Consider the following 72089-nt stretch of genomic DNA (forward strand, 5'->3'; position numbering starts at 1 on the left):
AAAACCTGTAAAACAACAGCGAAAAATAAGTAAGACAAAATTTGTTTTTGATAAACTCAAAATATGCTATTAAACAGTAAAATATGCTCTAAAAACGCAAAATATGACATAAATATGCTCTTAAAACAAATATATGAAAAAATATGTATTTAAGGGTAAAATATGCAAAAATATGCACTAACAAATCGATGCCAAAATTCTTAAATAGTTCTGAAACGTGTAAATATCTTATCCATGTGCTCATTAGATTCACCAGAAAAAACATGCATTTGCATATTTTGGTTTCCCTGCTAATAACTAATATTTATCACAGCGCCCTCCTTCGGTGGTATAACACTAAAACGCCACCGAAGTAAAATAATTAAATAAAGGTTGTTGGCTTGACGCTGCAACCTGCACTAATAACAAACATACCGCGCAATTGCAGAGTTGTCAGTTAAAAGCGTTTCTCCTCCTTTCACCACCTTTTCCTCTACACTCTATCCCCTTTCCAAAGAAAGTAACACATTTAATATAGGCATATTAATTGCCTGAGTGTTACTTCTCTTTTTTAAAAAAAAAAAAAATTATATATGTGCCTCCACAAATTCCGCTCCAAATAAGTTTTATATACACAAAATTCATGTCACCAAATTTTGTTACGATCGGTCCATAATTAGTCATAGCTCCCATATAGACCCGCTTCCGAAAATCACTTTAACGTGCATAAGTCGCACAAAATTCAACATACTTAACTTTAGTATAGACATAAATCACACGACCTAATTTCATGGTGATCGGTCCATAATTGGTCATACCCCCATATAAGGCCCACTTCCAAAATTAACCAAAAATATAAATTATTGACATTTTAAAAGAAAAATGTTTTTGCTCTTTTACTTAGTGTAGGGTATTATATGGTCGGGCTTGACCGACCACACTTCCTTACTCGTTTTTAAACACACAAGTGTATTACGACTTATAACACATTTTTAATCAAATCAAAAATTTACTCGTATGCAGGGGGTAACAATCTCTGTTTTGACATCTGGTTCCCTCTCATATAATCAAAATAATTTTGATTATTTTTGCTGTTGCTGCTGCTTTTGTAGTTTTTGCAGTGAATTGAATTTCATGTATTTGTAAAAGTGTTATTTATTGTTGCAATAAATTTTGTATTTTTTTCAATTTTCTATTTGTTTGCAGTGAAATGAAAATGTATGCATTTTACAACGTTTATTTATTTTTTGCATATTTTTTCCATCTTTTTGCAACTGCCACTGTTATTTATTTAGTTTTTCATGCTTAACTCTACAAATACAAATACTCTTACATGAGTGCTATATTCGGCTGTGCCGAATCTTAAATACCCTCCACCTAGTTATTGAATGATATGACTACATAACCCTTTTCAGTGTTTCTCATTTGGACATCCCTAATTATGTGGAATGGGGCAACGTAAGATGGTATGTGAATAAGTCCGTGAATTTTTTAATTTTTAATGATTACTTGGGTATGAGAAAGCTTTCCACAAGATTGCTGCAGCATTTACTCACAATCGGGCGCAGAAAATGGTACACACATATGAAGTTTCCATGGCAAAAAACCAAGAATTATAGTAATAGTAATTATCGGAAGTGGAGCTTCCGGAGAGAGTTCTCCACCATCTTATTGAAAAATTGTGTCCAAATTACTATCCATTAGAACCTTTGTGCAAATTTCATTCCGATCGGAAGACATCGATTTCAAAGTTGGTTCACTTGACACGAGGTCCCCCATATGTGGATTAATTATATCGAATATGTTGAAATTCGACGATATCTGTGTGGATATTAATACTAAATTTTACACTAATCGTAGTATGAGTTAAATTTTGGTTTTGTGATAGACGTTACTATAAATCGTACTTTTAAGAGAATTTAATTTAATTTTAGAAGAATACATATTCATCGAAATGGATGACGTTGTGGCTTTATTAATAAGTAAAGCGGGATTTAATAAAAATAAAGAAGGCAGATCATTCCGGGTCACAATACTTTAATTATACAAAACTTTTAGTACTGTTTTAGGATCGTCGTAGACGATAATTCCGATGGTGGACGTTGGAGCCAGTGGGCGAATTTCGGATGGTGGAGTGTTGCACAACACAACATTTTGTGTTGAAAAGCTAAATAATAAATAGCTAAATCTTTCTGAGCCCTCAACAATATTGTCCGGTGGTATCAAAATATTAATAAGTCTAATAAAATATGATCTCTATAATCTGCAAGGGATCTATGAGTACTTAAGTGGTCTTCAGAAGTAGAACTTATGGAACAAATATGGACCGTGTAATTAAATGTTTAAAACAGACAGACAGATGTACATAGATCAATCGACTTCTGTCAATTTCATAAGGATCAGTAATATGTAAATATACTGTATTGGGTCTCAGATGAATATTTTCAAATATAACACACGGAATGATGAACTTATATAGACCCACATTCTCCTCTTGTGGTGGTAGAGGACATAAAAACAAACAACTGCTCAGAAACATTCATTTATTTATGTGTGAAAAATATATTGATATAAATACATTGGAAATGTGTATAAAATTTGTTGATATTTATGTTTTTATGTTTCGTGGGGATACGTTTGTGTGCGTGTCAATGTGGCGGTTTGTATGGATATCGTCTGTACATTAGGGCGGTGCTTATATATTACTTCCCAAGGTTACTTGATCTCCGTCCAAATGCTGAAAATTTTAGTATAATCGGACATAGTTCAGAGGTTGCACATTTTATTTGTAGCTTAATGTTTTGGGTCAAACTAGCAAAATTTTCAAAATATTTAAATAAATTAAATGTAAAAAAAGGCGAAGGCCCTGGCAGCCAGTCCTTTATTCTTTTTATTTTTTGCAAATAAAATTTGCATTGAATAAATATTAATAAAAAAATAATTTTTGAATTTTATTTACACATAGATGTTTAAATGTAAAATTTAAACATTTTCTCACAGCGATAACTTATTATGACTTGAATAACAAAATAATCATAAAATTTCATGCATATCTCGAATCCCAAATATTACATTTTCAAAAAATTTTTTGAACGAAATTTCAAAAAGTTGAATCTAATAAATTCTAAATGAGAATTTTAAATGTAAAGGTTTTACCGATTATGGATTTTCATTATCTTAAAAAAAATCAAATAGTTTTTGGTGTATACTCAATTTTGAGGCTCACTGTACGTGTAATATGTATATGCACATTCAAAATGTTTTGTATTAAACATATTATATGATCCTACATTTCAATATATAAAATATCCAATGTACAACATATTTTGTTTTATTAAATTGAGAGATGTTTTATTAAAATTAAACCACAACTGATTAACTCTTTCCGGCTAGTGGTCACTTTTCTAACCACCTATTCTAGAGTCTTTAAAACAATTTTAGTGACATGTATTGGAATTTTGCTAAACAATTAAATTTTTCTAAGACATCGTTTAAGTTTTTTAACAAAACTTTGCAGTCAGGAGATATTGTAAACCGCAGTTTTTCTAAGGGGTTTTCCCGCATTCAAAAAGGTCAGAGTGTTTATTGTTCATCAAATTCAGTATTACTTTGTTACTGACTTACGTAAGTAACAAAATGGGGCGCTACGAACGAAGTCCCCAATGAACAAAGTCCCCAAACCGAAAATGAATTAAAACCCCAAAATTGGGGGTTTAATTCATTATGAATTAAAACCCCAAAGTTCTAAATGAAATTAATCCCCAACAAAAAGAACTAAACCCCCAAACCGAAATGAACTAATTCCCCAATTGTTTTTCATAACAAAAAAAAAAACTTGGACTAACGCCCCAAAAAAATTTTGGGGATTTATTTCATTTTCAGAAATTGGGGTGTAATTTCATTATGAATTAAGTCCCTAATTTTAGAAATGAAATAAATCCCCAAAAAATGAACTAAGTCCCTAAATTTCGTTGTTGGTTTTTCCTATATAAACTTTTGGGGCCTTAGTTCATTTTCGGTTTGGGGACTTTGTTCATTGGGGACTTCGTTCGTAGCGCCACAAAATGGTTAGATTTCTAACCACTGTGACTAAAATAGGTTTTATATAATGTGTTTCTCTACATAATATTATGTTATTTTGTAAGGATTGTGCGTGTACTCAATGATCATTAAATTCAAGATATTTTGTTCGAAGGTATAATTTTGGATGGGAATGTGTCTGCAGTCTTGAACCCTACAAAGAAGTGAAATATTATGAGCAAATCGATCTGATGAAGGTGCTTGCTGATATACCTTCGGGGGTCCAATTAAAATATGATATTAAAATGTGATAACTGTGTTAGTGTTTTATCTACCCAAGATGCTGTGGTGGAACCAATATGGTGAAGGAATTGTCGATTGGAAGACCCGTTAGATTACACAGAAGGTGGGGGTATATGAAATTATATAAAATAATTGGAGAGTGTCTCACCTACACAGCTGTTTCTTTTGTTTTGTTCAAAAAATATAGTCAAAATTATAAGTTTTCAAACAAGTTTATACTCTACGAACATTTTTAATAAACTAACCACCTTATTCTATAAAAACCTTTTGCTATTTTTTTCTTATTATTTTTCATAATATATGAACTCTAGTTAAAGTAAAAATCCAATTGTTTTGATTATAAATTTATACACACAAAACTGTGGTTGAAAGAGTTCAATTACATATCAAATATTCTAGTGAAGTTATTTTTTCAAGTACGTTCGCATTCGTAAAATAAATGGATAGTATCCATACAAATTCCTCAACAAATAAGTTTTATATAAAATGAAATCACATTTAAATATTTTTTTCAGATCAATTATTAACTGACCATAGCTCCCATATAAAGCCCACTTCCAGAAGTCACTTTAATCATCATAAATATCTTAGAAATATTGGTATACACACAAAAAATTTAACATAAATAAGTCTCAAAAATCACTCACGAAAAAAAATATTGAAATTTTAATAGAATAATGATGATTTGCTTAAGTATATAGATTATTATGGTCGTACTTATTTCCTAACTTGTTTTTGTTATTTTTTCAGAAACTAGTCTTTTACAATTTCTTAATAAAGTTTAAAGTAGGTATTATACACTTTGTGTGTAAAACATATACACACAAATTTTGTATTGAAAATTTAGCTTTATAAACCTTCTTGTGATTAAATTAACGGATTTTCTGTAATATTATTTCCATGAAAATTTACACAATTTATAAAAGGAAATTCACATGTATTTTTTAGATTGTATGCATACAAAATATGTTTTTTATGAAGTCAAAACTCCAAACTTGAAATAAAAACTTTTAGAAGTAACGTTTTCCGATTTTGATAAAATTTTTATAATTTGGATTTAAGATGACTGAGTATAATTTAACTCTTTGACATTACCAAAGTTGATAATAAAGTTTAATTAAATAAAAAAGGACACCCTAATGTACATGTCTGTAAAATACGAAGACTTGCTTGCTGGTTTATATATATTTATATGAATTGACAGACATTTATATATATCCTCATACAGTGGGTGGCAAAAGTATTTAGAAATAACAATCTAAATATCTCTACGGTTTTAATGGATTCTTTCTGTTTTTGTGTTTTAAATTTAATGTGTATTTAATTGTACTTTTATTTATTTATACATTTGGTGAATAACCGAAACCATTAAAACAACTTCTTAATTATTTTAGTATTCAATTATATACACGCTTTATTTCCATATTTATTTTAAGTGTTTGTAAGTGGACTGTATATTTTTTGTTTGTTTGTTTTGTGTGCAAGTGATCAACTTGATTGTTTGTAACATAAAAGACGACTAATTTTAACATTCATTTGTCATAACAATAAGGGTTGAAAATAATAGAAAATGATCATAACATAAAATGAGAGTGTAAGCTTTACAAGTTAAAGTTCAAATGCACAAAGTTTATATATTAAAGTTCATGTTAAATGAGAATGTTGCATTCATGGGAATGGTTCCTCAACAACATTTAATTTTGTATTTCATATTTAAGCTCTTAAGGCATCATGTCATCATGAGACTTTTTATTAAATTTGAAAAAAAAAATTTTGTTTTTTTTATCTGGTGAGTTTTTATTTGATGAAAACAAATATTTAAAATTCAAAAAATAGGTAAAAATGTAGCAGCTGTCATATTATGTTTTTCATATGTTCTAAAAATGCATGATCAATTACGAATAAATATTTACGAAAGCAAAGGAAATCTAATGAACAAAACTCAGCTTCTTTTATTTAAAAATATCTTTCTAGTTTTACATTATTTCTGAATACTATAAACATTACTACCCCATATTGTCCTTCACAATTATTTCCTGCTGCATGTAATGTAGGAAGTGGTTGGTGAAGTGGTCATATTTCATATAACCAATATTCACGCACCCCTACAAAAATTAATACAAAAGAACATTCCACATATGCAAATTCAAATAGAAAATAATAAACACTTTTATATAAATGCATAAAACACTTACACATTTATCTACATACAGTCACGCAGTACAAAGTGGTGTCGATTGACAAAAAAGTAGTAATAAATCTGAATTTTCTAAACTGCTGACCCGATCCAAATTGATGTATGAACGTATCGTATAGGAGAATATAGGAATTAAGAAAATTAAATTTGTGACAGGTGATCAGATCCGCCCACCTTTGGTAAGGAAAAAGACCAAAATGTTAAAAAAGTTTATTAATTTTTTCTTTTTTAGAAACATTTTTACAATATAAATTTATAAAGTATTAGCCATTGTTAGATATTTTTCCATCTTTCTGGCAACAATTGGTATCGGAGCCAAAAGAAGTGCTCATATTTTGAAGCCAAGAATGTTCCAAAGTGAATCGTGTTCCAGAGAGAGTGTTGCACAGTGATTTAGAAAGATACAATTCTAAATAAAATGAAAACAACTTGCTAAAAGTTATCTCGTCTCTATAAAAAGTTACACGCCAAATTTGGATGCTTGTAACCCCCACAAGAACTATTCAAACACAAAAATAGGTTTGAAGAACTATTCAAACAAAAAAATAGGTTTGAGTAAAAGCGAAGTGAGCAAAGCAACGATCCTCGAAAAAGTCATGATGGAATATTTGGTGTCGATTCGGCTGGTTGGTCGGGCTTTTGTAATCGATCAATTTTTCATCGCAATTAATGGTTCGTTAATAAAGTGTTTTTTTATAGCATCAATATAAGCATCATTTCGGACATGAAAAATCATCTTTCGAGTTTTTTCAGCTTCTATTCGTATGGTGGACAATTTCCTTGAGTTTAAATGAATTCTGCTGTTCGCAAAAAAATTGAAATTGCTGATTGAGTAGCTCCCAATGATTTTGCAAGCTCTTGTTGAGTTCTACAATAATCGTCATGGATTAATGCCTTCAATTCTTGGTCTTAAAACTTTTTTTGGCTACCTGAGCGATTTTGTCTTCCGTGTAAAAATCACCACCATCTCTCGCACGTTGAAACCGATTCACCATAAGCATCGGTGAGCCATTGGCATTTGATAATAGCCCCCATAATAGGTCCATTTCTATAAATTTCTTCTATATATCGTAATCAGCTTGAAATCGAAAAAAAACATATACAGGTAAGCCTCCATTTACGCGGTACTTTATTTGCGCGAATTCGATATAACGCGAACTCAAATTAGCAACATTTTTTTCAAATACGCGACTTTATCAAATAAGCAAAAACAAGAAACGAAAAAACACAAGCGAATAACAGATTTCTTTTTTGAAAACTTCGTTAATTTTTATGAATTTTTTGTTATGTTTTGATCTCTTTTATGTATTACCCCCAGTAACAAAAAGCCCGATTATGCGTTAACCCTCCGTTACTCGCAACTGATCAGGTTGATACAGGCAAACATTTTTTATTGTAAATTTTTTTAAACACCCTAAATTTTAAGCTATTTTTTGATAAAATAATATTTTTACTGCATTTTTTTTGTATTACTCTTTTAAATACATTGCATTTAATATTGTTTTTATGTTTTCGAAATAAAAAGTGAAGAAACTATTTTCAAACGCGCCTTTTTTATTGATATCATATTGATATATTGCGACTAGTCTCGTTTGAAAATGATTGCTACTAACGGAGGGTTAACTAATAGTTATACTGTCAGTTAAAATTATTTTTGTATGAAAACTGTTAGTATAACTATTAGTTAACACATAACCAGACTTCTTCGTGGTACTGGGTTAGAATATTTTGTTTTTTTAATTGAGTTTTTTTACTTTACTTTTGTTTTAATAGAGTATTCTTGGCAATTGTTCAATCAATCAAAAACTCAATTTTTGTGTAGTTACTCCGCTTTCATTTAAGGTGACGATATGTATGTCGTCCTTAAAAAGTAGATTTGCTTTGGATGGGTCTTATTTTGTTCATTAGTAGCTAAAACTATTTACTGCAAAATATACACAATATTTTTGTTGAAATCCGTACTAATGTTGGGGCCTTCGTTTAAAAAATATAGACGATTAAAGATAAATCTATATGCTGTGTGAATATTTAATTCCGGCACTGTATGTGCAATCGGATAACAAGAACAGGTGCCGGAAATCGATTGAAAGTTGAAAAAGTGCGTAAATAATGGTACTTTTTCGATACCTTAAAAAAATTCCCTATTTAGATACTGTTTTTTAAACATTTTCAACAAACCTAAGCTTCTAGAGAAAATTATCTTTCTAACAAGGTATAAAACAATAATGAAAAATAACAAAGTTATACGAGTTTTATCTGACCAAATATTAAGCAAAAAGTACTAGTTTACGCATATTTTAATCGCATTTCTGTTGTTGACAAAATTTCAACTCTTCTTGAATGTATGACGTGGAGAAATGCTTGGTTATTTTTAACACGATGTTCATGTTTTATACGTTGTTAGAAATATAATTTTCTCCACAAGCTCAGGCTTATTGCAAATGTTTAAAAATAGGGATTTTATTTTAAATAGGGATTTTTTTTAAGATATCGAAAAAGTACCATTAGTTACCCAATTTTACAACATTCAATCGATTTCCGGCACGTATTCTAGTTATCCGATTGCACTTAAATTTTGCAGTAGTTAGTTTTAGCTACTACCGAACAAAATAAGACCCATACAAAGCAAATCTATTTTTAAGGGCTGTCTAATGTACATATAAGAGTGACAATCAGTTGTATGGAAAAAATTTTTTGTTAAAATTTTGAAGAGTGCCGGGTGGAATATTGTGACACTAGGCCTAAAAGTTAAGTGCTGAAAATTTGAGCCAAATCGGGCAACGATTTCTGGACGCGCATGGAGGTCAAAGTTCAGATATATGCAAAATTTTACTATTTATATGGAAAACAATTAAGAGTGCTATATTCGGCTATGCCGAATCTTATATACCCTTCACCTTTGTTGTGGATACATTATTTTTTATAATTAGTATATAGGTATGTATGTACATTGCCCACTTTCAGCTTACAGCATCCTAAATTTATCAAGAACACAAAAAACAACAACAACGCCAAACGAAACAGAACACCAAAAGAAAAAACAAAAACAAAATACGCAAGGCAATGAAACCAACACACATCCAAACATACGTTTAATTGTATAAAAAACAACAACAACGCCAAAAGAAACAAAACACAAAAGAAAAACAAAATACGCAAAGCATGCACATTCAAACATACGATTTGTTGATTTTTTGTCAAAAAAAACAACACACAACCAAACAAAAGTTTAGTTGTATAAAAAACAACAACAACGCCAAAAGAAACAAAACACAAAAAAAAACAAAATACGCAAAGCTTGCACATCCAAACATATGTTTTGTTGTTTTTTTGTCAAAAAAACCAACACACAACCAAACAAACGTTTAGTTGTATAAAAAACAACAACAACGCCAAAAGAAACAAAACAAAAAAAAACAAAATACGCAAATCTTGCACATCCAACCATACGTTTTGTTGCTTTTTTTGTCAAAGCATGCAATACATTGTGTTTTTTGATGAAATTTTCAGAGGTTGTCTCGGATTTTTGCTCATATCTCCGTTATTTATGGACGGATTTTGCTGATTTTAAATAGCAAAATTCTCGAAAGTATGTCTGACAGAATTGTTGAAGATTTGGATCCCGGAGATATCTGGGGCCTTCAGAAAATTGATTTCAACAGACAGACGGACAGACAGACAGACGGACATGGCTTAATCGACTCCGCTATCTATAAGGATCCAGAATATATATACTTTATAGGGTCGGAAATGAAAAATGTAGAAATTACAAACGGAATGACAAACTTATATATACCCTTCTCACGAAGCTGAAGGGTATAAAAATCGGCTGTCACTCTAGTACATATGTGTTTTCTATTTCACGCGATTTTTAGTTCACAATTTCTTTTTTGTTATGTGACTGATGAACATCGTTTTACGCGAATTTTGATTTACACGTTATTTTTTTGGGCCCAACAAACCGCGTAAATGAAGACCTACCTCTATAACAGATCCCATATTAAAGCATTTGCGAAAAACACATAACCCAAAATAAATTTCTTATAAATAACGATATCAAATTATAAATATAGGATTTTGTGACGATCAGCTAATAATTCGCAATAACTCTCACATTAGATCCATTTCCGAGAATAGGGTTTAAAGAGACGGGATTAGGGGAGAAATTTTCCCGAAGAAAATTACTAAAAGCGCACAAATCTTGTATAATTTTTGAATGTACCCATATGTAATTTAAATACATATTTTCCCCATTTTAGGAATTTCGGCATTTAAATGATTTACATTAAATGCTGTTAATTTTTTTCCGGTAAAGTTATTTGAGTTAGCGAATTCGATTTATTATTTGAAAGTGGATTTGAAATGAAAAAATATTTCCTTTCACATATTCTGGAGAAACTAACTGCGTTTTGATGTTTACTTTCATAAAAAAACTCTGCGATATGGCTGATAAATATATTTGTAAATCTATTGTATGTTTGTAGTAATATCTGCATAAATTTACGAGTATAAAAGTTAATGCAAACACTAACTGGTCTGCATAAACTTCGAATGCAGTTTCGTATGGCTGTTGACCGAAAAATAAAAACTTAAATCAAATAAGAGAAAAAATCTATTTATAAAAGATATTAATGTGTTTTACCATATTTGTAGGTACAATAAATTCTATATTTTTTTTATTCATATGTGGAAAACAAAAACAAATTTTGTAATAAAAAAAAATTGAATTGAAAATTTTAGAATATTTGAATCTATAGTTGAATTAAAACTAAAATGCTTTAATTTCACAACTTTGTTTATTGAAGGGTAGGGAGGTATGTTGAGTCTGTTGTAGATTTTGTAGCATTTGCCTCTTCAAATATTATTACAATATTGTATGTTTCTGCTGATGACGTTGAATAATGTTATGCATTCTATATGCAGAATACATGGAAATTTATTCAATGTGTAGAGTATATTCGATAATATAATTTTCCATTAGATAAATGGTTTAGTTTCTACAAATATTTTTAAATATAATTGATTCAAGTGAAATAAAAAGCATTTCATTCTACTATGTTATATTTATATCAGATTTTCGAGGAATATTCCACTTATATTGAATTTTTAAATTGAAATGCATTAGCAAAAAAGTTTCGTTACAGCCGATTAAAATATTACTTCAACTTTTGTTACTTTTTGATGAGAAGGTTGGGTAATAAAACTGCATGCATTCATATGAATTTTGTATGTAAAATGTATTCGATAAAGTAATTTTCCATTAGATAAATAGATTAGTTTTTAGCACAAACAGGTTTCAAGTGAATTAAAATGCAAGTTTTTATTGGAAAATTTATTCCACTACGTTTATTTTTATATCGGGTGATTTTTAATGAACATTCCGCTGCGATTGAATGTTAAAAAATGGTCAGAGTCCAAAATTGTTATAATAAACATGGCTCTGTCTCAATTCATCACAATGGTGAACGCAGATTGGATATGAGTTTTTGATCTAAATTTCGATTTTTATCTACATTTCGATCCACTGAATTTAAATCTACAGAGGCCACTGGTCGAAAAACAGTTGTGAGTCCGGACTTCCTGAGCCAGAGTGATTCGCATTGGCTAGAGATTTATCTAATTTTTGCATTTACTCCAATAATGATGCATTTAAGGTTCTGTAATAACAATTTTGTTATTATTTACTAGTTATTTTTTTAATGTTAAAACAACATTCTGCTTCGCAAAAAATCACCCTTTACGAGTTTAAACTTTCTTTATTCAATTGCTAGTTTATGTTTTATATAATTTAACATACATGCAAATAAAATTTAGATTTAGAAGCACATATTACAAAGCATTTATACAAAAACTTTTTTACTGTAAATATTTAATAAAAATGATTGCAAAAACTTACTGAAATATAAATTTATTATTACTTTTGCAATAAGTTAAAATTTAATGAAAACTTTTTGGAAGTAACTGCAAAGCATAAGCAAAATTAAAATACTATTACTTCCATATAATGTGAAACATAAATTTTAATTTTTTCTGTAAATAAATGAAAGTGTAATGATCAATTTGTAAGTACTCTGAAGTTATACTGTAAAGAATGCGAAAATCATGCAACATTTGTCTCTAGTCCCCATACAAGTTTCTCCTCAGAAAATTACTTGAACATTCATAATTGTCTTATAATAACACTGTGCTCGAATTTTACACTTTTTTCTATCAAGCTGGGTACCCGGTAAGTTAAACTAACTCGAGTACGTTGAATCCATTGGTTGCTAATCTTTTTTTAGGTTAGCTCTTATTTTCGAGATATACCGTTGTTTGTAAAATGCTTTAGCTTCTTGAATAAACTCAAAAAACCGAAATTCCGCAATACCTATAAGCAAGACTGAAACTTTTTTTAATTTGCGCAGTCGTTTAAGCAATAGACATACATTTATTTTTTCCTCAAATATATTTAAAAACGGCTAAGATGTTTGTAAAACAATTGAGGACGTTGTTATAGTTTCTTAGATATTGTACCTTTTTAATACTTATTCCCATTTTTGCCTCAATTATTTATACAAACCGTGGAATTGCTCATGAAAAATTTGGGGAACTTATTACGGTTTTCTACATACTTGGCTTTTCAAATTAACTTTGTATGAGATGTACCACACCCACTTCAAATTTCAAAACAAAATGTAGTCTTTAATTTCTTTCAGACATATTGGAACATATTGCAAAAATTTAAAGCAAATCGGGTCAGGGGTTTAGCAGCCAAACAAATAAACATACAAACACATATTAATTTATATATATTAGAGTGACAATCAGTTGTATGGAAAAAAATTTTTGTTAAAATTTTGAAGAGTGCCGGGTGGAATATTGTGACACTAGGCTTAAATGTTAAGTGCTGAAAATTTGAGCCAAATCAGGCAACGATTTCTGGACGCGCATCGAGGTCAAAGTTCAGATATATTCGAAATTTTACTGTTAATATGGAATAAATAGGTGAATCTCGTTAACCTTCTGCATTGTTTTCTAGAAATATGTAGATTTATTTATATTAATGAATATTACATTAAAAAAAAGTTTTGGAAATTAACCCTGTATCTCCTTTGGTTCAAAATGACCCAAAAACTGTATTATCGCCAAAATTAGAGAAAAATGCAAAATTTTCAGTTTTTGAAAAAAATTTGCTACTAAATAAATACTTTTGCAATTGAGTGCAAAAGAATCGAAATATGTACGTAATTATCATTGTAATGAGATATAAATGACAAAATTTGATTAAAAAATGTTAAAGTTATTACAAATTCGCCAGACCATTACCGTGTTTCAGACCACTTGAACAAAAAATTTAGATATTTCGAGAAAAATTAAAATAAAAGCTCATTTTTACTTAAAATATGTCCATATTTACTTGTATATGAGTTTCTGTCTTCGTAAGATACCGTTAACCTATTCGCAGGTATGGCCAAAAAAAATAATTTTTTTTTAACGGCTGTTTCAAAACTCCATTTTCAAATTTTTAAAAATTTTGTTAAACAAATTTTATTATATATAGATGAGTGGTTCCATGTCGGCCAATAATAAACCGCCCATTTTCAGACAAATTACGTAAAACTAATAAACAAATTTCAGACAAAGTTTGAAGAATATCGCAAATTTAGTTATCCAGATATTAAAAATTTAGAAAGTTTGAAAAATCTCGGAATTTTAGTTATCCAGTTAATCAAAATTTACTATGAACTTTGTATGGGAGGTCCAAACCCGGTCCACCCATTGTTCCGATCCCGACAATTTTTTGCTAAACTCTGTACAGTGATATTAAAAATCAACTATTTACTTTGTATGGGGGCTGCAACGCCCACTAATCCAATCCCGACCATTTTCAGGATTTGAATAATCTCGTAATTAGATTTTTAAAGATATTTAGAAATAACAGTTTACATTGTATTATTATATGGTAAGTGCCACTTCCGCATGAAATTTCAAAATAAAAGGTATCCTATTGTTCCAGATTTAGCGGAACACACAGTAAAAATTTCAAGAGGATTGGTCCAGTGGTTTAGGTTCCTATAACACAACAAAAAACAAATAAATACATGTAGATAAATATATACGATTAAGTATTTAAATATAAAATTTCATTCATACTGTAAATGTAATTTTCTGATGCAGCTTTGATAAATTTCTACCCTGTAACGTAGAATTACTCCCTTGACTAATTCTACATACATGTACATAAAGTACCCTTTACACCGCTTGTATTTATTCCTTTATTTTATATTACTTATTTATTTTTTTCTTATATGTATAAAATATAATATATTTTATATTAATTTCTTTTTTTTTTATCCTGTCTGAACCCCCCTATTGTATTTAACATATTCAATCGAACATAAACATTTCATACCAACATGTTGTTTTCATACCAACATGTTGTGTTCATACCCACACACACCACACTAATACATTCATAAGTAAAACAACTAACTGCATTGTTTATTAAACAAAATACAACAAGCAGTCATATAATTCCCATATAGTTTATTTGGAAATAAGTACAAGTAGAGAAGGTTTTGTTACATTCGGGGCGGTTCACACAAGACGAGAATCTGCACCTCAAGTCTCGGAAATTATAGAAATATAACTGAAGAGCCGACTAATTTTACTTTCGTGAAATTAGTTGTATTTTCTAAGGTAATACTCGGCCTTGGGTTGAGTTTTATCTAATTAATAAATAACCGTGACTTCGGTCGTCGGTTCTTACCGTGACTTCGGTCGCCTGTTCTTACCGTGACTTCGGTCACCTGTTCTTACCGTGACTTCGGTCACCTGTTCTTACCGTGACTTCGGTCGCCTGTTCTTACCGTGACTTCGGTCGCCTGTTCTTACCGTGACTTCGGTCACCTGTTCTTACCGTGACTTCGGTCGCCTGTTCTTACCGTGACTTCGGTCGCCGGTTCTTACCGTGACTTCGGTCGCCTGTTCTTACCGTGACTTCGGTCGCCTGTTCTTACCATGACTTCGGTCGCCTGTTCTTACCGTGACTTCGGTCGCCGGTTCTTACCGTGACTTCGGTCGCCTGTTCTTACCGTGACTTCGGTCACCTGTTCTTACCGTGACTTCGGTCGCCTGTTCTTACCGTGACTTCGGTCGCCTGTTCTTACCGTGACTTCAGTTGCCGGTTCTTACCGTGACTTCGGTCACCTGTTCTTACCGTGACTTCGGTCACCTGTTCTTACCGTGACTTCGGTCGCCTGTTCTCGTTAATATTGTATTATTTAGAATTTAGACATTAAGAATTAAATATAGTAGTAATCTAAAAACGATTCCGATCAACAAGAACCCGAACCTGAATCCAGAACGCCGAACCTGCGTTAAGCCGATCCTGAATCTAAAGCCGATATTTCTATTGCCGAAACCCGATTATCCGAGGACTAAAACCCGAACCAGCCGAAAGCCAAAAACCGAACCACCCGAATTCAGAACCTGAAAACGAGATCCTGGTTGCCGAACCGACCGACGTATCTTATCGTAGCTATTTTCGTAGTATATTTTTTATAATATTATTTTAAACCAATAATAAAATTCAATAAAAGGATTTACTTATTTTAACCCCCAGAAAGGGTAAATAATCGTCTTATTACTTAAGGTTTGTGGACCCGTAAGTAAACCCTGGACACGACTAAGTTACTTCAGCCGAAGACAAAACCACGTTACAACCCTTTTGATTTTTACTTTTTTTCAATATATTAAAATATAAAATATTTAGAAAATAAATAAACTTTTTTCCAACGCTTTTTCTTATACTAAATGAAAGAATAATACCTATAGTTTTATACAATTTTTAACTCGTTTATTTTATCAAATAACAAACCACTTTATAGTGAATATTTGAATTTCATGTGGACAATGATTTAAAAATATAACTTTCTAAAACATGGTTTCATGGTTTTGACTAAACTTATTTAATAGACATAACACTATTTGGTCAACCTAGCTACCAGATAGCTGCTACCTATAGAAACATCTATGCGAATAATTCCATTACATGTAACGTAAACCAGACAGCGTGTAAAATGCTATAGGTGGACAAATATTAAACTGATCCTAAAAAACAGAATTTTTGAAATTTGAATGTAACCTTGTCCAGAATTGTAGGTTAAATTTAAAAATGTTTCTTAAAGCAAATCCAAACAATTTTTGTTTTTCTCTATAATGTGAATTCGAACGCAATTTTAAAGCTAATTCGACAAAATTTGCCACAAACATTTATATTTCCCCAAGGAAAAAGCCGATTGGTTTTGGTATATTATTGTATATATGTATGTTTCGAAATACTCGTGGCTTCATGGCAAACTGAAAAAATTTCGGAAATTTTTCGTTCCCAAATTTCGTGGAGACGACGCTAAGTCTTTCCTACCAAATAAAAATCCTCTAAAAAAAATTATACATTTATTATTGTGTCGAAAAATTCCGTCGATTTGGTGAAAAGATTTGTCATTGTTTTGACAAAGAAAACAAAAAGCCATATCTGACTGACTTGGGATACAAATAATAATAGTAGACGGCCATCAGCATACCTGTACTTTTGAATGTATGCCTGCCTAGCCAAGTTGTTGAAGTAGGAAAGAAAAAGATTAAAAAGAAATACAAAAAATATCATAATTATAAATATATACAAACCTAATTCAGGACAAATTTAGTACCGATCGGTCCACGATGTTCCATAGCTCCCATATAAGATCCATTTTGTTAGCTTTTTAAAGTTTGCGGGTACAAAGTACACGCTTGTAAGTACATGCAATTTTTTAATTGTGAATAAATTCGAAAAGTATCCATCTATTTTTATGATCGATATCCCATTTTGATCCTATTACATATGGCTTTGCAATAATTCAATAAATCTGAACAATTTCTGCCGTTTTCGATTTTTCATGATTTTTTTAAAATAATAAAATTGCTATTTTCAAGCAAAAAAATATATTTTTTGCTTCAATTTGTTATTACAACTCCGAAACTACTGAACCGATTGAAATACAATAAATATGTGAAAATTTTTACATGGCAAGGGGGAAATAATTTCAAAATTCAATAATTAAATTTTATGTATATCAAACAACAAACTAATATTTTGTGAAAATTATCGAATTCACTTAATTGTGAATAAATTCGAAAAGAATCAGTCGATGTTTATTGTCAATATCTCATTTTGTTGCTATTATATATGGTTTTGCGATAAAGTAATAAACTTTAAAAATTTCTGCAGTTATCGAGTTTTATTTTTTGCTTAAATTTGTTATTATAATTTCAAAACTACTGAGCAATATATAAACGGATTAAAGTTTATGTGAATCTAAAATTGTCTACGTGTATTTTAGTAATATCGACCTAAACATTTTTGAGTTAGCATAATATCGATCTAAGCGCTTTTCAGTAATTATGTGGAGAAACATCTAAAAAAATCACAATTTTACTTAATTTTTTTTTTAAAAAAAACCTCTCCATAGAATTTCAAATTTGAAACACATTTGTACTACTGGAACTACAATACATCATAAATGTGTAATGGTTTTTCGATTTTGTTGCCCTGTGTAATCGGTATATTCCTAATAAAGAAAATGTATTGAGTTCTATGATTTTGTGTTACGCTAGTATGTTAGCTTAGTTTGTTGTTTTGCAAATACTGTTGTTTTAATTAATTTTTTTCGTAATTCATGGTCGAACAAAAAAAAAAAAAAAAATGTTGTAAATATTGGACTTTTGTGTTTGAATGCAGTTATTGCACTCAAATAACTTCATGCGTTGGCTTATATAAAATATTTTTGTGAAAATTATAATTTATCCTACTTTCTTCCTTTGAAGTTAGTATCAAATATTAAGGCATATTTCGAATGTGGAAAATTGCCTTTTAGAAATATTAAAATTCATGTTATTATTGTTTTAACATAATCTTTTAAAATCTTGGCAATTTCTGTTTCAAATTTGTATACAAAGTTGTTCATAGTTTGATGGTTGTTTTATCTACTATCATAATTACTTGAGTGTATTTATTTGCAATACATCATGATATTCTATGTATATTTTTCTATCACACTACCAAATACTTTGGTTGTAATTTCATTATTGTTTATAACAAACAAAACAATAAAAATCGCACATACATGCATTTCGAATGAGTTGGTCGTGTAAAGGTTAATGTTTTGTGGTCATCATGCTTTAGCTATAAATCCATTATATTTACCCCTTTATTTGGCAGAGTTTTCCTATAAAACCTTCGCTTTATGTTTTTTGTTTGTTTCTATGTCGCTTTAGAAATAAATCATTAAATAAAACCACATGTACGTGTAGTTACATGCAACATACAGATAAATGACTATGTGGAGGTATTTATCCATCTCTACTCAAACATAATGTCAGCTGTATGCAATACTCATGCTCGTCGTACAAATACGTTACTGGAATGTTTTTCATGTGTGAACGATTTTTGTTCTAAAGTGCATTCTGTAATGCTAAGAATTTATTTTGTGTAATTTTGAAAAATAGTACGATTTCATAAAACAACAAAAAGTTGACTTTAATGTATTTATAATGCCATGGCATTGTAGTGTAAATTCACGTATTCGTACATAAATTTATCTTTATTTATGTATCCCGGTATGTCTGGCTGAGTTTGTGTGTGTTGACAAGTTATAATTATCATTAATTGAACAATGTACATAGCAGATAGGTCCACATAAATCTGTAGGTGTAAATGCGGTGGTTAAGGTGAATAATGCCTTATAAACCAGCTTAAAACCATAATAAGGTATTATGATAGTATTTACATAACCAGTTAAGCTTCAGTAGTATAGTTTAGGGGAATTCTCAGAAACAGTTTGCTTATAATAATCAAATTCAATTGAATAGTTTAATCATAGTGACCGCTACAAAATAATTAAAAACACTGTACTACAGCAAACATTTATTCAATTGTAGATTTAAAATTATTTGTAAAAGTTCTTCATTGTGTTATATATTTTACTAGCATATTACCCGCTACTTCGTTGGCATATATTTTGATATTAAAACAAGAAAGAAAGACCATATAGTACCCTACACTAAGTAAAAGAGCAAAAGCATTTTTCTTTTAAAATTTCAATAATTTATATTTTTGAGTGATTTTCGGAAGTGGGTTTATATGGGAGCTATGATCAGTTATGGTCCGATCTAATAAAGAAAAAAACTGCGTAAAGTCTTTCCATTGAGGCTTCACTCTCTCAGAACCATATATGCTTAATTTCATAATTCTAGGTCAATTATTAAAGAAAATTCAAAAAAGCACCATTCGAAGAACAAAAAAGTACCTATACTTCAATTCTCACATTTTGGTACCTAAATATAATCTCCTATTCCTATTCCTAACTCTAACTTCACTCAGACATATATCAGCTAACTTTAATGTCGATAAGTGAAATAATTGCAAATATTAAAAAAGGACTAATAGGTGAAAAGTACCAATTTGTACCTTTCACCTAATAGTCCTTTTTTAATATTTGCAATAATACCCCTCAACTTTGAAATTTCAATATACTCCATTTTTGGCCCGATATACGCCTTGGCACTCGAGTTCCAAATAACACCCTGTTAGTTAATTTTTGTATGACTCTAGTCAAAATTGTCTTAATAAATTAAAATAAAATGTATTTTCCTGTTTTTACCCCCTTTTAGGTACATTTTTTAAATTTTATTGAAATAAATTTCTATATCGTGGTGGGATCCCATAATAAAGTATTCGTATGTCTATGCCAATTTTTTAAAAAAATATTTTATGAAAAAAGTACCAAAAATAAACACAATTTTTATTCCTTAACTAATCGAAATTCCAAAAACTACAAAATTTGTAATTTCTATTTTTCGATATGTAAAGAATGCGATTTAAAATTTGTTTCTATATTTATTACTTTAAAAGATACATAGGGTGCCAAAAAAGTACCAAAATATAGTTTTTGCCCGTTTTCTCTCCTAAAAGATTCGAATTTCAAAAAGTACTAAATACCTGTCAGATTTTGTTAAGTGCAATTTAATATTTGTTTGTAGCATTACTGGTATTGAAGATATAAGGTTACCGAATTTACCCTTTTTTACCCACTAAACGTTGTGGGGGAGAGGGGAATACACAGTTAAAATTTCATGATTCTAGCTTCAGTCCTTTGGGCTGTGCGATGATGAATCAGTCATTCAGTAACATTACTCTTTTATATATACATACATAGATTTAGCAGCATAGTGTAATTGTAACTTTCGGTCATTTAATTAATTTTAATGAGTTGAAAATAGGCATAACTACTACCTTGACATGACTATGAAATAGGGAAGGGCATAAATCGAAATTTTCATTTGAATTCCACACTTTTACATTGCACATACAAATATTCCATTTTATTTCAGTTGTGTGTTGGTTATTTCTAATTACAATACAAAATTCTACGAAAACGCATTTATATTGTTTTAACAATTTACCTTAAGCCCTTTGTCCATTAAAAAAAATAAAATAAATAAAATCCATGTCTGTTATGTAGGTACATTTATGTATGTTAACTTTACTACCGGAAGCAATTTTTGAAAACAAAATAAATAAAATAAATGTTTATGGTGAGATTTATAACCGATTTTTGTTTCCAATTCATTGGCTGTTCGGAAAGTTGTAATTATTTTATGCATGCATAGACAATGTATTGTTTGTTGTTTATATTTTAACAAATATTTGTTACTTTCTGACATTCAGTGGCATGAATATATAGTTTTGTAATTCGAATTTTAGGTGTTTTTAAGTTTTTAATTTGTTGGTTAATGAATAGCAATAGCAAATATCATATTTAAATAATGTGAATTGTTTGTAAAAGTTATAAAATTAGATTTTAGTAGTTATTTTACTATTTAGGAGCTCATCAAATTGTATTTGTTTGATTACACGGTGCTACGATGGTTATAGGTCTTGCTGAGTACATTAAAAATTGTGTCAAAAAAATTCAGAAACGCCCTCAAATTCAGAAGTTATTCTAAAAAAAATAGTTTTCAGTGATGTTCGTCAACTTATTACGTTTTAAAATGACATGCATTTATTGATACATTTGTAAGTTGTAAGTATTGTTTTTGTTAAGAATATCTAAAAGCAAAATGAAGTGTATCAACTTTTTTGATTTTAGTCGCTTTTCATTGATTATTTTGATATAAAAGCTTATAAAAATATATATCATTGTAAAAAAAAAATAGTTCTTATAAAGACATGGTTTAAATTTTTCAAATCGGATGAAAACTGTAAAAGTTATTCAACTTTTCATTAATACCTTTTTTAGTATTTTCTCCCCCAGCGATTATAAATAATGAAAAAAAACCAAAAACTATACAAACAAGTAAGAGTGCTATATTCGGCTGTGCCGAATCTTATATACCCTTCACCAAATTATACTTCAAAATTTTAAATATTTTTAGGTAAACAAAATTTAATTTTTTTCCAGTTGTTTTTGAATTTTTTGAAAAAAAAAATTTTTCGATTGTTATTTTAATTTTTTTTTTTTAAATTTAAAATTTGAAAAAAAATTTTTTTTTAAATTTAAAAAATTTTTTTTTTAAATTTTAAAATTTTTTTTTGTTTTTAAAATTTTTTTTTTAAAAAAAAAAAATTCGGGTTCAAAATTTTTTCCCGATTTTGACCCATTGTAGGTCCAACTTACTATGGTCTTATATAAGACGTTTGCAAATGTATTTGAAATATCTATCATTAGATATCCATATTGTCTATATTAATGTCTTAGTAATCCAGATATAGGTAAAAAAATAGGTCAAAAATCGAGGTAGTCTTGGTTTTTTCCTCATATCTCAGCCATTTGTGGACCGATTTTGCTGATTTTAAATAGCAAAATTCTCGAAAGCATGTCTGACAGAATTATTGAAGATTTGGATCCCGAAGATATCTGGGGTCTTCAGAAAACTGATTTCAACAGACAGACAGACAGACAGACGGACAGACAGACAGACAGACAGACGGACATGGCTTAATCGACTCCGCTATCTATAAGGATCCAGAATATATATACTTTATAGGGTCGGAAATGAAAAATGTAGAAATTACAAACGGAATGACAAACTTATATATACCCTTCTCACGAAGCTGAAGGGTATAAAAATAATATTTGTAAAATTTTTAATTTACAAGGTAAATTTTTTTTAAGTTTTTTTGAAAAAGTTTAATAACTTTTGCGAATATAAACCGATTTTCATAAGTAATATCACGTTTTTGTTTACATAAAATTGTCTTTAAAACACTGTGCAAAAAAAAGTTGGTTTTCATAGAAAAAAATTAAAATAACTATTGTTGCAAAGAAAATAAAAAAAAATTTTAAACTTTTTATAAAAACTTTTTTTTTTTTTTTTTCATCATTTATTTATTGTATCTTCATTATTTAATCAACTAACAATAAGTGGTTCAAATCTTATATCTAATATTATTATTTAATTAGTCCAGCCAGTGCCGGACGAAAAAATTTTGTGTTCATGGTTGTTTTGGTTAAATTGGCATTCTTCCTTCTAGATTAGGTCTGCTGTGTCCCTCCTTCTTAATCGAGTGTGGCCACGGTTATCTAATATGTTGCGGGCCAGCGGGTTTGGGTGAACTTCAAGTTTTTTTAAATATTTTTGTACATTTTTCGAGATTTCAGTTTTTACAATGGGCACGTTTAGATCTTTGTGTATATTCGCGTTTTTGATATACCAGGGGGCAACTGTGATCATTCTTAGAAACTTGTTTTGGCGTCTTTGGATCTTTTCTACATTTGACGCTGAGGCCGTGCCCCATAACTGTATGCCATAACACCATATCGGTTTTATAATAATGTTATAAAGTAGAAGTTTACAATCTAAACTAAGCGTGGAGTTTCTGCCAATAAGCCAATTAATTTGAATTGATTTCAATTTCATTTGAGTCAACTTTGCATCTATATGACTTTTCCATGTAAGGCGACGATCGAGATGTATTCCGAGGTATTTCAATTCCGATTGTTGAATTATTGTTTGGTTATTGATATGCATAGGGTGGCATGACTCTCTACGCAATGTAAATGTAATGTGTGTACATTTTTGCTCGTTGACTTTAATTTTCCATTGTTTTAACCATTTTTCTAATCCAAATATGTGGTTTTGTAAGTAACGAGACGCTTCTTGAGGGTTTTCATGAATGCTTAGAATAGCAGTATCATCAGCAAATGTTGATGTATGAGTGCGATTGTTAGTTGGCATATCAGACGAATACCTCAAATATAAAAAAGGTCCCAGGATACTGCCTTGGGGGACTCCAGCTTCAATGGGTTGTGCAGTACTTAAAAAGTTTCCCTCTTTAACCTTAAATGTTCCACCAGTTAAATAGCTTTCCAACAGCTTATGTGTGTTTGCCGGTAAATTTTGACTCAATTTGTATATTAATCCAGCATGCCATACCTTATCAAACGCTTGAGAGATGTCGATGAAGAGTGCAGAACAGTATTTCTTTTCTTCAAACGCTTTTCTCACCATATTTACAAGTCTATGGGTGATAAAAACTGAAACAATTTCTAGGATTATACATTTTATGCCTACATAAAATGAAAGCTCAATTATTTGTCTATTCATAATTTTTTAAAATTTTGAAATCAGTCTAAAAATGTGTAGGATAGAGGTACTAAAGTACTACGACCTACCCTAAAACAATTCTTTCAAAATAACTTCAAATTTTGAAGGTGTTTCAAAATCTTTGAAAACGGTATTAGTATGTCCTCACCTATGCCTGTAACTACCACTAGGTCGCTTTTCAAGTTCTGACAAAAAGTATCATTTTGTAGCAGAGTGTTATCATCTTATTTGATTTAAATATTTAATATGCATGAACTTTGTAGATATCTATTTCATTTTAATTTAACACAGGACATGAATAATTACAACTAAACTAGAAAATACAAAAATATATTATTCTCTCCTCGCAAATTAATGTTGGTTCTAGATAGTTGTTTTCATATAAAAATCACTCATACGTAGTGTGCATAGCTTCTGTAAATGATTTTGCTACACACGTGGCGTATGAATTATTTATATTAATCTGCTGTTTATACCCTACACCACCATAGTGGGGAGGGTATAATGCGTTTGTGCAGATGTTTGTAACGCAAAAAAATATTAATCTAGCACCCCACTATGGTGGTGTAGGGTATAAAAAGTTGTTTTTAAAACTCGATGTAGAGTAGAGACATTTAGAGATATTTATATGCAACTACATGAATGAATCGGAATATTTTAATGGAATGCCAAAGTGAATAAACTCAAAATTTAGTGGTATAATAAACATCTTTGAGGAGTTGGATTCTTTTGAATATTTTTCCCGAAGTAAGAAGGCCTAAAATAACAAACGCGTATATGACCAAAAACCTTGTAAGCTAGTGTAATTTTCTTGAAGCCTTAAGTATTTTATTTTAAAGGAATACATATGAAAAAATTCTTACAATTGTCATGAATTTATATTAATGAAATATTTATTGTATATTATAATATGTTTCTGTGTATCTGTAATTTGACGAAAACATATCTCTATTTTCTTTCGAAATTATTTTAAATTTTTGCATGTTTATCAGAAAAAAAATTATTTTGAAAACTGCCTCTTCATTCTCGCACAAGTATGGTTTACATGCATTTGGACAATGTCATTACGGTATATTAATTTTCGAACAATTTTAACTAAAATTTAAAAGCATATTAAATATTTTAAAAATTTGTTCACATAACTATAACTTTTCAGTATATTAAGAAATATTCATTTAACCTTTAAAAGATATCAAATAAATAATTTTCTAATAAATTTTTTAAAAAAAATTTCATAGAATTTTTCCAAAGTATCAATTATCTTTATTGCAACATTCATTACTCAAGTCATTTGCTAAGCAATCTATGACATTTATCTTTTTTATTTTTCTGTTTGCAATTTTTTACTCTACATTCAATTTAACTAAAATAAATGATCTGAGGCTAAGAAAATGTGTCCCATTCATAATATCCTGTACCAGGCATTCAAATGTAAAACCATTTAATCAAACAATTGACAAAATTTCTAACAGAAACCAAATAAACAATGGATTTAATTAAAAAAAAGAAAGAGGGAAAGAAAAACAGGCCAGAGAAAAAAAAGAAAACTAAAAATAGGAAATAATATACATTCAAATGCACATACACATATTGTAGATACATACAAATAGTTAATACAAATAGTAAATACATACATGCTCATAAACAATTAAAATTCTACTTAATTTCTTGGTAAACCAATACTATTATATACTCACGCACTCAAACATAAAAAAATACAATTTGTGTCCTTTCATATGAGGAATTTTAAAAAAACTTTAATTTTAACTTGACATTATTTTTGTTTTTAGAATTTCTTTTATTGTATGTACTTTAGTATAGAATAGAAAAATTAAAAGTATGACATGAAAACTATAGTTATAGTTGAGAGCAAAACTGTCAGCAATAAGTAAATGTAATGGCAATATCAATCTGAGTACAGCTTTGAACATCAAACACTAGAACCAATAGAATATAAAACTCTGAGTTGGACTTGTGTCACCTCAGAGACTGTTCCACATTGGTCGGAAAATTAGTTTGATTTATGCTGCCAACTACTATATTTTTCATCGGAATCTTCGATATCGTCATCATCTTTTACCAAAACTACACAACTCTACCCTCCCCACCTCATATACAGCACCTAAAATACCTACCGCAAAAACAGTAGCCTTCGTCACTATCACCATCGATTTCACAACGGAGATTTGTTGTGACATCCATATTGCACTTCAACTGCAATATCCTCCAAGGAGGGATTTCAGACATTATGCGATTTATAGGACAACACAACATTGTACAGTGGGGAAATTCCAAAAAAAGTGGAATATAATCTGTAATTTCTAAATTCTATGCCAAAGCTTGAAAATTAAAATTGCAGTTTTTTACCTACTTTAGTCTGGTTTTCGGCTAAGTAAGAGACATTATGATCCCTAATAATCTTCAAACACATTCTTCAACATGAATGTTTTTATCAGTCAAGGAACTGAAATTATGTTAACGTTATAATAACAGTTCTTGTATGTCATCGGATGAGTCGTACTAACATTTTCATCACATCTTCAAGGTTCCCACTTGACCATTTACATATGCCGAGAAGACTCAGACTCATAAAATTATAGTCATTCTGGCGCAACTGAGATCATAATGGAGCAAGGAGCTTAATTCATTGAACATATGACCAGCAATTAATTGTTTGGAACTATTCAGCCATCTCTACTTCACTACATGCTATGGTTTATGAACTTTGCGTGTTGCATAATAATAATTTAATGGACCTGAAATCGATTCGCAACCTCTAAATTAAATATTGTAAAATTATTTTACATGTTACAATAATGGAAAGTTTTAAAATTACGTACAAAATAGTAAATTATTTTAATCCTCACTGTAACCTATTGTCTCTTAGCATGAATGCATTTTACTGTCTAAAATTGTTTGTTATTTTAGTTCTACGTAACCAGACTAGTAGGAACAAGTAAGAGTTTTATATTCAGCTGGGCCGAATCTTATATACCACCACCATAATATAATACGAGCACCGATTGCTGTTCATTTTCTGGTTCATCCGATTTGGGTAGTTTCAAATTTTGTATTACTAGAAAATATTAGTGGTAAATTTCACTTTGTAAGATTCATGAATTTATGTGTTATTAAGATCCGAACAATGTTTTTCACATATTTTGATCCAAAACATTTTAATGATTCAACCAATTATTGACTGATCGTCACAAAATCTAATAATATAATCTTTGCTGATTCCAAAATCTTCAAACAATTAGGTATGTAGATGTGTACATGTGGTTTACTGGTGTCGAATTTCAAACTCATTTCGATATTTGATTTAGATTAATGTATGTTTAAGTGATTTTATGTGGACCTTATATGAGGGGTATGATTAAATATGGACTTATATTCCCAAAATAAAGAAGTTTTCCAATTTTTCAGTACCAAACTTTTCTTATCAACAGAGAATATTTGAAGGAAATTATATGCCAGACAGAAGGATCGTCTTATATATACTTTCAACAACTAATATTTCTATATGTTACAAACTGAACGATAAATTCAATATACCGCCCATCTTTTGGTGAAGGATATAAAAGCAATGTTTACACGTACAGTGGTGGCCAGCAATTTAAGACAAATACTTGAATTTTTTTCATCAACTGAATTTTAAGTGCGATAGAGCCAAAATAAAAGGACCTCTAAGGGTATGAAATTTATTATTAATGTTTCTAGTTTCTGAAAAATGTTTGGAAAAATCAGTAAAACATATATGGACAAAGATATGTGGAAATACGTTGACCCACCTCAGCGAACATCCGCTGTTAATAACATAATATGACCGAAACTAATGGAACTAAAAATACGAAATTTGGTCCGAATATTTTATAATAATGAAAATATAATGATATAAATGTAAGAAAATATGTTTATTAAAAAAAAATTTTTTTTGGTCAAGTTGTAGACAAATTTTATGTGTTCGTGGTGAATATGTATGAATTGACACAGTTGAATAAAACGCACTTGTGTGTTAAAACAGTCCTCATGCATACATATTTGTGGAAATATTTGAAAAAATAATTGACAATAGCAAACAATTTTTGTCTTAAATTCCTGGCCACCACTGTATGTACTCCTATGTGTATATAGGTTTTATAATTAACTTCAGTTATCTCAATAAAAATTACAAGAAAAAAGATTTTATTTTAAACTACACTTAACTAAATGTGGGCACAAAATTTTTCAAATACATACATGCTATCATTTTCTATGGAAACCTTCACACACACCCACAATTATTGACAGTGGGTTTTAAGTTTCTCTTGAAATGGTAACATTCATCAGATTTCAACTTTTTCAAATCTTTGCTATAATCTAAAGGGTAGTGAATGTCATCAGTAAAATATGAAAATCTAGTAAACGGTAAATAATTTTAGTTTTAAAAGGTTGAAGGAAATAGCAAAGATTTTGGAAGATGAGACGTAATTAGTTTTTACTCCAGAAATTCCTTTATAAGGTCCCCAGCAGAAAACTGTATCTTGAAAAAAAAAATCGAAAACAATGCAATAAGTAGATAAGGTTTAAAAGCAGCAACCTAGATTTTATAAATAACATTAAATAGCAAGTATTAATTGTTAGCTTTTCTTTTTTTATTTTAAGATTGAGTTTATGTTAGTTTATTTGGCAAAAAACAATAGGGCCAAACTTGTTACTGTAGTATTTCATTATGTCACATAACTTTTCAAAACATGATTTTCGGCAGAGTTATTATACCCTTCATTATGAGTGGCTACGGTATATATAAGTTTGCCATTCCATTTGTAGTTTCTACATTTTTCATTTGCGACCAAACAAAGTATATATATTCTTTATCGTTATACTTTCCATAGCCTTCAAATAACTTACATGAATCACCGGACCCGGTTCGCTGACATTACGGACATTACGGAATTTATATTGCCGAGACAATTTTTAATTTTTTTTAACTGCCATACCTGAGCCTGCTGGGTCTGGTTATTTTTCTACGGATGTTTTATACAGTCAAGTATTCTAATACACTCCAATGTTTATTATGATTTTCTAAAAAAAACTAAATTTTTTTTTGAAAAATTAAATTCATGTTTTATATGCTTTGGAATACATACATACATACAAAATCGTACTTGTAGCTTAACAAAGTGGGCTATTTTTGGATTTCGCTCTCCTAGAATTTTCTAGAATTTTTCTGAAATTGTTCTATTTTTGGGTATTTTTCTATCCATTCGGCGTTAATTGGTTAAAACCCTTAACAATGGAAAATATATGGAAATATTAAAATTCATTATAATTGACAAACAATCAGGATATAATGAAGTTTTATGGTTTAATTATTTAAAAGGTTTATCTTATATAAAATCCTAACTATATGGCCAATGTAATTTATTTTTATTCATACCAAATGAATTTGTCATTTCCAAATTTCACGAACATGAAAATGTAAATTGAATGCGGCCTAAAATGCTTAGTTTGTATTTATCTGAGTTAATTTTTTTTATATAAAATTATAGTAATAAGAAAATTGCTCATACCTTGTCATATTACCATATTTCTCCTAACTACTTAGGTTATTTAAATTTCAGTGATCTAATGCTGTAATAAATCAGACCAAACCAGACAAGCTATTGTGTTAAAAACCTGACAAATAATTTAGTGGTAGCAATTTACTATATAGTAAATTGTAAATGTGGCTACATTAATGATGGATATGAGTTTTACACCACTAACATTAAGTTTTTTTTATGATTTAAATAATAAATTTAAAATAAAGAGCCACTGTGACTGTGTGTATGTATGTTTCTATATAAATTCATATAGAACCAAAGAATTACAAATAATAATATAAGTATATGAGACAAGGGTCAAATTTAAAGGCCTTCGTTGGAAAGGCTCCTATTTTTATAAAGATCTAGTTGTTATTACAATTAGCTGTCAAGAACAAGGCCGACACTCTTCTTTTTGAAGATGATACGCAATTAGTTTTTACTCCAGAAATTCCTTTATAAGGTCCCCAACAGAAAAGTGTATCTTGAGTTTTTATATGGACTCAAGGTTCATGCGTGCAAAATACCTAGATTAAAACTGTTAACAATTTTAGAAATGTCAGTCAGCTTTTTTTTAAAAAAATAGTTTCTTGTCAAAACAGAGTGAAAACAACTTTCACATAAGTATCTCTAAGTAATCTAGAGTGTAGCCACTTTAAAAGTTAATTCTGTACTGCATTTTTTTATGAGTATTTCATTCATTAGGGAGGCCATTTATAAGGCCACTAGTCATATAGACGTATGTGAGTGTATATATTTAAAAAAAGAAAGCAAAAAGAAAGAGTTTATGTGTGATTAAGGTCAACATATTTTTCATTTTTTTCTAAAGGTCTACTTTATAAAGAATTACATGTGTGCGTCTGCACAAGTGTGGAATGGCCACTAACCATGATGAGAACTATAAATGTTTATATCTGTGAGCAAAAGTAAAGTGAATGTGTAAAAATATGTCCCCATATATATATATTGGGTCAAATAAGAATAACTATGTATGTACATAGGTATTTGTACATACATATATACAAATACATATATAGGAACTACATATGAGGAAAATCCAAAATGTTTAAAATTTTAACTAAAATATTTTTAAAAATTTTGTAGGTTCTATATGATCCCCTCTCCCTGTAGATCCACTAAGAAGAAACTTTTGGAAATTCCGTGATTTATGGGATAAATTCGGTATTATTATGGCTTCTAAACTATTACAGATACCAAAAACATTTAAAGTGCATCCTTATCTAATTAAAAAACTTGCAGACTGGTGTTTGGTAATTTGGACTTTATGTTCCATTCAGAGGGTAATAAATTTAAAAATAAAATAAGGTCGTGTGATTTATGTCTATATGAAAGTTATTTATGTTGAATTTTGTGTATATACCAAAATTTTTAAGAGACTTATGCATGTTAAAGTGATTTTCTAAAGCGTGTCTATATGGGAGATATGACTAATTATGGACCGATCGTAACAAAATTTGGTGACATTAATTTCGTATATATAAAACTTATTTGGAGCGAAATTTGTGTAGATACATATATAAATTAAACATTTATGACCGATAAAGTCCAATTTCAAGAGGACATTTGTATGGGGGCTAGGTGAAATAATGGAACTATTCGCAAATTTTTGCATATTTCTTATGCAAAAATTTGTTTTCTTTTAATTTCATATCGTACAATCCGTCATATTAAAATACAAACAATCTTTGGATGATTTGATAATAAATAAAAATAAAATAGTAAAACAATATGTATATATTCTGTAAATATATGTATACAAAAACCGAATGTATATTCGGTTTCAATAAATAATTTGTGTTTTCGGCAAAAGAACAATCAGAGTCAAATTCATTTCATACTACATGTTAATTGGAAGCTTAGTTTTCGCTGCAATTTTAGCCTTAAACATACCAATTAAATTAAAAAATTAATAATCTACGATTATTTTTGCCCTACGAATATTGTAATTAGCCCTGAATACTTTCAGATAGTAAAATTTTAGTGTTTTCTGCTACACAAATCATCTTGAAAAAAAGTTTCAGGTGTTTTTGTTTTTCAGTTGTGGTTGTCATTCTCATGGAACTGACCATATGTTGCTATGCTAATAAGCTGAAATTGACCGATACCCTCAAAGTTAACAAACCAAACCTTCGCTGAAATTTAATCGGATCTATGTGGCAGAATCGTTGGTAATTGGACAAATAAATAAATAACAAAGACAATTGAAATTCTATTATAATGGTATAATATAAAGACATTTTGTGAATACCTCTCGTTTTAAATTCATTCCAACATTGACCCGCCTTTACTGAAAACCCCTTTAGTATGTGTATTGGTGGCATTTGTTTGTTTGTTGGCAGGTAAATATATATGCATTTTGTGACGTGCAAAAATAAGTTGTCCCATTATAAATAATCTTTTAGTGAAATATTTTCATTTATGCAAATATGTATTATGCATGTGTAATGTAAATACACACTTATGTATGTATATTAAGGTGGCACTTATATTGGACTTTTTTCATTTTATATGGTAGTTATTAGATGGCGTATGTTTTAAACGGGGATTTTTTTAATAACTTATACATATTTAATTTTAATGTTTTTTTGCGAAGTTTAGCTTTACTTCTTTAACCCTTCGACGGTTGAGGAGAAATTGCCGTTATAAGAAGTACAAGGTCCACAGGGACCTTGTACTGAAAACGCATGAAAACGCATTTTTTAAACGCATATATAAAAGGAAAAACAAACGTTGGGGCGGATGCGTTGTCAAGAATTTCGATAAACGAGTTAAAGAATAATGTAGATGGACAAATACTTACAATGACAACACGTTCAATGTCTAAAAGAACGAATACCGGTATCGAACTTAAAACTCTCCCTGCTAATGAAAAACATTTAGAATTAAAAGTATATGACAAATTTTCGCACAATTTCAGCAAAAATACAGCAAAAATAAGAACAGAAATACTTCATAATGATCCAAATATCAATGCATTACGTATAAATATATTTCAGAAATTTAAAAAGTTGTTGTCTGTAGACTTTGAATTCGTTAACGAAACAATGAGTTTCGACCATTTGCTTTCGAGGTTAGAACAATTAGCCAACGATCAGGGAATCTACTGGGCGGAATGGCCAAAAGATGATATCTTTTTCAAAACTTTTTCAATACAAAAATTAAAAGATTATGGTAATAAAATACTTAAAAATTTAGAAATTATTCTTACAGAACCTATCGCGATAGTTAAAGATGAAAATGAAAAAATGAAAATAATGCAGATATATCATAGTGACCCGATATTAGGAGGTCATTGCGGACAGAAAAAACTATACGCAAAAATTCGAACGAAATATTTTTGGAAGAGGATGACTATAGATATTGCAAAGTTTGTCAGAAATTGTTTGAAATGTTCATTAAATAAGGTTAAGCCATCAAACATTGAAAAACTGATTTTGAGTCCAACTCCAAATAAAGCATTCGAAATTGTTGTGATAGACACAATAGGCCCTTTACCACAAAGTGCGTTTGGGAATAAATATGCAATAACGATCATATGTGATTTAACCAAATATCTAGTGACAGTACCTCTGCCAGACAAATCAGCGAAAACCATTGCTAAAGCATTATTTGAAAACTTTATATTAATCTATGGTAAAATGAACATTGTAAAATCTGACTTAGGGACTGAGTACAAAAATGAAATTTTTTCTGAACTATGTAAATTTTTAAAAATTGAAATAAAATTCTCAACTAGCTATCACCATCAAACACTAGGTACAGTAGAACGGAATCATCGTGTTTTCAATGAATATATCAGAGCTTATTTAAGTGAAAATTTATCAGATTGGGATACTTACTTAAAATATTTCACATTCTATCATAACACTAGCCCAAATACAGTATTCGATAATAAGTTTACACCTTTCGAACTTGTTTTTGGTAAGAAGGCAACAATGCCGAATGAAACGAATAGTAACATTGACCCAATTTATAATATCGATAATTACAGTCATGAAGTAAAGTATAGACTTCAGAAAACTAATTTACTTGCTAAAGAAATGATAAATAAACATAAAGCTAGAAACAAAAATTATTATGATAGATTTTCAAAACCAATAAAAATAAATATTAACGATTATGTTTTACTACAAAAAGAACCATATAATAAACATGAAAACATTTATGAAGGTCCTTATATTGTAACTAAAATAAATGATACAAATGTAACAATTTACGATAAAACAACAAAAAAACAAAAAACTGTACATAAAAATAGAATTAGAAAACATTTTACATCTTAAAACTAAAATTAAAATATTGTTATCAATTATATTTTCATTAAACAATTTGCATAAACATAACACAAAAACAAAATTCTTTGTAAATTTTCAAATTATTGTAGAATTCAACTATATACATTAACTATATTATATAAAAAAAAATAAATGTTTTATATTAAAACAAATTTAAAATAATAAAATTCTTTGTAAATTTTAAAAAAAAAATTATTGTACAATTCAACTGAATATAAATTACAATATGTATTATAAAATAAATAATAATTTTGAAACAAAATAAAATTGTAACAAGTAAAATATTGAAGCAAACAAGATTGATCACCTTGCTTAATTCAACATTTTTCTAGAAAAAGGGAGGTAAATAAGTATACGGCCAATGCTTACTATACCAAACTTTTATAATATAAAACAAACAATACCAAACTTTTATAAAATAAATAATAAAAACAAACAAAATAAAATGTATATATTATATAAGATATTCTATTTTTAATTATTAAGATAAATTTAATTAAATATAAATTTTCTTTTTGTAAAAAGGGAGGTGTAGTGCCATCACTGACTACTACTTCCTCATACAACTACTATTACTATTATTTAAATACAACTCTGTTTAGATAAGATGCTTAGTAGATAAGATGAGATGAACTTGAATAAAGAGACACGGTCATTCTGTGTGTAGACTTAAAAGCAAAAGGTTTGTTTGATACTTAATCCGTACGGGAGATATTATATTTTTGTTTGTTTTTATTTATTATTATTTACTAATTATACATGTATAATGAATGTTAGAAAAAAAATTTCTTTTATATATAACATTATTAAGTTTTTATGAGTTTTATATGAAAAAAGCCTAAATAACTACTGTTGAAATTTCAGTACAAGTACCTTTTCACACGTTCCCGTACTAAACACATTTAAATCTTAATGGAAACTAAACTATTGGTCGGATTGCTTTGATTTTTTAAACGATTCTAGATAAAATTTCCTTTGAATAAATGTGGGGGCGGGACCATCAAGGAGTGATTTCAGTTTGAAAATGAAAAAGGTCCCCAGGGACCTTCTCACCCGCCGGAGGGTTAATTTGTAAAAATGGGGCCGCTGAAGCACACTGATTGATCACCAAAGCTTATGGTGAAAGTGTTCATTGGGAGCTACTCAAGTAGCAATTTCAAAATGTTTGGGAGCAGCAGGATTAACCCATTTTCGGCTGGTGGTCGAATTTTCGACCAGCAACTTTGTAAGTGAATATCTAAGAAGCTGACTATATTTGTTTAAATATGTTTTAACAGAAATTAAGTTTTATATTTTTTTAAAATCTTTGATATATTTATTTTCTGTCTTTAAGTAAAACCAGAATTTTTTCTTGATGGAGCAAAAAATGCAATTTTTAGTCACTTATCTAAAATGTTAAAAAAATTAAAAAAATAAAAAAGTAATTAATTTTTATTACTTTTCCGTGAAGACAAAATACCAAATTATAAGAAAAAAAAGAAATCAAATTCAAAATGATAAAACTCTTATTTTTGAGATGCCGTAATTTTTAGTGATCGAAAATTCGAACCCATCATATAGCGTCATGCATACTAATTTAATTATTTTCTTTTCTTATTATATTAAAATGCTTCAAAATCATAACATATATTTTATTTTTACCCTTGGGTAATTTTTATGTGATAAATGCATATAATTTTGTTTTGTGAGACCTAAATCTCCGTTTGATATTTATGCACTATATTTGGATAATTCCATTATTGCGGAAATTGTTGCTTTTACATATGTCTATGCGCGTGAAAATAATGCTACTGCTAACTTTTACCAATAGAATTGCGTTGGTTCATTGAAATTTTATATTTGTCAGGTTATCATACTTTACCACATATCGATCATTATTGGTCTTCACCGACATGGCATTATCAATGTTGAAACCGGTATTTGCATCTTGCCGATAATACTAATTTGGATATATCAGATCGTTTTGTTGCACTCATGTAAGATGTTTATAAAATAAAAGCCAATTCGATTCGGCTTTAAGTCGTGGTGCTTATGTTCAGAAAAGGGCTATTTATTTTATAGTATTTTATACAGTGGTTCAGCCACATCTTATAGTAAGAGCATATGTCCTGGTGCCCAAAAAGTTTTAAATTTGCTTGCTAACGTACCTGATCCGGAGTTTCATACTGTTTCCTTTGACAATTTTGTGTTCTTCTTATCAGCTTATGTGTCTTTTTGAGCCCAAAATTGTATGCAGTTGGAACTATACGTGAAAACAGAATGGAAAATGTTCCGTTGCAAAATCTAAAGAAAGGTTGCGAGGAGAATTTGTTCCTTTAGTTGATAGTCAACAGTAATGTTATAACAATAACTCCACAGTTGAACCACTGTTCAATGCAAAAAGATATTGTCGCAAGCAGAAGAAAACCATAATAATTCCATAGCCGAAAGTGATAAAAGAATAGAAAAACTTCAAAACAACAAACCATTATCGCAACTTGATTTTCATTCTGAAGTCACAAGTAAACTATTGACATACGAAAAGGATAATGAGTCTGAAAATGAGAACATGTAGGAAGTGCAATATTTATCTACACATCAAATGTTTTGATGAATACCATACATTTTTTAAATGTCACGTATTCAGAAATAATAATTATTTTAAATTAAACCGATTACTTTAATATTTTCCTTCAAACTAAAGATTTTCTTTTATTAATTGCAAATATTTATATTTCTTAAATTATATCGTTTTCGGCCAATGGTCGATTTTTCGACCAAGCCATACTAGGAAAATGGCAACCCTGGGACAAAAAATTTTAATTTTTTTTTCTTAATTGGAGCTTTTAAACCATGCCTTTAAAAGGAATTTAATAAGCTCCGTCGGATTCTGGTAGTGGCCGATAATGGGTTAATCACTTGTGATGAAAACTGAATCTATTACAATTATCCGAAGCGTAAGAGATCGTATAAAAAGCCCGGCCAGCCAGCAATAATATAATTACTTGTATTTGGTGGGAGCAAATGTAACAACTCATAGTAACAAATTATACATAGGGTATAACAAATTTCAAATGACAACGTTTGCCGTGTTAAAAATGTCTTAAATATTCAATACACACACAGATAAAACAGATTCGTAGTAGCAACCGAATTTGTTGTCAATCGAATGATTCAATTGCACACATAGAATTTTTCGGCTCTAGCAACAGAATATCAGTACATAATGAAGAAATTCGGTAAAAGCAACAAAACTTTTGTTACCACTTCTAAAATTTTGTTGCCACAACTGTAAAATTCAGTCACTAATGCAGACTCATTCGATTGGCAACAAATTGGGTTGCTACTACGAATCTGTTTTGTCTGTGCGCATTCAGTACCTCAAACTATATCTTAAAGTAATTGAAATATGTGTTCTCACAAAAAGGTTTTCTAAACTTTTTGACTGTGTATTAGGGTATTCAATTAATCGGGTTTCTGGTTTAATTGGTTAATCGAGCAAATAATTAATCGAGGTTTAATTTAAAATTATTCGATTAACCTAATAATTTCTATTGTAATTTTAAATTGAAAATACAACAACGAATTTTTTGTACAAAAACATAAATAACAGCAAATAAGGTATTTGAGATCATTTTTGTAAACATATCGCCTATTTGCTGCAACAACGTCATAACTAAAATTCCGTGTTTTTTGAACTGAGTAATATGCGCCGTTCTATAATTTTTATCAGTTTTCATCAAAATTAAAATTCATGTTTTCTCGTATATCTGATAAGTAAAAATTTGTTTTAAATACAGATTAGAAAGATACTAACATCTACTATTTATATTTCTGAAATCGCATGATTTGTTGAAAATTTATTTAAGAAATAGTAAAATGTCATTAACCATTCAAAGACGTTTTTCTCGTAACGACTTTTTTTGTATTATGACATTGTTGCAGCAAATGAGCAAATGAGTTTTTTATGGTTTTAATGAGATCTTCTGAAATAATCTTTTATAAAAAGAATATAATTTAAAAGATTTTTTTCTTTATATTTAATAAAACTTTTCTTGGAAAAAACTCTCTCGCTGATTGTATATGTTTCAGAAATCAAAAGCATGATAAAGAATATTCCTTTTTGGATTATTTTAGATTTTTATTAATTTAATAGTTTTGTTTAGTTACGATAAAAGACTCATTTCAAAAAAAGTTTCGTCTATACATGTAAATACAATCAAAGTTGAAAAGACATGTAAACTAAATATGTCAGTTGTTATACATACTAATCATGTTTATTGGATGTTCAAAAATATCTAATTTTAATTTGTATTTGAATTGAAAGGGAAAAATAAATACAAAATAAAAATTTTAAAGTGCAAAAAAAGGAATTTCGGTTAATCGACAAAAATTAATCGATTTATTTGTTATTTGAAAATCGGTGATTTTAAATTATTCGTACAGTTAACTGTCAAAATTAAATAGGTTAACCAATTACCCTACTGTGTATTCACCACAAATGTAACAAAACATATTTCTGTCATTGTTAAAATCAATTATATTAAAGAAGTACATTTTTAGGCTTCGAAAATCTACAGAGTACAATATAAGGGCCGCCCTAATATATATGAGTTTTATTTGCACATACGTATAAATGTGCAATTAATGAATAAGAGAAATTATACTAGTAGGAGTAAAGAGAAAAATGTAATTTATAAAACAACAATAACAATATTAATGCCATCGAATGCATAATTCAGTTTCTCTTTCATTCCTTATAAAAAAATATTTACAGAAACGAATATTTAAACATTAGTAAGTATGCATGAAAACATATATATACTTACATATCTGTGAAGTTTGGACAAAACATCTTAAGTCGAGATAAGAAAATATCTTAGTTTTTTTGTAATAAAACTAACTTTTCAAAATGATCCGTTTACACTAATCTGTTTCTTCTTACGAATACTAGTTTCTGAGCTATCATAAAAGAACAAATCAACTTATTTGGAGTTGTTGTTGATTTGTTTTTGACACAACAACTTAATTAGCAAAACCTGTTGAATTTCTCGATAATTATTTCATTATTTATCCTTTGTATAATTCTTTGAGACAAGTAATAAAGTACTTCAAGGTCAAATAATAAAATATTTATCGATAAATTCAACAGTTTTTGGGCTCTCCTGAAAAATTTGAAAATTCCACTTAAATTGTTTCGTCAAAAGTTCACAAGTATATATAATTATTAAATGAATAAAGATGCAATGCCTGGCAAGTAAATTGTACTGTGTTACCAATTAAATTACAAAAATAATTCTATGATCGTTATATCTTATATATAAGTTCAAAAAACATATTACTTTTATTGTATACCTTTAGCACACTGAATACAAGTATGTCAAACATTTTAAAATCGTACGTGAAGTTTTCAAGTTTTTTTTTAATTTTATAGGTTACGAATAAAAATAAAGAATTTGAAAACTAAGAATTTTATAAAACTATTTATGGAATTCAAACATCAATATTTAGGTATGTCTGTAGAATAATGCAATTAATTGCAGAATTAAAATTTAGATGTTAGTTGTCAGTAGTTTTTAACACAGCTACTATATTTAAGTTTCTTTTAAATACTGAAGGAACTAGACAATTTTGTAAGTAATATTTTGAATTAGTTTTGGCAAAACCTTAACCTTCGCTTTACCAAAGGTTGTTTTATGTACATGGTTTACCAATACCCACCCGGGTGGACAGCACTTTTATAAATATAGGCGACAGACGAAATTTTAAAAAATCGAAAAAACCTTATAAAAAGTTTAAAATGTTTCTATTAAATTCTATAGAACTCTAAAATTTGTTCAGTGAGTATAAATTTCATTTAAATCGAAACAAAATTAAAAAAAATATTAAACCAATAAAAACTAAGTGGTCACCCGGGTGGGTATTGGTAAAGCGAAGGTTAAATACGACTTATAATATTGGAAAAACATAATTAATTTTTGAGAAAATTTTTTTTTTTAAAGTTAACATTTTTTAGCTAAACAAAATTTAGAGATCAGTATCCAGAAATAGAGCTACTGGATCCTTTGAATAAGGCCCACATTTAACAGAGATATATCTCTGATTTGCTGTGATATAACTAATTTCAAAATGCAAAATTGGGTTAGAACAAAGACGTAAGTTTGAAGCTAGCCCAAATACAAATATTTTTGTATTCCACTTTATACTCTTTTTCTTAATTTGTGGTGAATAAGGATAAATGTTGAGCCAATCCGGTAATATAGACCAATTTTTAATTCTATAGATTGTTAAATTTCACAGAATATTCTTATGATTAAAAGACAAACTCTGTAAAAAATGGTAAGATCTGTAATAATCAGAATCTGTCGATAAGTTTGACATAATTCAGTATCTTGTGAAGTGTTGCAGATATTGTTACGAAGTTTCACACGGTTGTTTCCTAGTTGATTTACAGTTTTTGATTTGATTTCTAAGGCTAGGACATGGTTTCTCAAAATTGGTCTCCTCGGTTCTGAAATTTTTTAAAAAAATCGCCAAAAATCCATTTGTGATTCGAAGGAGCTGAAATTTAAAATATAAATAGTTCTTGACAGGAAAATATGCACACATGTGAAAGCTATGCCCTTAGGTTTAAATTGTTTATATATTTAAAGATATTGACTGCAGTTGATCTTAACGTGAAGTTAAAAATTATGTCAAATTTAAATTTTTATTCTAAAAATTTTAACAGTAATTTTCACTTTTTTATATTCTGCTTTTACACACAGCAAGTTTTCTTTAAGCAAGTCTCTTCGATTTCCTTTTAAACTTGCTCGTCTGTTTACACACAGTGTTCAATTTTGTGTGTAGGACAAGCAAGTGTGTACCCCTCTTCTTTCTACTTGTCTCTCTCTCCTATAAACTCAGACTTGCGGCAAGAAAACTTGCCCTGTCTAAAAGCAGACATACACAATCTGATTTATCGCTTGCATATAACATTTTATTAATTTTCTTACATTTTATTTTGTGTCTTTTAATCAAATCAACGTTTTAACTTTTCGGATCACATATGTGTTTTGACCGACACTGTACATCATTTAATCGACTTTTAAAGACTAAGATTTTTTCAGATATATTGTAGGTTCCTTTATTTCATCATTGCTCCTTAATTATTCATGAAAAATATACGACTCAGTTCATTTCTGTGAAATTGAAAGAATACAATATTCTGCAATAAAAAAACATTCCAACAATCAATAAATAACTTAACAAGTACTCAAATGAACGTTAAAAACACATTAAATACTTTATGGAATTGTTTTTCAATAAACATATCCTTTATGTATATATTTAATGTTCTTTTTGAAAGGTTACCTGTGGATGTGTAATTGTTTATTGGCTGTTTTCTCATTTATTAATTATTAAATATGTATGTGTGAATTAATATCAAACACTACTCTTACATATATCTACATACATAATTGCCCATATGAATTACAAGCACACTGCACACTGCTCTATTGATACACTTGTGTTTACTGGTTTTTGTTTGAATGAATACTGACTTCAACATTTCCGTTTAAACATTATTTATAGTATGAATTTAATAAGGTTAGTAAAATTCATATCAGTACATCATAAATACATACAAATGTATAGTACGTTTTTATAGTACTTAAGTATATATAGTTTGAAATTCAAACTGTCTGTAGCTGTAGCAGTACTTTCAAATATTATTAGCCCGACAGTGATTTTAAACACTAGAAAATAGTTCAATGAAATTTTAAACTAAAACGTTTAGATAAAGTTTTTTGTTTTCAAAGTGAAACTTTCCTTGAGGCTAGCTAACTGAATGGATGACTGGTTGATGGATGGTATGAGTGTGTAACCAAACTGGAAAAGTAAAATCTAACTTTAGTTTTTCCAATTTTAAATTTGAATGAATTGAAATAAATGCTTAAAGTTTTTGAATTTTAGTTGTAACTACTCGTATTTATAACAATACCTACTTATTGCAAATATATGTACAACAATTACTTTAGTGCATAGTCTTAAATATATTACACAGAATTGTCCATATATACTTATTGTACTTGAATTATTTGTTTATATTTGTGTTGCAAATGTTAAGAATCGGTCCAAAATACCTTCTAGTACTAATACAAATATCTTCACGTAATATGGCTGTATGATATATAAATATAATTATAATTTTCAAATGTGTATGCATATCTCGTAAACTATAAGAGATTAAATATAGTTTTAGCTATGTTTTTTGTACCTCTCTTTTTGGAGAAATCTTTCAAATAGGATCGAGAACAAACATTTGGCATCATTTTTAATTTTTCATATACCCAAGATATACCAAGATACTTTGGGGTATTGAGGCTCCGCCCCACCTTAGTTTTTAAAGTCCAAATTCAAAATTAAAACTCAGCTACACCACCTCTATATCCTCTATAAAATCAGATTATCGGTTTAGAACCAAATGTTTTATTTCCACTTTATTCATTCCCCCACTGTGCACAGTGGTTGCACTTGTATGGAAGAGAGTGACAAAAATAGTAAGAATAAATATATAGTCTTAAAACTTACACAATATATTTCTGGTGACATTAAAACGATATTCTGATTTTCGATATTTATACCCTGCACCACCATAGTAGGGAGGGTTAATTGGGTTCGTGCAGATGTTTGTAACGTGCAAAAATATTGTCTCCGCACCCACCTTAAAGTATACAGATCGACTCAAAATCACTTTTTAAGTCGATTAAGTGATGTCCGTCCGTCCGTCTGGCTGACTGGCTGGATGGCTGTCCATGTCACCCTTGTGCGCAAATTGCAGGTCGCAATTTTGAAGATATTTCAATAAAATTTGGTACATATAATTTGTTCGACACAAGGACAAAGCCTAATGAAAATGGCTGAAATCGGTCTATTATTTCACCTAGCCCCCATACAAATGTCCTCCAGAAATTGGACTTTATCGGCCATAGTATTTGAATATTATTTAAAAAACTGCAAAAACCTGCAGCTAAATTATATATTATCATAAACTATACACATGTACCAACATTCAGCCACTGATCTGGTTATTGGATTCGGTTGGGAAACTAATTAAAACTTTAAGTCAATTTAAGGTAGTTTAGCAAATTATGTTAAAAAATAACTTTTTTCAGATTTATATTTTTAAAAAGCCAAAACACAATTTACATACTTGATATTTCTTACAAATATTTCACATACCATCCACTATACTTTCCGTTTAAAATCATTTTATTTCGACACTTTTTTCATATATACTTTAACAATTGAAGTTTTACGTTTAACGAGCTACTTTTATCTATGCATGTTCACATTTCAATTGCTTTTATTTCAAAAGTACCGTTAGAAATTATCAAAAAAAAATTAAAATATAAAAATTTGACAACATTATCGACTATTTATTTCACTATTATTATTTCACTTGTCGTATGGGCGCAACCACTGTGTTGTGCTTCGAAACAGCTAAACTGGCAGCACAGTTCATATATATGCGTATACTTTATATAATATTCCTCATACGCCCATGTGTGCAATGACATTTCTTTAAAACATTGTACAAAAAAATAGGTTTTCATAGAAAATACATTTTATGCATACATTTTATGAAAGCTTAATTCTTTTGCCTTTCCATAACTGTTTAAAATTTGTCGGTCTGAAAATGTTTTACTAAAGTACTACCACCTATCGTAAAACAGTTTCTTCAAAATAATTCAAAATTTTTAGGGTGTTTCAAAATCTTTGAAAACGAGCCACATGGTCGCTTTTCAAGTTCTTACAAAAAGTTTTTTTAGCAGTGTGTAAATTTTAAAAATTTAGAATCACAATTAAATATTTTCATTTCATTCCTTAAAATTTATTTAACTAAACCGAATGTCAAATGACATTCGGTTTCTTTCTTTAGTATAAAAATTTTTTACAATAGTAAAAACTCTTTCACAAAAAGCTTTGCTTACTTGTATTGAAAATATGAAACATACAACTTTTCTTAAATTCTCGAATTCATTCCTTTCACTTTTGGTAAAAAATAGGACCATATCATTTGACAAATCTCTTGGTATTTGTTTATAAACTTAACGAAGGCTGCGGTAATCGATTCACGCAGTTACTAAATTATACGTACGATCGACTTTTTGGGCTTTTTTTAAAAAATCTATATATTTAAAAATACAAGGCCTAACTCATTCATTCACTGATTCACTGACTCATCATTCATGAGAGAGTGAGTGAATGAATAAATCAGGCCTTGTATTTTTATATATATAGATTTTTAAAAAAAGTTCCAATAAGTCGATCGTACGTATACTTTAGTAACTGTGTGTATATGTATTATTTATCGTTATCTATTTCATCAGATATTTGAAGGTTTTGCGGAAGTTTTTGTAAATCTTCCCAAGAAAATATAAATATTTTTTTTTAAATTTAAAAATACTATTTTTTAAAAAAAACAATTTTGAACGCTGTTTTTAAAAAGTCTTCTACATCAGTCTTAAAAGTTCATTAGGCGAAATTTTTTTTCAAAATGCTGTTAACTTTGGTGCCAAAATATTTGTCATTTATTCAACTTTTGAGGCTATTTATAAGTACGGTCATTATATCGAGCAACTCTAAAACTGTACAAGAGTCATTCTCAAGAGCTGAAATAGTTGTATGAAATTCCTGCATTATGTTTTGCATAAAATATAAAAATGCTTCTGATAATCCTTAACTTTTACATTCTTCTTCATTGACATCATTATCAGAAATTCCATATAACACATATTCCCATAAAACTTTTTGGCATTTATTTTTTCCTTTCTTCAAAAAATACATACATTTTTTCGCATAAGTTATTACTGTGTACAAATTAGTAGAAAGTAAATTTGAAGTAATAAATAATATAGATATTATTGTCGAAAATTTCTATTTAGCTGGACAAATGATATTTTAGCTTGAAACTGGACAGGCATCAAAAAAGCTAGACAATCCAGCCAAGTCCAGCCAGGCTAGCAACCCTGTGGTGCATACATGCGTATTAGGGTGGGTCGATTTTGTTCACGAAAAATCGTATAGCAGAAACGCAATCTACGGAAAATTCTAAGAAAGTTTCATCAAGAAACCATAGGTCTAAAATCAAATCATATCTTGCGCATTTCGTCTTTTATCCAATGAGATTTCAACATACTTTTTTTTTAATAGTTTTTGTTATTGGATAAAAGACGATATGCACAAGATAGGATTTGATTTTAGACTTATGGTTTCTTGATGAAACTTTCTTAGATTTTTCCGTAGATTGTGTTTCTGCTATACGATATTTTTACTTTTTTATCCATACAATTCGATACGGCCTAATGCGTATACTTAATAAGAAATCAATTATATTTTGTACGGTACTCATAAGTCGTGTAATATAATGGAGACTTTGCACATTGGGGATACTAAAATAAAGTAAAAATAAATCTGTAACTTCTAAACCTCTACTCCGATTTCAATAATATTTCAAAATGCTATAGAGGAGGTCTAGTTGAAGTTAGGCTTTGAATTTGGACTTTAAACATTAAGGAGGCGATGCTTCAAGGCCGCATAGTAAGGAACCTCGGGTATATGAAAAATTATAAATTATGCCAAATTTTTCTCGATCCTAATTGAAAGATTTGTCTATATATGGAATATACTAGAAGATTTCTTTAGTATCGCTATATCTAACGAGATCTTCCCATTTGTTTACTTTAGTTTTTTTTTCATAGCGAATCTTTCCCGATTTTTCTTAAATACTTTTTTTTTATTAATAAAAAATATATAAGAACTTATCAAAATTGCTGCGTCAAAGTTATATGCATTGCTGATTCAAAAGTTATGTGCATTGAGGGATCTCTGTGTATTGCCAGCTATTTTTTTATTATCGAAACCTGTCATATTTTAAATTGTTTCGAAATGGCTAAAAATCAATACTATTTATAATATTTAATATGCCACTTACACTAACGGATAACTAGTATTTTTTGCTTTTATTAGATTGATTGAAAAATTACTAAAATTTCTTTAGTTTTTCCATACAATTAAAAAACTACTTTCAAATTGGTTTCTGATGAAAACAAAATAAAAACTACTTAAAACAATAAATACAATACAGACTTTACACAATATTAAGCTCTTATAAAATGCTTTCATATAAAAATAAATCAAAATGTTTAAGCATTTTCTCAAATTTTACAAATAAAATTGTGGAAAATATATACATTTTTTACAATTAAGAATAAGTTTTAAAAGCACTTCGAATATAAAATAGTTAAAATTTAAAAAAAAAAATAATTATTTCTGTGAATGTATGGGTCAGTATTTGTCATGAAAATCTTGAAATTTATTTGTAAACGTATAGGTTTTTTTTTGGCTTTTCTAAAGCCAACTAAATTTTGAATTCTTCTAAATGTACTATAATTTAATTTGTTTAAATAATATTACATATGTTTTATGTCTTATTGTTAATTAAAACTACACTAATTTACAATCAAAGACTACAAACAGCAATGAGCTTCCATTGCTCTTTCTAGTCTTCGAATGTATAGATACAATTTAAATCATATAATCACATACACACTTTTCTCAGAAATTTTCTTTTTACATAAAAACTAGCTACGAAAATAGTGAAAAGCAAAATATTTTTTTCTTTAATCAACTGTTTATTTCCTATCGGTATATAAAAAATATTATTTTAAACACATATTCATGACTAACATACATATACATATATTTAAACTATGTAAATTAAGTATGTGCTTTCATGTAAATAAATTTTTCCGTGTAAAACCTATGTGAAAATGAAATATTATATGCATACGTAGTACGTACTCATGTATGCATGTAACATGTTTGCTTTATATTTAAATTCTCCAAATTAATGTTCATTAACTGCAGACAACGTCAAAGGAGTGAATGGTTGCAGTTGGCAACTAAGGTAAACATATTTTAGACTGCAGTTTTTTCATACAGCTAAATATTCCGTGATTAAAGAAATATTAGCTTTAAAATTCGGTATTCTGGGGCACTTTGTCTTCTGTATGCAAATAAAGCATTACGTTTTACGCACATATTTGAATGACTGTTTGATTTTTGCTTAATTTGATATATTATATTTATATATGTCTTAAAAATATTCTTAATTTTATTTAATTATGTTTAATTTAGATTTTAATTAAATATGTTCAGCGGTATGGCAGCATTAAAACTAAATTTACTGTTTATATATCAAAGCTGCTTTAAAGGCATATAGAAAAAACAACACACTATATTATACTTCCACTTAGATTATTTGTATAACCACCACAAATATGGTAGTATATTCAGTTTCCAGAACCAGAAAATGTTTTGCATTTATACAGAATTCTAAGCTCAGTTAACCCGTCACTTAAAAGCACCATAAAGTCTCAGTGCAAAAGCAATACTAAGAAAAGAAATTCGTTTTTCAAATTATGGGCGTATAACTTAAAAAGCTTTTATTTTGAAACACTTGTTCAAATTAAATTCACTCATAGTATTTTCCATTGTTAGGTATGAACTTTTCCCTGCAACATATGGTTTCCTGGCAACATATGGTTTCCAATCCAAAAGATCTGATTATCTTTCAAATCAAACCGATAGCGGCTACTCTGTTCCAAAGTGGAGCGTTTTTAATCGATCGAAACAAATAGTAGTCGGACGCGGCAAGGTTTGGACTATAAACCGGGAGAGACAAAACTTCCCAACCACTTGAGATTCAATAGTCAACACATATTTTATGTTCAGCTGCTCAAGATAGATAGGAGCCTTTTTCTTCCACCAAATACAGAGAATTACCTCAGCACCAAGGGTATTTGACTTTGGTATCGACTGGGCTGGTTGGTTGGCAGAGTTTCACATACAATCTTTTACGCTTCGGTAATTGTCATACAGGATTATATTTATATGCATAAAAATCATCTATTAAATTTTTAGCGATCCCTTTATAACTAAAATTATCATATTTAAATAACGTCTTAATAACACTGTCCAACAAATTGAGACTTTTTGATTGGTACAGAATAGTGACCCTATGAGAGAATTCTTATGGACAGAGTTATATTATGTAATTTTATGGGGATAATTTTTTGGGAAGATCTTAACCCTCTAGCTTCTTTCTTTCGGGGTGAATTTGATCCTTTTTTTGAGAAAATTAAAAAAATCCTTTCAAAAAGGACTTTAATGGATTAAAATATTCTACGAAAACTTTCGCAGGAAAATTTCAGTGGGGGTCACCAAAGATACCAAAGTTTTTAGGTTTATTTATTTTATTTAATTTTGTTTAGTTTTTTTGATATGTGGTTCGGAATTGTTTTTTTAAAATATCACCTATATTTGCGATAAAATTTCGAATACTATAAAAGCTACTTACTAACAGTCATGTCGTCCATATAAAAAGTTACACGCTTCCAAAGTTGGTACATGTAAAAATGGCCGTATTTTTTACGTTTTTTCTTTTGTAGAAAAAAAACTTCTTCGGAACTATATAAAATGATCCGAAAAGATAACCTTATGCAAAAGCGTAGAAAGTAAAACCTGGCTCACTTCAGTGGACTTAGTCGCCTCCAGACCTATTCAAACTTTGCCAATTTAAAAAAACTTTTGGTTTGAGCAAAAATTCTAAAAAGGCAAAGCACCGATCCTCGAAAAAGCTCCATGCGTGCATAGCCCTATATCTTACCCAGCAAAAACTTTGCTTATAAAGCTGCAATGTCCTTTTAATAATGTCTTTTTTAATAACTTACTTTTTAAGTAGTAAAGTCTAAAAAAACAAACAAAACAAAAAAAACTGTTACTTTTTTTCAATTTGCCCATTTTTTTTTATTGCATGTTTATTTTTAGAAAAACAGAAAAGAATATTGCATTACTGTGTGAAAACCATTATTTGATGCACAATGAAATAACTAAGCAGTGGTGTTGTGAGCACAACGGCAGACTACCAAACAGAAGGTTGCTGGTTCGAATCGGGTCTGCGACTTATTTTTTTTTATTTTTATTTTTTTGTGTCAATAAAAATTCTATAAATAACTCTACTAATAAAACAACTTATTTCCGGCCAAAATATAAAGGATTACTTTTGGGACATCGCGAACAAAAATAATGACTTCTTACAGTAGAAAAATAAAAAAATTTTCGGCTTATTTGTAAGTAAAGTTTTTGCTGGGTATTTAAACTCGTACAAGGTTATTTTACTGTCACACAGTAAATAACGTCGAAGTAGGGTGTTTTCTAAAAACTCAGTTTTTGGAACACTGTATTAGGAATTTTGGTATTTGAAAAAAAAGTGTTAAAGATTATAATTCCATTGCTTCAAGGTCATTTGGATCTACACTATTTCCAAATTTTGTTATAATATCTTTAACCGTTAAAATTTTTCATTAATTAAAATATATTATATTTTTGTTCATGGAAAATTCCAATATTAAAATTTTTGAGTTTCTAAGGTAAATGAAGTAAATTGTAAATCTTCAAGTCCTAAAGTTTTCACCAATACCAAGTACTTATACAAAAAGCTTATATTCATGCGTGTAACTTTTTATATGGCCGACATGACTGTCAGTAAGTTATTTTTATAGTATTCGAAATTTTATCGCAAATATTGGTGATATTTTAAAAAACTATTTTTAAATTAAAAAAAATAAATAAATATACCTAAAAAACTCTTTTTTTTTTAAAAAAATCGAACATTTCAAAATTTAAACTGAAATACCTCTTAAAGTATAAGAAACAACTTAAAAAAATTATAGTATATTCTTTATTACCATATTTCCTTTACACAAAGTAATTAATCTCAGTCCATATTTGTACAAGGTAGGAACTTTTCTGTATAAATGGGTATCTCAACAAACAAAATTGTCGAGTTTTGCGACGATACCAATCTACATGAGATCCAAGAGCAGCCGCAGCGAACTTACATATGTACGATGTTATATTCCATACAGTAGTCATCGATAGGCTTTTTAAACAAATTATGATATCTCACACACACTTAATGAAAGACTCTTTATTATAAATCACCTAGTTAATACATTTCATTCAAAACCAATTAATCAAAAATTGTACGTATTAAATCGTTTTTCATTTTATTTAAATATTTAAACGTAATGAAGCAGTTTTTCTTTTATTTATATTTTTTTTTTTAAATTGCTGTAAAAAACCACTTAGCATAAATATTATTAATTATTACAGCAAAAACTCATGATTTTTTAAAATAAAATCTCATATTTCCGGTTTGGGCAATTGCAAATTAAAAAAGTGCAATAAAATTAAGGCCAAATAAAACAAATAATATTAATTAAAATTCTCACACACAGATCAACTTAACACAAAAGTTTTTATTGCCAACTGAAATTTGTGTTTATTTATTATTTGTTTGTAGTGTTTTATTGTTCAGCGAAATACCTATTATTAGATTTTGTTTTTTTTTAGTGCCTTGATTTATTAATGCATATTTTTTTATCTACTGAAGTGTGTATTTTGTTTTAATTTTAATGTGGTTTATTGGTTGTGGTTAAAAAATGAGCATATATAAGTAAATTATGCTTATTGAAGTTAATTTTGAGCTACAGTTATTTAATATGTTGATGCTTGAATATATAATATAAAGGGTCTTCCAATAGGGACTTCTTAACTTTGACAGTTTATAGCTTCAATACTGCTGAAACTACATCTGTCGAATTGGCTGTGATTTGTTCAATTTGTTTTACCAAATCTAAGTGAATGGATATAACATGCAAATGATACAATTGTTTTAGCAAAATTGGTGTTTTATCCGGAAAAATTTCCACGGGATTTTCATTAAAAAAAACAACTTCAGCGATGATGTCCATTTCTGTACTAATGGCACGTCAATAAACAAAATTATCTAATTTGGGACATGAGATCTAAGAGCGTCCAGAAAAAGTCACAGCAATGAGTATATTTTTGGCGTCATCGGTTAATATTTATTTGAGAACGACGGCCATCACCGTCATCGGCGAGTGCTGTAGGTCGATGATTACTAAATTATTTTGGTCTGATTTGGATTATATGGAGACCAAATACATGTGATCTCAGCAGAATGGCGCTACGTGCCACATAGCTCACGCCGTATTGAACATTATTCATTATAGATGTGAGGGCATAGTCATCTCATGTGGTGGTGATGTGAACTCGCCATCGATATCGTGCAATTTGACCCCATTACACTTTGTAGGGTTTTCTGATGTCGATTTTCTTCAGCAGCCCTTAAAGTCAACCGATCAAAGCAATTGATCGATGGCATGGGTTAGCTATCGTTTAAATGCAGCCTGCTTTAAGCGCCAGAGTCATGGACATTTGGACATTTCGAATGAGCACGTCCTAGTGAAGCCGAGGCTGATATTTGAACGATATTATATTCCATACAGCATGTCATCGCTAGGATTTTCAAACGAACAACAAATTTCAATCATATCTCACATACACTTTGTTTTATTTAAATTCTAAGGTAGGGAGCGCTTAATGAAAGATTCTTTGCGTTTATACGTATATATATAAATATAAAGTTAATTAAATTTTTGTGCTGGCTATTATTTAGTTATTTCAGGGAAATATTTCTGAATAGCAATATTAGCTGTTATTCATAATGAAACGATTTGCAATAAATGTATGCATTCATTTTATAAAATGAATTTAACATATCATTTACATTAGCGTATCTATAAGCCTCTTCAGCTGACTAGTTATTCCCCTAATTATATTTATTAAATTAATAAACACAAATATTTAGCAATCAGTATTGTTGTATTATAAACTAATATAAATAAAAACAAAGTGTTTTTTTAACTGTCTTTTTTTCACTGGCTTCCTAATATAAATTAATTTTAAATTTTTCCTAGAACATGTTATCTAAAATACCAGCTTACATCAATTAAATTCAAATAATTATGCAAAAGTTAAACATTTATTTAAATAAAGATAGTTTTTCCATCTCTCTGTCAGTTTTTCCTAAATGTTGAAATTAAAATTTTGCTGAATGAATAGAAATGAGGTGAGACTGTCAATAAAGAACAAAAAAAGAGAAGAAAAGTTTCCAACATAAATATTAAAAATTTGTATAAAGTTGTGAAAAAAACTTATGAAATTCTAAGTTAACAACTGAGCACCACTATACAGAGAGACAGAATGTGTTATGGTACTAATTTGTTATGAACATGATGGTACAATTTAATGTATTTTATTTCATTGCAACTAATAAAGTGTGTTATAGTCTAAGACTTGTTTCATCTTTAAAATATTTATAATGGTTTTTTGTCAAATTTTCAGACCGTTTTCAAAAACAGCATTTTACGCAATATTTTTTTAATGTATTTGAATGTTTTTTTATGAAAATATTTATTATTTCGCTATATATCCCCTCACATATCAGCAAGCGACCAAAAAGCTCCAAAAGACCAAAAAGGAATAGACTTAAACTTTCATTTGAGCAAACAAAATAGGGCAAATAAAAAAGTTGAAATAAATCTGTAACTCCTAAACGAATAAGTTTAAGTTTTGAATTCGGGCTTATAACACCAAGGGGGGCCGAGCCACAATGCCCCTAAGTGGGGCACCTCGGGTACATGAAAAATTAAAAATGATGCCAAATTTTTGTTTGTGATACGATTTGAAAAATTTTTATATATGCGGAATCTACCAGACGAGATCTGGACCACGTAATAATGCGAATTTTGATATTATTTAGCTTTTATAATAAATGTTGTCGCAAACGTTTGCAAAATGTACAAAACAAATCAAAATTTTTGTATTGTATTGTACATGAGCAAAAACAAAACAAAAACTTTTCAAGTGACAAAGAGAGAAAACGAAACGATTAGCTTTTCAATCATCTTCATTATTTAATTTACCGTTACAATTGACATTTGAGTACGAAACAGATAGAGAAACGTATTTTTATTCGTTTTGTTTTTTATTGTACTGTGTTCTCTATTATAATGAGTAAATCAATTACCAAACGTTTGTTAAACATTTTTTATCAGAATGTTTCAATATTGTTCTTACTCTTTTCTTTTATAGCTGCGTACGTTTATATTAATGTACAGTTTGCGCTCATGAGCAAAAACAATACAAAACAAAATGGGACAATCATTCTCATTGTTTTTGTTTGGTTTTTGTTTTATTCACTGCAAAGAACAAAACAAAACGATAGCAAACATTTCGATTTGTTTATTTCCGTTCTCTGGTATTGCTTAAAAGTATTAAAATGGAAGCAAAAAATTTAGTTTTCGAGTATTTAGAAGCTACATAAAAGAAATTTACATAAATATTAATGATTTTTGTTCTATTGTGATCGTTAAAAATGGAACACTTGGGTAACCTTTAATAAATGGTACAGTATGTTGGCAACCATCAATTTCAATGATAAAAAATGGTTTACTGAACTTCGTTGTGGCACTACATGGACGGAAAATACTTCCCTTTCTAGACGCCTAGTTAGGGTCTCTACACCCGAAACAATTGAAAAAAATCACGATATGGTGTTGGCCAATCGGAGAGTGAAAGTGCGTGAGATTATGAAAGCCACAGGCACCTCAAATGCCTAGGTGTGATAAATTTTGAATGGTCACATAAGTATGAGAAAGCTTTTCGCACGGAAAAAACCATGAATTAGGATACGAAATGCTCCCTCTTCCACCATTTTTTCTGGATTTGTTTCCAAACCTCAAAGGAGACTATGTTGCAAATTAAAATAATTTTTTTGTCCAAAAACCTATGTTTCATTCAAAAAGTCACGGACTTTATATAGGATCTTATAATTAATGGTGAGTTGTATGTTTAAAAGATTGTATTGTTATGTAATACAATAGTTTTACCTATTTATCTATATTTAGTTTTATGAAACATTATTATGTTTCGGTGAATTTTTTTTTTTTTATTTCATATTTTATTTATTGTATCTTCACAAAATAATGTGAACTATCAATAATTTTTTCAAATCTTAAATCTAAATATTAATATTTATTTACGTCCCACCACAGTTGGATGAAAAATTATGTTTAATTTATAGATCCTATCATCAGCGCAGGTCTGTTGGATTCCTTCTTAGTCCGATGTAGCCATTACTTCTCATTAATGTTCGTGCAAGTGGGTTTGGGTGAACTTCTAACTTTTTCAAATATGACTCTGCTTGTTTTTTTATTTCATTTTTCACCAGGGAGACACCTAGGTCCTTATGAATGTTAATATTTCTCACATACCAAGGCGCTGCTGTTATCATTCGTGATATTTTATTTTGAAATCTTTGAATTTTTCAATATTAGAAGCTGTGCCTCCATAGCACCATATGGGTTTTATTATTGAATTGTACAGCAAAATTTTGCAACTAAACTCAATCTCGAGTTTTTACCAATTAGCCAGTAAATTTGTAGTAATTTTAACTTCATTTGAGTCAATTTCGTATCTATATGCTTTTTCCAGGTAAGACGTCGGTCTAGATGCAGACCTAGATATTTAACTTCAGTTTGTTGAGGTATTATATAATTACACTATGCAACAAATGAAGACTTTTGGAAAAACACAAGATCATGACAGTATAGGTTCGACTCTACTACCAAAGGGTAGTAAAACCCTATACTCAGTTTGTCCATTTTGGTGACCGATTTTTTTTATGTGCCCCCAAAATTTCTGAAAATCAGTGGGGCCTCTAAAAAAGGTGTCATCAGTTTTTGGTTAACAGCTAATTCAAACTTTGTGATACGGCTTAACTTAATATGGCAATAATATAGCTAGGAGTCCGCCAAATAAATTTTGTTAAAACTGTTTACCAAAAAATAGCTTTTTCGTGCACTTTTGTTGAAAAAATATAGGAAGAAAATTTTTTTTTTTACTTTTTTTAGAATAACTTCCAGGGACTCCTAATTTTTCAATAACAATATTTAGCAAAGTTGAAGCTACGGTAAAGCTGAACAACTCTTGTGAACATATCAATATAATCCGAATATATCTAGGCATTGTAAATAGCTGTCAAAAATCACTTTGTAGCATAACAATTTTAGTTTATTACTATTTTTTTTTTTAAAAATTTTTTGTTAAAAATTTATGTTCGAGTGTATAGTTCTCTATTGTGCTGGAATGACGAAGAATGGGCAAATCATTATCGGTATGATCCGGGTGCATCACTTTATCCAATCTTGATCACGCAAGACCGGCTTGATGCAAGAAAAAACATGAAAAAACATGAAATGCATGAAAAAACATTAAAATTTTTGAAAGTGGGCATGGTATGTGAAGCTTCTGAAGAGTAAATATAAGCTTTTTATATAAGTTTTTGATATCGGTGGAAACCTTATGACTTGTAGATTGACATTTTAGTGAAATGAATTAATTTTGTGTTTTTTCGGACGTATTTTACCTTAAAAACTAACAATATTATAAAATGGTGATTTTCCATCAAGAAAAATAAAAACTTTGAATTAATGTAAAATTTGAACAGTTACAGACATCACAATAAAATTTGGAAATAATATAGATCTAAATGTTCCTAAGTCAATGGCATCACTAATGTTGCCATTCTTTTTCTCAAACATCGAAATTCCTAAAACGGGGAAAATGTGTTCCAAAAACTGAATTTTTTTTAGAAAATAGCCCACTTTGACGTTATTTACAGCATGATAGTAAAAACGTTTTGTATGTGTATAAACAATATATAGGGCTATACAAATATGATGAGTTTTTGAGGATAGGTGCTTTGCGTTTTTAGAATTTTTTACTCAAACCTAAAATTTTGTTTCAAAATTGGCCAAGTTTGGATAGGGCTGGGGGCTACAATGTCTGCTTAAGTTAGTCAAATTTTACTTTATACGTTTTTGCATTAAGTTCTCTTTCCAGATCATAGAAAAGTTTATATAGCCACGAAGAAAATTAATTTTTTATAAAAGAAAAAATATGGGGATTTTTTGGGAAAAAACTTAAAAAACACACGCATAAATTCGAAATATATAAAAAGATGCTTCAACTTTGGATTCGTGTAATTTTTTATAGGGTCGAAATAATTCTTATCAGGTTTGTTTTATTTTCTTTAGAATTTTATCGCAAATATACGTCATATATAAAAAACAAATTTCGACCTTTCGTAGGCCCATCATATATAAAATACAAAAAAAAGATCGAGCAAAATTTAAAAAAAAATTAAACCTAAATATCTCTTGAACTAAAACAGATAACCTACAGATATAAGCATATTTTGTAGACTTTCTCAAGGACTATCTATATTTTTAATTTCAGCTCATTCGGATCACAAATGTCTTTTGTTTAGAGTCAAAAAATAGTAAAAACGAAAATTGTTAAGGTACAAAGTGATCTTTATGTGCTATTTAGAGTGACTAGACACGTTCAGAATGCATTGACATGTTTTCAAGAGTTGTTCAACTTTACCGTAGCTACAACTTTGCTAAATATTGTTAGTGAAAAATTAGGAGACCCTGGAAGTTATTCTAAAAAAGTAAAAAAAAAATTATTTTCTTATATTTTTTCAACATAAGTGCACGAAAAAGCAATTTTTTGGAGAAAAAAATTTAACAAAATTTATTTGGCGGACTCTTAGCTATATTATTGCCATATAAAGTTAAGCCGTATCACAAAGTCTGAATTAGCTGTTAACCGAAAACTGATGACACCTTTTTTAGAGCCCCCACTGATTTTCAGAAATTTTGGGGGCCCATAAAAAAAAATCGGTCACCAAAATGGACAAACTGAGTACAGGGTTTTACTACACTTTGGAAGTAGAGTCGAACCTATATAGTCATGATCTTGTGTTTTTTTCGCTGTTGCACTGTGTAATTTATTAGGATTGGATGGTACGATTCTCAACGCAATGTGAATGTAAGATGTATACATTTTTGCTCGTTTACTTTTATTCTCCATTGTTTTAACCACCTTTCTATGACGAGTATATGGTCTTGTAAAAGTACATATGCTTCTTGGGGGTTTTCATGAATGGCTAGTATAGCTGTGTCATCAGCAAAAGTTGATATGTGGGTTCGACTGTTTGTAGGCACATCACAAGTATATAACAAATATAGGAAGGGACCCAGTATACTTTCTTGGGGTTCGCCTGCTTCAATAGGCTGTGGTGAACTTATAAAGTATCCCTCTTTAAAAACGAACTTTCGATGAATGAAATAACTTTCTAGAAGCTTATGTGTGTACACTGGTAAATATTTTTTTATTTTTATCGATAAGCCTTCATGCCATACTTTGTCGAAGGCTTGCGAAACGTCGATGAAGAGAGCAGAACAATATTTTTTTTCTTCAAATGTCTTGGATATGATTTCTACCAACTTGTGAGTTTGTTCTATGGTGCTATGATTTTCTCGAAATCCGAATTGATGAGTTGGAATATAATCAAAATGATTCACTATCGGCTTTAACTTGTGCATTAACAGTTTTTCGAATAGCTTTGATATATTTGACAATAGGCTAATGGGTCTATATAATTCTACTTTACTGTGATCTTTTCCCGGCTTAGGTATCATTGTAACTAAAGAAACCTTCCATTCTGATGGATAATATTCAAGGCGTAATATAGCATTAAAAATAAATAGGATTATTCTTAATGCAATTTGGGGTAGCTCGAGGAGCATCTTGTTACCGGTTTTATCAATACCAAGTGATTTTTTGGAGTTTAAATCAACAATAGCCTAGTCAATCTCTGAAATCTCAAATCTTCTGTTTGTTTTGTTTATATTTTTATCATCTGCATTAACTGTAACGTATGTATTTTTGCCGTTTACACTTGACCTTCGCTCACTGATTTCGTTAAAGAGACTCATTAAAGAGTAGTTGTAAATACTTTAGTTAACACTCTTGATCTATATTTAATAGTTCGGTGAATAATACTAAAATTAATAATTCCGATGAACATAAAAATGTTTACCAAGATATTGTTGAAATTGAATTCAAACAAAAATTGTATGTATACCAAAACAATATATTGTTACTAAAATACAGTATAGTTGTAGCAACCTTGCCCAATCAAGTTTTTCTCTACGTGAAGAAAAATGTCGAAAAAGAATTAAGCCTAAATATTGCTACAATTAAGTTCCAAAAAGTACATTTTATTTCCACATCATTGGTACTATTTGCAATTTTTTATATCCCCGCTGCAGACTGCACACACTGCACAAATACCAACACGAAAGTTATGATTTCGAATATTTGTGTGTTCTTTTCTTTAATTAAACTTTTGGTTTTTTATATAATATTTTTTTTTTTTCTCAAAACTGTCCTCAGTATTTTTGATCTATTAAAAATTTTACGATATTTTTCTCTCGCTTTCTTCAACATTTTTTTTCTTCTAATTACTTGTACTTTAGTTTTTTATATATTGTCTAGAATTTATGGCACTACAAGAAAGTGAATATAATGAAAAGTTGCTTGAAGAAAGAAGCGACTTATTAAAGCGGCAATAAATTATGGGAAATTAAGTTTGTTTTTGTATGTGTTTAAATTTGAATGGAAGTATGAAAATATTGTATGATTGTATGTGTGTATCTTAGAATCTGTGTCTTGTAACTCTTGTATGTAATAATTTTACTTTTATGTCATTTTCTAGTTTTTTTGCTTTTACTTCATAGTTTTTTGTTTTTCACCCACTTTTTGCTTTTTATAGAAATAGAAATCAAGTCACTAAATTACGGTTACTTGGTTGATTTTTAAAAAAAACAGCTTGAAGGGTTTTCCTAGAATCAACATTTTGTGTTAGTTACGAAGCGTTAAAGACAAGAAAGATGGCACAAACATACTCATACAGAGAAAAGGGAAACCTTTTCAAACTAAATTTTGTAATTTGGTGTCAATGGGTCTATGCCATAGAATATTTTAGCTTTATGACTCAATGTGTGCTCTTGCACAAGTGATGAGTTTTTAAGAGGCTTTAAAATTATTAGATTTTATTTTAAGTAATAGTTGCTTATAAAATAAATTGTTATACGAAAATATCAATATAACTTAAATATACCTAGAAACTACAATAAAGTGTTGATTGATTTTTTAGTTTAAAAAATATTCACAACTGAAAATATTCAAATGCTTCTAATGCATTAAATTTTTGTCAGTAGCTTTAAAAGCTGTAGATGATCATTGTGGAAATAGAACATTCTATTTTTTCAGTCAGATAATTCATGAAACTACTAGATGATGGCGATGTGTATATAAATAGTAACAGCGAGTTGCCGAGCAGTCAGTGTATCTTAGGTCCTGTTAGAGTTAACATCAACCGTATTATCAGTGTATTTTTAAAGTATGTGTATTAAAAGAGTGTGACTATTTAAAAATTGTTATGTAAGAATCCAGTTGTAAAGAAAATAAATGTAGTTACTACTTGTTTTTAATGAAACACATTCACTGTTCGAAATCAATAGTTTATTTTAATTCATTGCTTATGATAAATAGGAAAACACTTATAACTAAAACTTATATTAATGTTACTGTCCGAGCGTCAACCTCCGTCGGCTTCTATGTAAAAACTTCAACTTAAAACTAAAAAACATTCCATTGCCTACAGCACTTGTTCGTCCGTTCTCGAATTCCCACTCAACCCAAAACCATTCAACCATTAGCTCACTAACTTACATGCCTGGCTGACTTCCTTAACCCCTGTACGACCGATGCAACATAAACAACCGTTTTTTACATGTTAAAAATATTTTTAAAATATCAACAACATTATTGTTTATGAATAACAGTTAATACTTTCAAAGCACAAGTTTTATAAAATTTTTTGATCATTTTCTGTTTTTTTATTAATTTTGTATATTATGGAGATAGAACCGATTAGCCAGAAGTCAACTCTATAAATTGATATCGGATTGAAAAAATACTAAATGGATAAATGTTGCTCTTTCCAAGCCATGAACAGTAATATGTGATATATTTTGATTAACAAAAAGGGGGTATTTTGGGGCATGGTAAACAAATAATTTTTGCATTTCTAGAATCGCCTTCATCTAATATTTAATGATAGGGGTGACTGACTAAACTTTTTTGTATGGGGACTCTAATATATAATATCAGGATTTTTGAAAATCACAAGATAATATTTCTATATTATCGACGACAAAAGCATGTACCTGTTATCATGGTAAACCCTTAAAAACTGCAAAAAATTCCATTATTAATTAGATTTATTTAATTTCTTATAAAATTCCTTACTTTACTTTGATGGCGTTAGTGAAGCCCATCGTGTTCAACTATCCAGCAGTTAAGCAAATATACGGTATATGCGTTTCCAACGTTAAACCAAATAATATATAAAACCTTTATAAAATAGCCAATTGTATTTATTTAATGTAACAAACAATTTATCATAATGATGTACTTTTGTGGCAGTTATGAAGAAATTTATACACAGGTGTTGGAAATATCTATTTTTGCTCTTTTCTGAGCTTTTATTTTAGTTTCATGTACTTATATTTCTCGCTTTTTATTTTAAATAATCTACAAAAACTCTTCTATTTAAAAAGGTCCAAAAACTCTCATATTAGTTTTAATTTTAAATTTTGGTGTTGGAAAACACCATAATCATCTGAGCGTGACAGTTGGATGATGGAACAGTTAAGAAGAACTTTCTTTTTAAAAAATTAATCTCTGATATTTCTTTTTATGAAATGATTAATTTTGTGTACACATTTCATAATATATTAATTAGAATTGATGGTCAAAGCAAATTCCAAAAAATCAAAATTTGCAATTTACATTTGATTGATTAAGATTCATATACATTTATTGTAAAAAAGATTATGTTATCAATAATTGATTAATTTACACATCTGATCAATAATTGGCTAAGTCCACTTCTCAGCCTTTCTCTGCCACTTGATGTAAAATACACCTATCCCTCGATTTACATGATACTTTTTTAAACGATTTCACTTTTACACAATTTTTTTTTGTTTTCGTTTAAATCGAGGGATGTGGAAAGTACCCCTATTTACACGATTTTTTAAAATATTTTGAGAAAAAAATATTTTTTTTCAGTTAATTATCAAAAATATATACCTATAATGTATTTGTCCCAGAACCAAAAAAATTACAATATTAAATTATGTAAAGCATGTTGCATTGACTTATACTGCACTTAGACAATCAACGCTCAAAGACTGTTGGAAAAATTTGTGGCCATTTGTAGAAGAAAATGTTATACTATCTTGTCAATCCTTGGAGTTGACACATACATTGGGAGGAGAAGGTTTTGATGTCTTTTGTGCAGGTGACATTAAAGAATTGATAATAAATAAAGAATTATATGTTGAAGATTTAATAAATATGATGACCGAAACAAATGACAACGATTCCGATGAAGGAGTTGCGGAATCAGTAGCCTGTCAACAAAAAATATTAGTAAAGGGCTTTAGTTAGGCTGAATATTGCGAAATCTTTTTTTCAAAAATTACCCAAATATTGTAAGAGCCCTCGCATTACAGAGATACATTTCACAGTGGTATTTATAGGGACTTTAAGGAGGTTTGTAAGGACTTATACAATAAATAAACACAAGTTTTAATTACAAATTATATTTCCAAATCTCTACGAACTGATTTTATCTCCAATTTATCAACTATCGAACCAGAAACGCATGAAAAATTATCTAGTGACGAAAGTGATATGTCCAAAAAATGCGATTAGTAGCGGAAGACAGTGATAAAGAAATGATTGGAAGTTCTGACTGATACATACTATAAATAATAGAAATATATATTTAATAGTTTTTTTTAATGAACTCACATGTTTATATGAGTTCCATTTATTTTGTTTTTTAAATGCTTTCTCTACAATGCATGTATTTATTTTGCTTTAAAATTAATGAATTTTCTAATCAAAATTTTAAATTTATTCGTATTTGGGCCTTTTTTTTGATTTACACGATTTGTCATACAAAAATTTTTCATTTCGATTTACACGATTTTTTCAGGAACGCATGTATTTTGTAAATCGAGGGATAGGTGTATAATGAATTGAATTTATTCGTATTTGGGCCTTTTTTTTGATTTACACGATTTGTCATACAAAAATTTTTCATTTCGATTTACACGATTTTTTCAGGAACGCATGTATTTTGTAAATCGAGGGATAGGTGTATAATGAATTGTTCCCGATGAAAATATATAAAATATGGAAAAATTTGCAAATATATATTTAAGGTAGTTCTTATTTTGTTAACATTTTTAAATAACTAAAAGACAGATTTTCAAATGACGTTTTAAAGTATTAAAACTTCAAAATAAGTCCTAAAACACTAATAGCTCATGTACTTTTTCTTTATTTATATATTTTCGGTAATTTGGCACGTATGTGCTCCTTTTAGTGTAGAAAGAAGTCAATTTGTTACTTTGTACATCCCATGTAAACAAGCGTGAAGGCAATTGCAACTTAAGTGTCTCTAATAATCTAATGGTGGTGGCCTTTCATTTATAAGTTTCTCCCAATCATAAATTGAAAGTGTTTAAATATATTTTTCTTATCTTTAATTCATTTTCACATTTAGTACATGCCTAGCTATTTGATCTGACACTCTAATTAAAAAATTCACTTAAAAAATGCCATTACTTTTAAACAATATTAAAGCAGTTTATTTTCCAATTCAGTTTATAAAATTTAGACAATTTGCCGCTCCCCTTCAATTCCAAGTAGTTTTAACTTTTCTCATAGAAGTGTAGTTTGCCAAAAGACATTTTTCTTATAGCTGGTCCCTTAATTATGGTTAAGTTCTTCACTACATTTTTTTAACATGCCAACACCAAAATACTTTACAACTTACAGCTTTATTTTTTTTTTCGTTCTCGCAAATTACTACAAGCTGTTAATACCCCTAGGGGAATAAAAATGTTTTTTTTGGGTACACAAATGAAAAGCGTAAATAATAAATATGAAAAAATTGTACATAATTTCTCATTTGTCTTATTTACTGTTTTCATTTTCATATACAAAAGTGTTTGTTTACTTGTCTATTAACAGAGTGAATAAAATGTGGAAAAATATTTACTCAAAAAATAGAAAGAAACGTGGTATCGTATTCAAAACTATAGAAAACTAAATTAAGTTGGCGGAAAATACTTTATTTTTTTATGTTTTGCTGTAACTAACAACAACACTTGTGATGTGAGTCATGTCCCGGCATTTGAATTCATCATTTCTATTAAAGGCAGAATTGCCAGGAAGTAGCGATGAATGTGGGTTTTAGCAAAAAAAAAAAAAAAATTCAAAATTAGTTTTATGTTGAAATATGTCGACAGATCTACCTTTAATGGTTCTTCAAAGTATGAACAAGGTAAAGTTTTGGATTGTTTTAAGAGCTTCATAGTTTTTGGATATGTTTTAAATCACAGTCATCTTTATACTGATTTAAATTTAAATAAAACTACAGCCTTTAAACTGCTTCAGTAGTATTTACACCGTTCAGTCATTTTTAAAAAAACAGACAAAATTCTTAAAAAAATATGATTTTTTTAAACATTCAAAAAAATAATAGTAAAATTTCCAGTCCATGCCAATTTACACAACATTTAAAAGCGAAAATAAATACACAAGGCCAATTTATTCATTCATCCACTCACTCATTCATTCAACCATTTCTATTTGTTGTGTTTCCTGTTAAACAGTTTCTATAATTCTCCATTTAAAGTGGTCAATAGAGCGTTTTTTTGTTTTGTATTTTCTGTTTGCTTGTGCATTAAAAATGTTTATTTGTTGCTAGCTCCTAGAGACGACCTTGATGTGTTCATCTTCCTGTTGAAAGCTAAACAGAGACAAATTACAAAAAAGAAAATTGTGAAAATAAAAACTAGGAAGTGAAAAATTGTTGATATTCCTTTGTCATTTTATCTTTTTTTGATATTTAGCCAATCGAGTTTTTTTGCTGTTTAAGTGGTTGCCTTATGTTTGCAATGATTTTCTTCAAAACCGAAAAAAAATATATATTAAAAATCTTGACCTAGAATTATGTTGTTACATCGTTTGTGGGGAGGGTTGTAAGAGTTTTGTCGGTAGGTGTGTAAATGTAAAGATTTTTCAGCGTTGCAACTCTGAAGCAAGCAAGATAAAACTGGACGTGCGAAAAAGACGCTTTCTTATACCAGCAACGCTTAGTGATTAGTCTCAAGCTCTGTTTATTAACCACTCAGTTTTTACTATTGTAGAAATATACTTGTCTGATTTGAAACCGAATACTGAAACTACTTAATATATCGGATTTCAAATTCGACAGTTTAATTATGTTTCAACAAGTACCTCACTATGAGCAATTGACTCGTTTTGGTAAATTTGTTGTCCCTCGGTGGAAAAAAAACATATTTCATTATTAATTCTTTTTTAATGGAGTTTTTGGAGGATTTATATAATAAATTTTTTGTTTAAATATTTTTATAAAAAAAGTACCAATAAGAGGGATCAATCCTCTTATACATTAAAAATTAAAAAAAGTGCCAAAATCAATTTCCATTTAAATTCCATTTCTGGGATATGGGATACAAAAAAAGTACCAAAACTTGGTGTTCACCCGTTTTATTCTACTCAATGTTCAAAAATCAAAAATTATCACTGTCCACTTATTTTTGCATTAATTCAGATTAAGTTGGATTTCTGGTGCTAACTTTATTAGTTATGGAGATGTATTTACACCGATTTTACCAATTCTAATTTCCAAAAATCCCTTCTTAATGGATATAAACATCGGGAGAAGTTCTTAAAAAAATTTAATTTTAAGACATACAAATGGGAAAAATTCGAAAATCAGCTTCAGGAATGGAATGAATGGACCTAATGCAGTGTTTAAGGTGTCACAAAATAATAAAACCATTTTGGAGTTTATCGGTTGAATGGTTACTGAGTCTATAACGGACAATGGTAGAAACATTGTGTGTGTTTTATATACATACTAGCTGAACACGGTCCGCGTTGCTGGCGTTTAGAAAACATCTGTTTTATATTGAATCTAGATCTCGATTTTAATATACAGTGTCGGACAAAGTCGGTGAATCAAGCTTCAATGTTAATACATGTAGTGGCATTTCGGCTGGTTCCAATGAATTCCAAAATTCAGTATGAAAATTTCTTATTCATGCACCTAATATGCAAGAGTAAACAAAATTGTTTATCACAGACCGAAAATCAATAATCTGACATTACACTGTTACCCAAAAGTCTTTTCTGAAGACTCCGTGAAAATATCATCAATATCTGAAGATTCCCTGAAAATTTCATTAAAGTCGGTCTAGCCGTTTTTGAGTTCATTCGGAACAATACATCCATTTTTATATATATAGATGAAAAATTTTTGTATGAGAAAATTCGAAAATCTTCATTACGAAATCACCGAATGGACCATATTCAGAAAATTTCCTTTCCAATGATACCAGTTTGGAGCTTATCGGTTGGATGGTCTCAGAGTCTATAACGGACATAGGTAGAAATAGTTTTTGTATTTTATATATATAGATGGGGAATTTCATGTAAAATTGTGAAATCGATGCCTTCCGATCGGTATGAAATTAGCAACAAGGTTAATCCTATTTTGGCCAATCAGGTGTTTTTTCTCATCCATGTAAATTATTACCTATTGTTCTTAGCGAAATGTGTGAAATGTGATCATCAATCTTTCGAAAAAAAAGTTAAAAAAAAAATTAAGGCCCTAATTTTGTAAATCACGTCACAAAGTGATATTTATATGGAAAGCAAAAACAAAATTTCAAAAATTTTAAAAATTTGTTTTTGTTTTATATACAAATTCTTAACAGAACAAACGCACCAAAATTCAAGCGTTGGTTTGCCTTTCATAATTTGAAAATTTTGTATATAAAACAAAAACAAATTTTTAAAATTTTTGAAATTTTGTTTTTGTTTTCCATATAAATATCACTTTGGTGACGTGATTTACAAAATTAGGGCCTAAACTTTGGTCCCGTTTCTATTTTTTTGTTTAAAAGAATGTTTAGTTCCATTCCTTTAAGAGGTTTTTGGTCGCATATTGGGATACATTTATCAAAATAAATGTTTTTTAACACAAGATATACAATTTTTGCAAAATAAAAAACTTTTTTGACTTTTTTCAAAATGGGCCCTTTTTAAACCCTACACTATCATGGTGGGAATGTCCGTCTGGCTGGTTGGCTGGCTGTACATGTAAATATTGTGCGCAAGTACAGGTCACAATTTTGAAGTTATTTCGATAAAATTTGGTACATATAATTTTCATATAAACATTATTACATGACCTAATTTCATGGTGATCGGTCCATAATTATTCATAGCTCTCATTGGCCCACTTCCGAAATTATTGATATATTAAAAGAAAAATGTTTTTGCTCATTTACTTGGTGTAGGGTATTATATGTTTGGGCTGGACCATATTTAAGCTTTTTAGTCTCTTAGTGGGATTCGAGTGGGATATATATATCAAAATAAATATTTTAACTCTAAAATAGTATGTCTTGAGAGACCAAAAAAAAAAATCAGAAAAGTTTTCAATTTCAAAAAAAAATTTGGGACACATTTGCTAAGAACACATGCGAAATATTGTTATTTTTGTTTGCCATAAAAAATCTATATTTCTAAAATAGTTTCGCAGATTAAAAAATGTTAATCCTTGCTTAAAGGTAATTTTATTGCAGAATTGCCCCGCTTGACAGTTTTTTCAACTAGCACATTGTAATTATACCCACTTATTTTATTTCATTTGTCTCAGCCCTATAATTATTTATAATTATGGCAAGTAATTATAATTATAATCTCTGTTATAGATTAGTCTTTATTATTAACTCAACTTCCCTCTCGCCACTCTACTCAATGGAGTTTATAAATTAGTTATTCCAACTATTTTCACTATTCAGTAGAAATAAGCTTGCAAATTTCATCACGATCGGCAGACATCGATTTCAAAAGTTGGTTCACTTGAAGTGAAATCCCCATATATAGATTGAGATTTGTCTATAGAAAAATTTTGAGCTATATATATCGACACAGATTAAGTAATAGAATATCTTGAGCCGCAATCGAGAAAAATATCCATATTTGATAGGTTTTATTGTTATTATACCACCATAGTCTTGGGGTGTTATGCGTTTGTGCTGATGTTTGTAATACTTAAACATATTAGTCTAACACCCACCTTAAAGTAAACCGGTCGATTCAAAATAACTGAGCTGGCTGGCTATCCATGTAAAACTTGTGCCTATTGCAAATGTCCTCCCGAAATAGGACTTTATCGGTCATAAATAATTTATTTATTTAGTTATCTACACAAATTTCTCTCCAGAGAAGTTATATATTTAAGGAAGTCATGCCACTTAATTTTATGATGATCGGTTCATAATTAATCATAGCTCCCCAATAAGGTCCTCATTCGAAAATCACTCTAACGAGCATAATTCTCTTAAAATAGTCGGTATCGGTATAGAATTCAATATACATAAGTTTCATTCATACATAAATCACATGGCCTAAGTTCATGACGATCGGTCCATAATCGGTCATAACTCCCACCTGCAATACACTTCAGAAAATCACTCACGAAAATAAGTTATTGAATTTAAAAGAAAAATGTTTTTGCTCATGTATAGTGGGTCTTGACCGACTATACATTCTTACTTGTTATAACATATACAACCGCTCATTATGAATAATAGGATATATGGTATGTGTTCCAACAAAATAACTATATATTTGCAATTAATCATTGTTTTTATTTGCTCATAAGAAATAACTTCTGATTTTTCAAGTATCTCTCTGTATAATTATAACCTATATATATAGGGTATATTGCATTTGTGATGATTGTTGTAATTCCCACGATTAACCAGAACGATTCAGGGTGAAACCTACTGAAATTTGCTGAAATCGATCCATCTTCCTCCTATCTCCAAACAATTCAAGTATAACATAAATAATTTGGACAAATGGTAAACTTTACCAAATGTATCCACGATATATTCACACTAAGATAATATCGAAATTTTCTTGTTCGTTTCAAAAGTCTATCGTTGCCATTATATATGAAATATTATATCGTATAAATATCCGCCGCGGTTTCGCTGGATGTCGCACATCCAAAATATCCAATTTTCCATGACACTGGCGCATAAATCATGCTGAATTTGACCTATATTGTATGGATTATGATGTCTTAGTGGCTTATTAGTATAGACATGAGTCAAATAGCACGATCTTGGTGGCCAGTTGACATCGCACAGTGCTTTGTTCAATGGACAAAAATCAAAAACAAGATCATGTCTTTGATGTTAATGAAATTTATATTTTTCAATAGACAACTAAATAACTCATTCGTGTAAAAAAAACTTTTTTATAAATTTCTCTTTTTGTCGTCACTAGAGGTCGCTAGAGTTAGTACATTTTCAACATAGATTTAATGGAGAAAAATATATTTTTTTTATGGTTAACAAAAATCATTGCTAAAAGTTCGTTTTAAAAGATATAAACTCGCGATTGGCTGCAAATGAAAGAATATGAATGTGGAATTATGGAAAATTACTGTTTTTGTCAAAAAAGGTTTAACAGTTTAATCTGCGCAATTTTTAATAATTAACATTTTTTATTGTAATCCTGAAATTCTAAAACTTTGTTGGAATATTAGTAAAAAATATGTTAATCTACTTTGATTACGTTTTACTATAGAATAGCCTTAAGTATTATCTATAAGAAAATGTAATCATTAGTTGTCCTTTCGTATGAAAACTATTAAAATTTTGTTTTTGTTTAAATGTATAAACTACCATTTCGTAAATTTTCAATTTGATGGTTTGGGGAAATAGCTGCAGATTTTTGGTTTTTTATAAAATAATACCATTTTTTATTTTAAATAACTAAGAAATATTGCATTATTTAATAAAAGTTGTTTAATGGCATAAAGTGTATTAATAGGTCTTTATTTGGTTATTGATGTTGTATGTTTTTTTGCTGAAATCAAAAAAAAATCCAAATTTTGATTTAGTTTTGAAAAAAACATGTCAATCAATTTTAATTTTTCTTTAATTTTATCTAATGCATATCTCTTGTTTATTATAATGTGAAATCATTATTTGTTCGTTTTGACTAGAACTTTAAAAAAAATTTGTTTTTGATGGCACCCATAAATAATACATTTTTACCGTAAATGTAAGTAACTCAATAATTGAATATAAATTACATATCCTTAGGATGAGATAGTAATATGAGCTTCTGCTGATATTAGGAACACCTAAAGTATAATCCAACATCCAGTTTCTAATATTACAGCGAACCATACGGCTATCAACATTTCAAAATGTCCTTCCATCCATCCTTCCAAATTTAGAAAATATATACAATATTTCAGTATTTTTTTAAAAAAAGGTTATATGGCAGTTATGTAAATCCTTGCTAGAATTGAAATGTTAATAACTAAATTAATCTGATATTATAAGAGAACAATAATTTCTGAAAATTAATAATTTTATTCAGGTTTATAGGTTTTTTAAGGAAAAGGATGTATGGCAGCCACTCGAATCATTGCTGCGATTGTGATGAACATTTTCACAAACAACAATAACTTTATTAAAATGATTATCCAAATTGGTTCCAAAATAAGAAACGATTTTTACGAATTTTTTAAAAAAAATTAGATGTTATACAGGATATTGAAATCTTGATGTCTTGAAATTATGAATATCCTTCCGATAAAATTTTCATAATTTTGCATCTAATATTATAAGAGAACAATAATTTCTGAAAATTAATAATTTTATAGATGTTTATAGGTTTTTTAAGGAAAAGGATGTATGGCAGCCACCCGAATCCGTGCTGCGAATGTAATATAAATTTTCACAAACAACAATTACGTTATTCAAATGATTATAACCAAATTTTAAAATGTTAGGAGTATAACTGTGAATTTTATTCTAAATTATATGTTCAGGATATATGGGAGGTACCCGTGTCCTTTCAAGGTAATATTCTAATACTTTTTATTCGTCTGCAATAACTCCTTCTATTTTTGTCCATTGCCTATATGAAAACAAAGCGCTTTGTAGAATGCCATATGCGACATGAGCTATATGAAATGTAGCGCCATCTTTTTGAAAATACATGTCGTAATCATCGACTGTTGGCCTTGCCAATGTCGTTGACAAAGAAAAACTTTCAAAATTATTAATTTTAATTAAAAATATAAACATTAGCAAAAACGCAATATAAAATCTTCATATCCAACCAAGTAGAGTTTTAGAGTTGTAAATCTTTTATTTTTTTATATTTATTGAAACAGGGGCGGCTCAAAGTAGGGTACGTTATTAAAATGGGTCCAACAAGTGTTACAGCGGCGGCGCTATAGGGCTAAGAGTAGGGTACCTTCGTCATGTAAATTTTTTAAACACTTGCCATTGTTATTTATGTGTTTGAAAAGCGCTCGGCTAGGTCTTGAAAATCGTTTATTTTTGGATCCATAATTGATATTGCTCTAAAATCTCTTGTATATTATTGATAATTTAGTTGTCTAACTAATAAAAAAGTACGCTCTATATTTTAAGATGTTTTGAAATGCCTATAACTCGGAAATTATAAGAGATTAATAGCACGCAAAAATGGCACGTGTTTAAAAATTTTACATGACATGAGGGTACCCTACTTTAAGCCCCATAGTTAGATGTTAAAAATAAAAATGATGTAAAAAAGTTAACAGAGACCACACATAAGCTAAAATTTCAACAAAATATCGATAATTAATTATAAGTTGTATGAAATATAGTTTTATTTCATAAAAACTATTACAATTAAATGATTCAGTTATATCCATTGATTTTTTCGATTCTAGTAACAAAAAGTCAGTTTACTCCTACTAAAATTCTTCATGCACAAGAGAAAAAATAGATCATTAAGACTAATCATTCTATTAGTAATAAATTTGGTTATCACAACCTAAACTGTTTTCTCAGTGTAACAAGAATAAAAAAGGATATTAATATTTTGAGAAAATAATAACAATAGTAGTGGTTTTTATTTTTTGTATACATTGTGATTTGAAAAATTTAGTTTGTTTGTAAAATAAACGAAAAAAAATAAAGATTTCATTCTAACATTGCACTATAGTTCAAATTATTACTTTTTCAGTGCGAAATTAATAACTATTAAAGTAATTTACTGTTTGATACCAAAATTGGACCATATGTAGAAATACTTATATTTTCAAAAAATTTAAGAAAAAATTAACCCTTTGTCGACCCATCATGAGAAAAATAAAGTAAATTCATTGCTTTTGATTAGAAAAAATTTATTTCATATTAGTTTTCAGTCAAATTAGTTGAATCAGTAATTCATTTTGTAAACACATTTGATTCAAAATATTAATTGAAGTATCAGATAAAACTTCGCACAGTGGTATAGAAAAAAAGAGGGAAATAAATCTGTAATTTCTAAATCCTTAGCTAGTTTTGAATAAAATTTGGCATGCGCAAAGAAGAAGTGTTGACGAGTTTAAATTTTGAATTTTGACCGCATGGGCCCACCAGGAGTGCGGCCAGGGGTCCCCTTAGTAGGATGCCTCGGGTATGTTCAATTTTTAAAACGATCCTATTTCTTCGTCTGTGTTTTATATCATCTGCTTGGAATGCATTAATACCTTGTGTACTGTGGATGTCATTGGTAACCATAGATACAAATCTGAAAGCATAAATCACCATTAAGCCATATATATTGTTTTCATTTCGAAAATTATCTTCCTTTCTTCTGCAATTTTGACATTTTACTTTTAATTGTAGACAAAATGGCGGACTTTTTCATCCAATAATTTCTTACAGCCCTTAGTAATAACAGGAGCACTAATTTTCTTCACAATATATTTAATAATAGCATCATATTTTGTGTCTTTTGGGCGTTATTTTAGCCAAATTTCAAAAAGTTAATTTTTTTATAGCACACTAACCTAGAAAAAATTAAATTACTCAGAAAGCGCAAAAACGCGCAGTATGAAATAAAGTGAAATGAATTCATAACATTTCAATATATTTATTTATTTTTATTTCAAGTTTAACAAACGTTAACATTTTTTTAAAAGCTTCTATAAAGTTAAAGTTTTGTAATCAAAAGAAA

The sequence above is a fragment of the Calliphora vicina genome, chromosome 4 (genome assembly GCF_958450345.1).
Source record: "Calliphora vicina chromosome 4, idCalVici1.1, whole genome shotgun sequence".
NCBI classification, from domain to species: domain Eukaryota; kingdom Metazoa; phylum Arthropoda; class Insecta; order Diptera; family Calliphoridae; genus Calliphora; species Calliphora vicina.